We start from the raw sequence: 62,963 nt of genomic DNA on the forward strand, positions 1-62,963 counted from the left end.
CCGGAACTCCGTCCCCCCCGCGTTCCATTAGAAAAAAAGCCCTGGTTGTACATGAAAAAAGAGAAAGCAAAATAGTAGGACCTGAGTAAGTTATTAGCCAAGCCAGGGGTGGTGTGATCTGGGAAACTGCATGCTGCCACCTTTACCACAGTGCACTGGGGAAAATGCCCCTTACTACACATCTCATGCAGTTTTTGCAGGCCTGGAAGTGCAGGACTTCCAGTTTTATTTATAGGGGCTGTGTGAATGAAAGAGCTCCTTGGTTTGCACTGTCATTGCAATAAAACTGGAAGTCCTGCACTTCTGGGTTTGTGAATACGACATGAGAAGCATGGTAAGGAAAAGGAGGATCCACTTCCCATTGGAGTGAATGGGAAGCTGATAAATTAAGCTTAGCAGTTGCTTAGCAGGGCAGTTGCAGCTGTCCCTGTGTGTGGGGAGCCCTATGCGAGTGCCTGCAGGGCTCCCCAGGTCAGGGAAAGGGAGAGTGGGGCAATCGCGCTCCGCTTCCGCTTTTGCGGAGGCAGAGCAGATCGCTCGCGCATGGCTCCCCGCACACAGCGATGGCTGCTGCAGGGACTTGTGAGTGCATCCCAGTACCTGCAGCCCCCTGAGTGACATGTTCCTGGAGATCACATCGCTGCCTTCCCCCTGCCCCTGCTGCCTCCCCCCCCAACCCCACAAAGACTTACTGTGGGTTTCAAACTCCCGGAGAGTTTGAAAACCCGCAGGCTTAGATGGACAGAGCATTTCCTATGGGCCTCTCCCTAGTAGTGATCTGTCTCTGCAGTAACACTTGTGGGTCTCTATGCCAGAATCCACCTCCCTGGATTCCACCCAATTTATTTAGCAACACTATTTTGACAACACTAAATAACTGCAACATGCATGAGCATTAATGCAGCTATGGTCTCCCAATTGGTTAGGAGCTGTGGAGTCCCTGACTGTATGATGGGTCATAGAACTATGAACTACTCTGGATCCAGAAAGGAAAGCAGTTGGGCAAGTCAATACAAAGCTTTGGGGCAGGATGTCTCAAGAGAGAGTCAGTCCCTCACTGCAGCTTGAAAAAAACAAATGCTGTAGCAGAAAACAAATATCTTCACTCCAGCTTCAAGGCTGAAAATGCTGCATGCTAATGAAACACTGCATATTGTCAGGGTAGTGAAACTTTAACAGCAGTTGATCTATCGAAATTAGGAGGTAAAGCACTTCATGCAGTGGAGATGAGCATCACCTGTACATCAAGTCACTGTTAAAAGCACAGCACTTGAGGCTGAATGAAACATTGACCCACTTAAGTACAATTCAGTATAAGGCTCTTCAGCATATTTGAATTTTGAGTTGATTTACTTCAAGTCTTCATTCAGTGATTGAAAAATTAGATTTCCTAGGGTAAAAGGTACCCCTGCTAATTGGGTAAGACGCACTTTTTCAAGTGAGTGCTCCTTTTTTTTAGCAGGGGGAGAGTAACTGGCCCACCTCACCCCAGCAGTGTCTGTTTTAGTGGCTGTCTGCTGGTATTCTTTTTGCATCTTTTTAGATTGTGAGCCCTTTTGGGACAGGGAGCCATTTAGTTATTTGATTTTTCTCTGTAAACCGCTTGTGAACTTTTAGTTGAAAAGCGGTATATAAATACTGTTAATAATAATAATAATAATAATAATAATAATAATAATAATAAAAGTAGAAAAGTAGAAAAGTAGATTTCCTAGGGTATAAATGTGCCTGCCACACCTTCTTCTGTGGCTTCAGCTCACTTTAACCTCAAGATCCTTGGATTCATAACTGTAAAATAGGCTATAAGATTATATAATTCTTATCTTCCTATTATACAACTTTTATCTTTTCTGTAACAGATCACCTTCACGTGGTAAAATAAAAACTGTACAAGACTGGGGTTGGGGGGAAAAGATTAAGTAATCTACACCAGTTTAATATATATTTAACACTGTATTGCAGTGCTATTCAAACTGGGGCGTTGCGACGCCCCAGCCTGAGGGCCCTGGTCTCTGCCCCCTTAAGGGGTGGGGGCAGTCTAGAGGCAGGGGGAAGGCAGCGGCGTGATTGCCAGGATCACGCCACTCAGGGGGCTGCAGGGGCTTGGGTGCACTTACCCAAGCCTCCTGCAGCCTCCCTGGGGTGTAGGGAACCCGGCACGACTTCTGGTAAGTGCCCCCAAGCCCCTGCAGCCCCCTGAGTGGCGCGATCCTGGGGATCATGCCGCTACCTTCCCCCAGCCCCCGCTGCCTCCTCCCCCCGCCCCTGCAAGCACTTACTGGCTCTCAAACTCTCCCAGAGAGTTTGAGAACCACTGCTGTATTGTCATTGTTCTTCCCCTGGAAGAATGGTGGATTCAGATTTTCTGCTGATGTTGCAGCTGTCAGTATACAAACTCTTGCGGAGTTTCGTGCATTAAACATACGATAGCTACTTGTTTGTGTCAGGGCTCCTGTGTCTTAACAGTTGGATGACAGGCAGAAATTCTGCCAATGAAACATTCTCAAAATGGGGCTGCTGCTTCAGAGTACATCTGGACAACAGGTTTTTAACTGCTGTGGAAAAAAATCACACCAGGAGATAAGAACATAAGGACAGCCCCACTGGATCAGGCCATAGGCCCATCTAGTCCAGCTTCCTGTATTTCACAGCGGCCCACCAAATGCCACCAGATTTGGTGCACACCAGATAACAAGAGACCTCATCCTGGTGCCCTCCCTTGCATTGGCATTCTGACATAGCCCATTTCTAAAATCAGGAGGTTGCACATACACATCATGGCTTGTAACCCATAATGGATTTTTCCTCCAGAAACTTGTCTAATCCCCTTTTAAAGGCGTCCAGGCCAGATGCCATCACCACATCCTGTGACAAGGAGTTCCACAGACCGACCACAAGCTGAGTAAAGAAATATTTTCTTTTGTCTGTTTCTAACTCTCCCAACACTCAATTTTAGTGGACGTCCCCTGGTTATGGTGTTATGTGAGAGTGTAAAGAGCATCTCTCTATCCACTTTATCCTTCCCATGCATAATTTTGTATGTCTCAGTCATGTCCCCCCTCTTTTCTAGGCTGAAGAGGCCCAAATGCCGTAGCCTTTCCTCATAAGGAAGGTGCCCCAGCCCAGTAATCATCTTAGTCGCTCTCTTTTGCACCTTTTCCATTTCCACTATGTCTTTTTTGAGATGCGGCGACCAGAACTGGACACAATACTCCAGGTGTGGCCTTACCATAGATTTGTACAACGGCATTATAATATTAGCAGTTTTGTTCTCAATACCTTTTCTAATGATCCCAAGCATAGAATTGGCCTTCTTCACTGCCGCCACACATTGGGTCGACACTCTCATCGACCTGTCCACCACCACCCCAAGATCTCTCTCCTGATCTGTCACAGACAGCTCAGAACCCATCATCCTATATCTAAAGTTTTGATTTTTTGCCCCAATGTGCATGACTTTACACTTACTGCCATTGAAGCGCATCTGCCATTTTGCTGCCCATTCTGCCAGTCTGGAGAGATCCTTCTGGAGCCCCTCACAATCACTTCTGGTTTTCACCACTCGGAAAAGTTTGGTGTTGTCTGCAAACTTAGCCACCTCACTGCTCAACCCTGTCTCCAGGTCACTTATGAAGAGGTTGAAAAGCACTGGTCCCAGGACAGATCCTTGGGGCACACCGCTTTTCACCTCTCTTCATTGTGAAAATTGCCCATTGACACCCACTCTCTGTTTCCTGGTCTTCAACCAGTTCTCAATCCATGAGAGGACCTGTCCTCTAATTCCCTGACTGTGGAGATCTGTTGCCCATTTTAGAGTACAACACATTTTTCATGCAGAAGGTCACCAGTTCAATCCCTACATCCTTTCTTAAAAGATTTCAAGCAGCAAGCATTTGGGATTTTTGCCCTAGACTACCACTTGGAGTAGAGAGGCATTACAGGATAGAACTTTGCCAAAGGTAGCTTGAGATTCATAGTCAGAGGTCAGTCAGAGGTCTCTGTTTCCCTCTTTTGAATTGGTTTGGTTTTGTGTAAGTGGTCTTCCAGTGGCTGACCTCTGGCCTAAACCCTTCTATGACCAAACAACCTCAATTCTACAAAACCCAAGTCATGTTCACAAATGACACTTAAAATTGGTTTTAACAGCCTCCAAAATCTACAAATTAAATGTTGAACTACATATATCAAGTAGATATATGGCTCTCTAACAGCTTGCACAAGGGATGCCAGGAAAGTCATGTTCTTAGTCCAACTTGAAACTGCCCTCAGGCTTTGGTGCCAAAATTCTTCTTACTGATCACAAAATCTGGCAACGAGACCTGTAATTTGTTCCATAACTATGATTTCTTAGCCAATTGGTACCACCAAGTACTTCTTGAAATTGGTTTTGTTTTTTTTAATGTTTGCCAAAATCATCACAGTGGGGTTCAATGTCAACATGCAAATATATTTTTCTATATTAAACTGATTAAAAGTGACCCTGATGATCTTAAGAAAGAAGACATGTGATCTTTGTCTCTGCAGCCAACTTAACAATTGAAAGGTAAAGACATGTAGCAATTTTCTAAGGGGCATTTATTACCTATTATGAAAGTATTGCAGTGGACTGAAGTCCTTTATTTATCTCCAGAACAAGTACAGCATAGAACATGGTGTACTTAATTTACCATGCTTCTCCTACATTTAGTAGGGTGAAATAGGGCAGAACAGTTTTTAATCAGTCAGCCTGATCTTCATAAGCTTGTTAAACCAACAGTAAAAATGAACTGCCTGGCTCATCCTTCCTCCCACTAGGGGCTTCCTACTTTCTGCCATTTTCTTAAGAAAAACTATATATGCCAATAAAGGATTCCATTCAAGAAAAACTAGTCATGTACAGGAGGTCACTCCTTACTACATCTCAAAACCTAGTTTCTGACTACTGTGGTGGTTCCAACTCTCTGCAAAAGACTTGAAAATGTTCAAGAGCTGACTATACAGTAACATGAAAGAGAACGAAGTACACAGAGGCCAGGGACTTACGGTGGGTGGGGAGGCAGGTGAGGCAATGTCACCCAACTGGAGTCCTCTGAAAAGTGCCACCACTGTGGAAAGTGCTCAAACACTCGCAACCCACATGCAAAGTACGTGTGGTGGGGTGACACCGCCTCACCTGCCTCCCCACCCACCACACATCCCTGACAGAGACCCAGTGAGAGGGCAGAAATGCTGCTATAACACAAGTGGAGAAGCCAACCACCTTGCTAGCTTTGTGATCTTACAGACTAAGGACTTTGGGGAACAACATTTTAGATCATCCATTCCGTGGATCATCCACTGTGTTGTTCCTCATCCAAGCTGGTTGTGCATTGTTGCCAGGCTGACCAGATGTCCTCTTTTTTAGCCTTGTGTCCTGGCAAAGAACTTAAATGTCCTCCTTTTCCCTGTGAGTGGGCCCCTGCAGGCAGTGCATAGCCTTCTTATAATTAATAAATTATATGTAATATAGTTTTAAATTTAATAAGTAACATAGTGCTTAAATTAACCACATGAAATCAATATATGAGAGTTATTTTGTCATACCCTACATTTTTCTTGGATGTCCTACATTTTGGGGTGCCTTGTCCTCTTTTGTGGTTATGACATCTGGTCACCCTGATCTTTGCACATCAAATTTCTAATCAACCTTGGGTGATCCATTCTAGTGCAGCAATAGCCTTAGGATTAGAAACTAGAATGCCCTTTAGTCAAATTCTGACAAATAATATCCAGTCTGGTCTACTATACGGACAGTTAACTTCCAAAGATAGTTATCTCAATTGTCTGTATATAGAACTAACTTAACCCATCAGTAACAAAACCGAACTGTGCTACCACACAAGTATCACAGCCACAACAGCAAGCAGCACTAAGCTCCACTTCAGATTCCATGTTATAGAGATAATTTTCTCTAAACACCCAACCTTGAGCTTCCAGATTCTGAGCTATTTGGTACTAAACTTTCCTGCACCATCTGCATGGACTTGGCCTTGGTCACACATGCTTTGGTTACCTACACTGAACTATTGTAATATGGTCAATGTGCCTCTGAAGATGATGTCCCTGAAAGGCGTATACGCATTTTAACATACTTTAATTCATACATACTTCCTTGTAGAAAACCTGCAGTTCTCAACCACCTAAGGGAAGCAACTGAAGAGATATGTGGAATCATCCCAGCACATATGGAGGATGTCTGCAAGTCCCTTAGTCAATAATGACAGTGGGCAACATTTTGAGCACTTGGTCTAATTCATTAACTAATTCATTAACTGGGTCAAGCAAATGCTTCTGTGTACACCATATACTATATACATGTGAATTAAAGCATGATTAATTTGACACGGGCAGCCCAATCCTCTACCCGGCTAGCACCACTTGCTCTCATGCTGTCTGGGCAATGGCTGTCGCAAACATGACATAAGGCACATCATGGCAGCCATGAGGTGGAAGGTGCTGGTGGAGAGGCTCACCCCACTTGGTGATGGGCCTCCAAGCTGGAGGCAGGAGCAGTGTGTGTATGTGCCAGTAAATTCCTGCTGGATGGCAGGGAAGTGTTCTAGGGTGGAGGGAGAGCAAAGGGAAGGTGGGGAGGGGATGTTTCTGGGTGGAGGGAGGGCAGCCTGTGAGGCATTTCACAACTGGGAGGGGGGCAGGGGAAGCTGCCACTGGATCCTATCACCCTCCTATGCCTGAAAGCCCAACACATGCTACTCAGATCTACACCAGTGACTTTGCTGGTGCAGATCCGAATAGACCTATAAGAGCTACGGAGGCACTACACTGGGCAAAGGAACCAATAGCCCAAGCAGACTTCTGGTTGCTGCTCTGGCCCCACAGGATATAGCGGCAGCTATTTTAGTGCAGCTGTACTACATAGCAACGGAGTAGCATAAGTTTGGGTCCTAAGTGTGTGTACATTTTCTTGAGATTCCTTGTATTTGGAAATTTCAACTGGTGCAGAGCTCCCCGTCTGCTGACAGGAGCCCAGAGGTACAACAATAGTCTTACTCAAATTCTGTACCATCTGCTCTGGTTACCAGTTTGTTTCCAGGCCCAATTCATAGCACTAGTTTTAACCTTTAAAGCCCTACATGATCTGGGTCCAGGTTACTTCAAAGACCATCTTTGCCCACATGAGCCTGCCTGAATTTTACAAAAGGCCTCACTATTAACATGCATTTGCTTGGCAGGGACTGGGCAGTTTCTGTGGTGGTACCACAACTCTGGAAGTCCAATACTTCAATTCCCTTCACACCGAACTGTTTAAGACTTTTTATTCTTCAGGCTTGCAAGTGGCAATCTTTTATGCAGGTGCAGTTCCAGTTGGTCCTCAGTATCAACAGGGGACATGTTCCTTGACGCAATGGATACTGAAATCCACAAATAATCGAATTCGCAGGTTGAGGCCATCAAGAGGACCTTCCGGTCACAACTGGAGGCGCAAGGAGGCCACACACCCCCATGCCTCAGGCCTGTTGAAGCCTTCAGCAATGCACTTCAGGTTTAGTGAAAAACTGGAAGTGCCTTTCAAAAGGCACCAGCAGGCTTTCTGAGGCACAGAGAGATAGCGCATGGCCTCCCCATGCCTCAGAAGGCCTCCCTGCCAACAGAACTGGAAGATTCTTCCTGTCATGTCCAGGATGTACAGTGAGGCCCTCCTGACCTGTGTCGGGTCAAATCTGTGAATCCTGAACCCACAGATAAGGAGAGCCAACACATATTGTCTTATATCTGTTTTTAACTGTGTTGTTTTTTATATTGTAACCTCTGTAAGCCAGCTTGTGAGAGTTGAAACTGCAGGATAAGAATCTTCTAAATAAAGACATTGACAAAGCGAACCAGACACAGGGCGTGTTGTTGTGAAGGTTGTCCCAAACTGAAAACTACTTCTATGCTCCTGAGCAAAGGGCTGCCAAAAATATGATGCTTAGAGCAATCTGAGGGAGAGGAGGGCAGCGGGTGCTGCATCCAGGCACCTCTGACCCACTTTCAGTGAAAAGAGTATCAGTGCTGTTTGTATGTTCAGTGCTCATTCCCTACCCTGTGCCTACGTGTCTCTTGTCAGAAACACCTCTTGTGTAAGCAAATAAAACAGAACTGCAAACACCGCCAAGTTTTTCAGAAATATAAGAACTTTAACTCTACTGTATGTGGAACAAACTGTGGAACAAAAACAGCATTAAAAAAAACTCATGTAAAGTCCCTTTTACAATCCTAGAAGGGCTTGAGAACTGTGGATGCTGTGCGATTAGGATGGCGAAGACTGAATGGAATCTTCTGCAACCAAAGATGGTTTTTCTGCTGCAAACAGGATCAAACTGCTCTAGTGACAATAAGATGGCACCTAGTGGCAAGTTTTATATATGAATCAGATCTTTTTAATATGAGATCAGTTAGCACTTTAACAGTGTGCTGGATCGTGGCAATGATTGTTTTCCGATATAGAACACAGTATTATCAACGAGAAAATCTACAGTATCACTAACAAGCTTGTTAAAAATCTCCCATGGAAGTTATAGGAAGCTGCAGAAGCTTCCTATACAGCCATTCAATTGACAATTTTAGCTTTAACACATGAAAAGCCTAGTGTGTTTCTTCCAGTATCTCTCATTAAGTCTAACAGAATTGACATCTGAAAAATCCTTCCAGTGTAATACATCAGTCTACCCGTGTGCAAAGTAGTGAGAAAATTTACATTGATGTACTTAGAGTAAGGCACTCTAAAAAGATACAGGCACGCACTTGAGCAAAGAATCACTAATCAAACTTTAGGTTTAACACTAGGGATTAATATTTTCTAAACTTGATTTGGTCTTCACTGAACTGTGAACACAGGAACAAACTTTTTGGCATTCAGTACTTTGTTAAAAAAAGAAAAAAAAACTAGCCAAGATCCAGGTTCTTCACATTGCCCAGCTGTGTCAACAGTTCCAAGCAAAGGGGAATTTGCTTTGTCAAAACCGCTGGTGAAACTATTACCATAAGCAATGGCAGACAATTGTTCAGAACTCAAGGCAATGATATACAAAAGTCACTTATTGGTAGAACTTGATGACTTATTTACCAGTGGAGATTCTTCCCCATCTTTGCTTTTGATGTATATAGTTATAGGAACAGTAATATTAAATATACAGTGAGAACAGAATATGGGAAGGACAGATAATAGTTTATTATTCAGGTATCTGGAAAGAACTTTGAGAGGGGATTCAATCCTGGCATATCCATTGGACAGGCAGGACAGTTGTCTCTTCTGTAGGTTCTAAATGAAGGATTCAGCAACCAGTTTCTCACTGAAGACAGAATATGTTTGCAGAGTACCTGCCTATCACATGTGCACAGTTACTTTCTGCCCTGCCGCACTCTCCACTGGCACCTTAGAATGCGTGAATGGAGGACTCCCATATAAAAAAGAAAGGCATGTTCAGAGCAGATATTTTTTACCTATTGTAGCATAGAAGATTGCTATATCTGTAGCACAAAAGATAGCAGAGCTGATACCTGTGAAGTCCCAATACTTTCCATGGCTGTGACATCAGTGAAATAAAACATGGGGGTAGGAACCACAAGATACATTGTACCCAACAAAGCATGAATGAATGGCTTGGGAAGAACAAATGCAGGCACCATCCCAAACCTTAGTGGCATGATCACAGCAGTTATTAAGTAGGTTTGGCTCCACCAGCTCAGGTGCATATTACCAAAATGAAACCAGTCTTAGTGAAGAAATTTACCTCTTTCTGAAGGACAAAAGCAAAGCTGGGGACTACCATAAACTGACTGCCCAGTCCTATCCTAGGACTTACTGTTCCGCCATTGTAAATCAGCTGCCAATGATGTGTGGAGAGTGCCACTGACAGCCATCTGCAGCACCTGCTGCAAAGCAGCATCAACATATGCCACCAAATGGCTGACATACATCCAATGAGTCCCACAGGTGATTGGGCCGACTACAGGGAGGTAAGTAAAAAAAATACGTTTACCTCTGTCCTGCAGGCTGTCCTGATCACCTTCCCCACCATGGCATGCAGTGCAGCTTCCACTGGTGTGACTGCATGCTATGCGGTGAGGTGAAAGGTCTGACGAGATGCCTTAAATCTGGGTGTGAAGCATGTTGGAAGTTAACAATGTGGAGTCTTACTTAGAATTTTGGTTTGTTCTTTAGACCAAAAAACTATTTTGAGATTGCTCTAACAAAAGGGAGGGAAAGAGAGACATTTTAACAACAACAAAAAACCCAGAAAAGACACAGAAGCAGCTGATGCCAAAGTCCTTCTTCAACCTAAGTGGACTTTCTTTGCTGTTCCTGGCCAGTCACAAAGTGAAGCAGGTCGATTGCTGTAACAACACCGAACACCATCTGCCTTTTACTGGATTTGCCATCAGTGTGATCTGGAGGAGAGAAGCATGAGAGAGCCATGATTTTCTTCTGTCTTTATGGAACTAAAAAACATGCTTGTTTTTCAAATTAGTCAGGCATCCCTATCCACAGAACATCTGATGGGGTCACTATGTTCTGTTTAAAGTATCAGTAAGGAAGTCTGAACAATCTGATCCTCTGCTCTGCTGCCGTTGACCCCAGAGCACAGGCCAAGGAAAAGGTCTCAGGTCAGGTTCTGCCATGGGAAACCAGCCCTGCCTATGCTGGGGCACTAGTGTGTTATTGCTCAATGAGAGCCCCCAAATAGTGTCACTGCACCAAGCAATGGACATTCTTGAAGACAGGGAGAACACTTTGAGATGGATACAAAGTCATCATCACATCCTAAAGGCCAGAAGAATGGCCTTGTTACCTAGTAACTAGCCCAACATCTGGTGCGAAGAGGCAAGCAAGGGGTTATCCCCGGGGGTGGGGGGATAAACCCTGGGGAAATTACTCTGCACTCTTTGCACTGCATAAAGTGGCTCCAGTTATTGAGACACCAGCCTTTACTTGCTTCACAGCAACTGAAGCAGTATAATTGGACTAAAGTAGTGATTTAAATGCCCCTTATTAAAAGAAATCAAGGACTTGAAATTGCCAAGAGATGAGAAAGTGCTATGGAAGCAAGAACTTTTTATTCAGGCAAATATTTTGTGAGCTTGGAATTATCATGTAGGTTTTTTAATGGCTGACCTCAGAGAGCCATTTAGTGAGGCAGTTTTGTATACTAAGAAGTTATATTGAAGTCTCCTTAGTTATTTTAAAAATCTGCAGAGGCCTTTGGGACAGGATGAATTTATAATCTAAATAAAGCTATATATGAGAACAAGCTTAAGAACAAACACAGTTATGTCCACCACAGGAGGACAGTGGAGGCTGGGAAGAAGATGGAAAATATCTGTGTCAGCACAGAAGTGATGAGAGGGTCATGTACCTGAGATCCCAACCCCAATTGTCAAAGGCAAAACTCCTGGGAACTTCAGCAATCCTGAATACATCTTTGAGAGGTTTTTGTTTTCTTCTTTTACATAAGTGATATTTAAATGAAGTACAGTACGTACTATTTACTATATAGACCACTATAGTGGTTCTAAGCTATGGGTTGTGACCCACAAGTGGGTTGCAACCCAATTTTTTATTAGAAAAGAATCTATATGCCAGCACCCTAGACAGTACTGCAAAAAATGATTGCCTTCCCTACTAACATTGTGCATTTGCAGCACCTCTGTTTCAAGTATATGGGAACACCTTGAATATCTTCTGCAGGCATTTACCTCTTTTTGGAGGTACCCTGAAACTGGTGCAAAAATGCACCATTGACAGTGGTGCAGAAACACACCGTCGGTAGTATATGGGAAAGTCCACACCCGGCACTTCTTTCAAGAGGCACCCAAGTGCAGATGTGCCCACTTTCCACACCCTAGATATGCCCCTGATTGGGGCAATGGTGCAACAGTGGGCAGGAGGAAACTGTGCAGCTACTTAGCCCTTCTAAAGAAGCCAAGATAGCTTGGGGAACAAGGATGTAGAGAGATACCCCAACTGTGGGCACACCCTCCATTCTTATGCATAGCTGCTGTCTCTGGTGGTAATAATGGTACTTGGAAAAGTGGTACCCACAAAGAAATGTAGAAAAACCCTGCCAAATGATGACTTTATACTTACATTGAATCTGTTCATGGACCACCAGAGCAAAGTGATCTATTTCCAAAATATGAGAGAGCTTCCCCAAGTTGTCTTGCAGATGAATCTGCAAAGAAGAAGTGATCAGCCTTTAAAGATACAGCATCTTGACTTAAAACAAACTTAGACAAGCACCATGATCTCAAAACCACTCTATGCCTTTCTCATGAAGTCTTTAAAACTTGTGTTGCGACAGCAAGGCTGTAGAATTTAATTTGGTTTTCCTGTTAAATGCTGCTTGCTTAATAAAAAAGTAGAATGAAAATAGAAAAGACTTAAGAGCATGGCAACTAAAAAAAATGAGATTCAACTGTTCTCTCCACTTGATGCACAGCAATAACAATTCAAAAGGTATACATATCTAATAGCTGTATATTTTCCAGTCCTGTCAATATGAGTTGCAAGGGGCTATTTGGAGACAGATAACAGTAGGGAGGGAGAAAAAAATGATAAAAGCCTATCATTACAAACAAGCATTCCATTTTCAAGAACTGCATTTATCATCATCTGAGTGAGCTACTGAAAAACAGAACATAGAATCCTAGCTCCTACACAATCAATCAAGAGAAAGTTGCACAATGAAAATGCACCACAGCAGGTGTATTTTGTGGATTGAATTCAAATGTGGCCTTCCACCTAGGAAAGGTATCTTCCATTCCACTATAGACACCAACACCACCATGCAAAGGAGATAAGCTACATTCCTTCATACAACAGATGGTGCTCTTGAACAATGATTAATTTCTGAGCAGCGGGGTGGCCCGAAAAGTGGGCTGCAAGACCAAATGGTCAGTGCTATCCCCAGGTATATTAAAAAGCCCATTGATCATGGCAGCAGCATGATCACTGCAGTGTCATTGCCGGCACCGCCCACCTCCACAAATACTTACATGGTTACCAACTTCCAAGTAGAAGTTTAGGAACCACTGCCTTAAGCCATGGAGTGATCAGGCAAATATATTACATTTTATCCACAGAACTTTAAATATTGAAGCATCTCTCTGCTATAGCGGTAATTTAACACAAAAAGGAATCGTCTCTTTTAAAGCTATCACAAATCTATCTGGATGTTCTTCTAAGGTGCTGTATGCTGTTCTTTCAGTTTAAAGAAGAATTTGATCATTATGATGTTTCACCAACAAAGCAAACAAGGTGTTTGTTGCAATAATTTGACTCAAAAACTGGTAGACTCGGGAGGTCGGCACAGGGTAGATTTGCACCAGCCTATCTCAGCAGGTGCAGGGGTATGGGGAGGACAGTGAGAGGGGATTCTGGGGAGGGGGAAGGGCAGGTGAACTGGTCCCGAGAGAGGGATGATGCCAAGATCCAGCATTTAGGCCAAATCTGTAACCCCCCTCCTGGGCGACCCACCCTAATGCCACCCAGTGATGTGTGAAACAGAGGGGCACTGAAGCAGGGTTTCCTTAGTACGAAAACAGAGGTGTTGGGGACATCCTTCTGTTTTCATAAGGAAAGTTTTCTTCGATAACAGTGGGAGTTACTGGGGAGTATGAAGAGACATCAGAAGATAATCTACCTTTTTGAACTGTTTGTAGATGACTTTGCTAACTTGGTCCGATGGCTGTACTTTACCAGCAAGCACTGAAGAAAGCATGTTGCCAAGGGTAACCATTCCCAAAATCACTCTGAAGAGAAGAAAATGAAAACAAACCATATCAGTCAATCACTTCCAATGGGGCATTCATATTAGTCTGAGGCAGCAAAAACAACCAAGAGTTTTGTGATGGTCCCCTAAAGATGAACACACTTATTGCAACATAAAGTTCAATGAATTCCAGTCCACTTCATGAATCTGATGAATAAATAAGTGTGCTGGTCTTTAAAGGGCCACAAAAGTTTGTTGTTTTCCTATAAGATAAGTCTTTCTAGCAAGTTAATGGTAATTTCTTTCACTTTTCTCAGCATTTTCAGAGAGCTGCTGCTTTCATTTTGGACTGCAGTGTAAAACAGGAAAATCACATACCTAACTGCACGCTCCATGTATATATAAATAAAATTAAAGGTAAGGCCCCTGGAGGAGACCAGCATGTCTACTCAGGAAAGTAGGTATAATATCACCTGGTTAAGTAGGTAAAATATTTCAACCTCAGAGTAGAGAAGTGATGGGGAGATGGAATGTGATCCTTTCTCCATCCACCATTTTCCCATTTTAAAGCACCACATTCCCATCAGATTCAAAATGTTTTTGAATCTTGTGGAAGCAAAAAAAAAATTGCTTGGAAGTTGAAACACAGTATTATTATTAAAATTATTATTTAAGTGTATGAGTCACTTTTGCACCTACACTACTTGAACTGACTTGTATTACAGTGTTCTCATGCAAATCTGACTGCTTTTGAGACTAAGGCCTCCTTGCTTATGTATGTAATTATTAAATCTATTAGAAATCATATCCTACTTATCAACCAGATAACAAAGTAGCTAGCAATCACTGAACACAACGATAAATACAAAAGCAACAACCTGGACTTATCATTAATGTTTGCATAGCTCCATGCACAATGTTGCTCAGATATGAGCATTAAAAAAAAAAAAAAGACTTGCTACACTGAGCTGAAAAACAATATTGCTTCCTTTAACATGCCCTTCCCAGCGTTTCCCATTCTGTACTATTTGGGACAGTCTGTTTTTGACAATGCGAGTCTTTTTTCTTTTTTTTTTTATCTGTACTGCTGTTACCGCAGATAGGTACAACTCAATTAAGCTTGCTTAGGTTCTTGTTTTGTTCTCCTGCACATTAACTGGGATGAACTTTGGCGAGTGAACACCCTGCCTGAACTGCCACTTGTCCTAATCTGACCTACTGGCCAATTGCCCACCTGACTTTCAGTACTAAGGTGCAATTTGGGCCTCGTCAATTCTTTTACAAGTCACATCTAGGAGATGACTGAAGCCCTCATAAGGTAATTAACCTTGTCATAATCTTAAGGTGATATTTTAAAAGCCACAAACTGCAACTACAACTACACCTTCTTTAACCTCAAGGAAGTGACATGCACAAATCTAGGTTCATATCCTACTACAACATAGGGAATTTTATTTTTCATACGACGACAAAAAGGTGAGAGGTTTCATTCTAATTGGACCTAAATAGGTTGCCTGATTATTCTCCCACCAGTCTCAGAAGGTCTTCTGTACCAGTGGTTTGATTTCCCAAGGTCAAGAATCAAAGTGGTAGGTTCAAAGCAACTTTTAAAGTGTCAATTTTTCTTTGGAGAAATGAGCTTCAAAGGCATATAGTTTAAAAAAACAAACAAAAAAACCCATATCTGTTTCTTTACAAATGTGCACACTGGACTGCAGCAGCACTTATCAATCATGGTACTTCCAGGACACCATTAGTTAGATCCCAGACTAAGGGGCAAACTACACATCATGCTAAATGCAACATTAAGAGATATGCACGAGTCTGGCAATGTCTCTTCTGTAACAAAAAACAGCCAAAGGGAGCCTTTTTCACAGCAATTCGCTGCTTCAGGGGATGAAAGCTAGTGGGAAAATAGCTCAGGGAGAAAGAGTTACCCCCCCCCCCACTTGCCACAATCTCAGTCTGAATCGGGGAGTCCCCTGGGATTGGTAATGTATTTTGAGAGAGAGAGAGAGAGAGAGAGAGAGAGAGAGAGAGACTGACTGATAGATGTGAGTGCATCTTTTAGTTTCACATTTAGCACAACTTGTAGTTTGGCCTAAATCACTTCAGAGCAGAAGAGAGCAAACTACTCTCCTAGCTTCCAACTCATTTGGAACCAACAAAGCTTGTCCTTTGCTTTCAAGTGAATGTCATAATAATGATACGTTCTTTGTGCCTAAAGTCAAACAAGTTCTGAGAAGTTATTCCTTCAGCCAATTGCCCATTTCATTGGCTTCAATTGCTTCATTAAGCAACAGATTCCACCATACTGTAGGAAGACACACCTCCTACATTTTGCACAACATTAAAACATGTCAGAGAATGGAAGGGGGAGCAAGCAGCACCATTCAAGAAGTGTCTATTTTACACCCACTACCTCCTATGTTAAAAGAATTGGGGTTTATTTGGAGGGCGGTAGGAGAAAATAAGTGTCTGTACGTACCCAGATTCATTAACAACTGGTACTTGATCAAATCTCATCTCTCGAAGTATTTCAATTGTTTTTTCACAAGTGACAGTTGGTAACACTGTCAAGGGAGCAGAAAGGCACAGTTCCTGAACTTTCAGGTTCCACCACCTAGGAGAAAACCAAATAGCATAAAATCACTCCCCACACAAGATTTTATAACAAGCAATTCAGGGATGGAGAAAGTCTTTTGTGCTTTTTTCTGGCTAGACTAATGTAACCAATTACATCTTGAAGAGCAGATGCGGCAATTTACCCTCTGCTCCTGTACCAGAAGAGGTCATATAGAATATTCTGATAGGTGGTTCTTCTTTTTGTAATTGGAAGCGTGTTTGAGGTAATCACTGTATTTAATCTCTGATGTGCACGCACACAAGCTCCTCACATTACTGAAGGAAGAGCAACTGTTGGACAGGTGTGAGATACACAGTCTTCTTCCAGTCACTGGAATAAAATATTGCCCTGGGGAGAAAAGGTACCTGTCTCTTCTAGGGATGCTTCCCTCACTGGCATATCTGGGGGAGGTTCAATGCCTGGAGGTGCCACCTAGTGAGGTGCAGCACCGTGACCACCTCCTCCTGCCACCCATTTTTCCCCCTTGACATGGCCTTAGAAGACCTTCTGAGGCCTCCAGAAGCCTGAAAACATCACTTCCTGTTTTCGGTGAAAACAAAAAGTGACCATTTTAGGCCTTCCAGTGGCCTCAGAGGCCTACTAGGGAGGCCACATGTGGCCTCTCCAGCCCTCAGGAGGCCTAAAAATGTCACTGGTTTTCTTCAAAAACCAGAAGTTACTTTTTAGGATTGGGCGGCAGCATTTTGCAGTCCTGGCCCTGGGCGGCACAGGGGCCAGGATTGCAATAGGCTTTCCACATTTCCAGATGTGCACATGTGTCAGAATATGGGTACAGGCATCACCTATTCAAATGGTCCTTGTTGGAGCCATTTCCATTCTTCAAATGCTAGTGGATGAGGGAGATTCAAAGTGAGATTCTATGCTTTGTGTTATAAGTCAGAATCAAAGCTTTTACAGCCTTACTCCTATAAAGATCAGAACCTATTCTCATTGGTTCAAGATAGGTTTTTAAGTGGGAAGTTGTGGAAAGCCATGGAGTCACTTCTCATAATCATAAAACACTTCACGTCTGAGTATGTGCAAACATTCAAACTGTGCTATTCTAGTACACACTTGTAGGACATACTTTGGCAATTATTCACAGATTTACACACACATCTAGGCATCTTCAGGAATAGTTCTGATTTCTAGGAATCCTTATATTAAAAAAAATAAATGTGAGATCACCTCTCAAGCATATCTTATTGTCAGGGGCAATGCAAGTCTTTTGAGGGTCTGACAATATGGTCTATAAATTGACCTCCTCATCCAAGTGATGGATCTGGCTCAAATGACAACATGAGGATTCAGATGAGAATAGCCTAGACAGGCCGGAGCCTTAGCACACAATAAAGAGTACCTATTCCAAAAGAGTTAACAATCCAAATCATAATACCAAGTTACAGTCACTTCCCTTCTATGTATAAACATAATAAGCGGAGTGAAAGATTGGTTCTTAAAAGAAAAGGGGGACAGAAGCATATCCCTTAATTTTCTTCTGTTGATACGTAAATTGATGGTACCAGAATCCCATCACTTTTGCCAAGCAACAATAATTGGAGCATTGTATAACATGGAAAGATGTCCCAAGTACATTTACTGCTCAAATAGTACACAAAATACTGTGACTTTGATTGGATATTCAGATAAGGGACCTCTTCACCAACACATTTTACTAAGCATGAATGGGCATCATCATCTCACCAAGGTTTGTTAATAAGGTCATCCTCTTCTGTCACGAAGCCCTTTTGAGTCATCCACTTGTCATTCAAAAACTTGGACCTGGAAGCCAACAAGAAACTCAAGTCACAAGCACCAATCTAGGTTATACCTGCCTTAAAAGTAAATAAGCTATAAAGGACAACGTGGCATAAAATTTCATAGCTTCCAAATGAGAAAAGATATTATTTCAAACACTGGGTTCAGAGTCAGAGAATCTTTAAAAAGGTCACATAAGGAGAAGAAAAGTAGGCTACTGTACCCATAGGTCAAATTGGGCCTGAAACGCAGGCTCCAGCCTTACTAGGGAAAAGGAAAGCCGGCAACTTGCCCCTTGTCCTCTCACTGTGTCTCCTTGTGTGGGGTGCAAAATGGTCAGGCTAGAGCAGAAGTATAAAACTCATTTAATACAGAGGGCTGAATGATGCCTGTTGAGGGCTGGAAGTGATGTCAGTAAATGAGTCATGACAAGAAAAAAGCGCTTTGCTCTGTCTTAGGAACTCATTAGCTGCAGATGACAGAAGCGAAAATATGCAAATCTTGATCATATTTTCAAGAGACAGAAGAGCCCAATTTTCATGAGGGCCACCCTTTCAACAGTGACAGGGCAGCACAGCTCAGCAACTGGGAGCAGTGAATGATGATGCTGGGAGAGCCCAAGGGCCAGATAAAGAGATTCCAGCGCTGCATCTGGCCCACAGGCCTTATGTTTTACACCCCTGGGATAGAGCACCCAAAAACATCAGTGAGCAGGATATGTGGGGCACTGAAAATCTGAGATGCATCTAGAGACAGGAAAGTGTTTGAACAGCAACAAACTTTCAGAATAAGCAAGTTTGAGATTTCAGAGGGCCTCTGAAAGGGGGAAGCAGGGGGTACATCATGCCTGGGATCAAAAAGGGGGTCTGGAAGCCAAAGGAAGCCAAAAAGGGGGGCATGGGAGCTAAATTCACATTCGAAGGGAGAAGGGAAGGGGCCCAAAAGAAACTTTGTATCCCCTGATAAAATTCTTAGTGGCTCTGCCCCTACTCCAACTGCTATTAGCATCAGAGGGGAAGATACTGTACATACGAATGCAAGGACAGCACCCCCACCACTCCACCCCAAGTCAGTGCCAGGTATGAAGTGTGAAATAGGACAGTTGCTTACATGTAGTTTCTGACAGAGTCCGGAAGGATGACGACACAGCGCTGGTCCTCTTTCAGCTGTTTGGCAGCCTTCACAGCAACAGACATAGCACTGCCTGAGCTGCCACCTGTTAAGAGACAGACAACACTGTCAAAACTGCACAGAAGCTGTTCTGAAAATGCAGGTGTGGGGGGAATCAAAGAAAGATGTGAGCTCATAATCTCTTCAACGCTAATCCAAGACGTCCATTTGAGATTGTGTGGCCTCGTGCAGATTACAATCCCTGTAACTGACTCTCAGGAAGGTTCTGTATGCCAGTTGGCAATGCCTTGGAAAAACTTCCGGAAAATTCAAAATGACAAGCATTATTACATGGCAGAATGCAAAATATATGTAAAGGTAAGTAACAAACTTCTTGTAGCTTTCTTGTCCAAATCAATCCTCCACCTCCCCCCACGCTCTCTCTGTAGCATTAAGCAGGAAATAAGTAGGTTTTTTTTACATCAACCATATATAATCAAGGTTGGCGTGTGTAGTATAGATAGAACTACAGGCATGAGCAACATCACCAGAGAGAATGAAGAAAGTGTAATTATTTCCTCATTCTCTTTGGTGAGGAAAAGCTTGTCGTTCTGCAAGGGTGAGAGAACAGTGACAAGGACTTACTCCTTATGGGGCAAAGAGGGGGTTGAAAAGGGCTCTAGGGTCATGGCTATATTGTATTGACTGTTGAAACCAGGAGGTCTTCATTGTACTTCATGACACTGAGACTGTACCTGTTGAACTGGCCCCAGGAGCATGGCTTAGCCTTTACTTTTGGCCACTTCTTTCCATGAGCGGTTTACTGGTGTAATATACAATGTACAGCCGTGGGAACTATTGTAATTCCAAGGGTATATTGGATCTGCCAATTGCAGAAGTTGTCACATACACCATCCATAATCTCCCAACTCACACTTTACTCGTACACATAGCCCACTGAAAGGTGAACTGGCCCCACAAGCAAAAAATTCTGTCACGGCCTCATCTTTATTCTCACCCTGGCTACCCAGTTCTCTACACATGAAGGTAAGATTTGGAAAATACTCTGCAGAGAGCACTTACCACACAGCAGCCCTTCATCTCTAATTAACATACGTGCAAAGGTAAAGCTTTCTTCGTCATTGCACTTATACCATTTGTCCACCAGCTAAAAAGGAAGGGAAAACAAAGACATTATTTGACATATTCAACCTGTCTCAATACAGAAATGCCAGTTCTTTGCATCCACCCTGTTACATTTTTTTAATCCACTAGGTGTTCTGGAACAGAAACCCAGTGAATAACAAGGCACAACCTGTACATAAAAATATTGAAATACCAGCCAGCCCAAAACTGAACTTAACAGTTAACATGCATATTTGTTATGAGGAAAGGGAAGGACTATGGCCTACATACTCAAAGGTGGTGTAAAATACTCCTCACGTTTACACCACGGCTTTTCAGGCAGCAGGCATTCCTCTGCTGCCATAAGCTTGGAAGAGCCTCTAGAGCAGCTGAGGTTGGTGTTAGAAACCATAGCAGCGGGAAGAGGAATTTTGCAGCCCCTCCATGCTCATGATGATGTGTTAGATGAGCACAGGTGATCCCATCCCAAGGACCCAGTTCACATGAAAAACTCGGAGGTTGGGTTTTCCTCTTGAGATAAATCAGAAAAGGGCATTTCATGGCAATCCACTTGACCATTTTCGTGTCATGTTTATGCATCTTCCAGTCACATTTTCCATTTACTTCCAGTACATCCAACCCATCTAGAGAAGGCAAGCAAAGGTAAACAAGCAGCTTGACTTACTGATCTGTCTAGAACTGTAGGTATGAAATCATACCCGATCCCTTCCACTTCGTACGTTGTCTTGTCTGTTGAATTTAGTTCTTCAGGCTCTGCAAGAATGGATCCTTCTGGATCTACACCTATAATCTGTGAAGCAGTGTTTAAGACCATCATCATTTTGCTTTTCCAAACACAGCATTACATCACTGTAGGCATCTCAAAACACTGTTACGCTAATGTCACAAACATTTGTTTGGTCCTTGGAAAATGCCTAAGCAAGTGACCTTCTTGTTGCTATGAATGCCTGTGGGGAAAAAAACACCTGTGGCCTGCCCATACTCTGTTTTTACTTGGCTTAGCAATAGGGTCAATGGGTCAAGAGCTGGACCCCATTCAGATGTGAGGTCCAGTTACAACAAGTACACATTGTGTGCCAGCAGCCAGAAAGGCTTCACAGCATAATAAGATATGGAAGTTACGAACACTATTACGGGTTCTTGGATGAGGAAAAGTGGCCCTCACAGAGAAAAACATTAGATATATATGCAACACTAATACACATCTCTGTATCACTCCAAAGTGTTTTGTCAGGGAGGGAGATCACAGTACAGGACACAGAAGGAAGAGAGCCCAACGTAGTTTTGAATACGTTTAAAAGGCATCAGTAGTATAAATGATTGGAAGAACACAGGGTTGGCCCATCCATAGGCCAACTGAGGCAGTTGCCCCAGGCAAATTGATAGGGATAAGCTCACCTCCATCCACCCACTGCATCTCTTTACCCTCCCACTCCCTGGATTGAAAGAGGAGAGTGCAGTGGAAGAGAAAATGTGGAGGAGACAAGAGTGGTGAACTAGAGTGTCCACCTCTTCCTTTTCCATTCTTTTGAATGGGAGGCAGACCTTATCACCAGACAAGGGCAGCAGCATTTGGCATGTCATCTCAGGCACCGAGAGGTCTTGGGTCACACCTGGGAAAATATTGGTGGATATCCCTCCTCCAAACAAATGCTCCATGGAATGCTCCAAACAAGTGCTTCTTGGGAAAATTTTATGTTTTCCCAAGAAGATGAAATCAATATGTAGGACAGAAGCAAAAAAGTGAACTGCAACATCATTGGTATCTTTTGCAGACTGGAAGTCTGGGGGTGGGGAATTTTCTTATTAACTTCAATTTTCACATCATCTATAGCTTTGGTGTAGAAGTAACAAAGAATGTCAGAGGTATCCTATTAAAGGCCATTAGCATAATTGGAACATTTACACATTACAGTTTCATCAACATTCCAAAGTCCTGCAGTGATGAGCAAAGCAGCGACATGAATACTTTAGGTCAGCAATTTTTAACCAGTGTGTTGCATCACATCGGTGTGCCATGAAAGGTATGCAGGTGTGCCATGGGAGTTTGAAGCACAGTAATTGAAAACAGCTGAAAAACTTTTCCGGGTTCTGTGGCTCTGCTTTTAGGGCACAACTGTCTGTAGTTATGAATTGTCTGTCACGGTGAAGGAAGAGGGACAGACAATTCATAACTAAAGACAGTTGCCCTAAAAGCAAAGCCACTGAACCTGGAAGAGTATCCTGGAAGCGACATCACAAGAAGCGGCCACTGCGCCACAGGAAGAAAAACGTTGAAAATTGCTGAACTCACTTTGCATTCAGGACGTTTCTCTTTTAGTTTCCTGGCAAGGCCTGTGATGGTGCCCCCTGTGCCAGCTCCAGCCACAACCATGTCTACATTACCTATTGAAAGAGGTGAAAAACAAAACATAGGATTGAAGTGGTTTACAGGCATTCAAGATAAAAAATCTGAACAAACTCACACTTAAAAAAAAATTTTAAGGTCAAGATTGATTTCAAAGTAATTGAAGCAGAACTTATGTCAGAAAACAATGCCACACACCACCTTCCTCTCCAAGCTACAAGGCAGTCACCAGTCATTATTACTGTACTTCCTGCATATCTGCTGATATATTTGCTGTACACTTCAAGTTCTGCTTTACCAACAAATGGATTTTCATTTGTATTCTGAGATTCCATAGATAAGGCTCTTGGACCTTTTAAAGTGGCAATCAAGATAAATTGTTACAACTTCTCCCATCTTTGCAAAGGTGCACTGGCCAAAATTCAACACAATTATCAGTACCAACCATCCTGCCCTTTATTCAATGGCCCTATATACATTGCTTTATTTAAATTACAACACTGTAAAAACATGTTCAGATATTCTTCAGCAAACAGCACAAGCAAAGTAAACTAGCATCCTAGAATGACATACGACAGTGTATCTCAAACTGTGGGTCGGGACCCACCTAGGTGGGTCACGAGCCAATTTCAGGTGGGACCTCATTCATTTCAATATTTTATTTTTAACATATTAGGCTTGATGCTACCATGGTATGAGACTGCATTTGGGGAAATGTTACAGATCTGTACTTTTAACTGGCTGCTATGTATATGCTTTCAACAAAGATAGTGAATGGGGCTTATTCCTGGGTACGATTGTAGCCTAGGAGCGTAAAAATTTTTCCTGCTTGATGATGTCACTTCCAGTCATGACATCACTTCCGATGGGTCACAACAGATTCTCATTCTAAAAAGCAGGTCCCGCTGCTAAAGGTTTGAGAACTGCCAATATACTAGATTTGGGTGAGAGGCTGTGAAGTGTAAGAGTGATTTCTACAGCAGAATAAGTTTTATTAAACAGAGTGGGAAAAATATCTTATATTGGAGCGCCCTCTGCTGACTCCATGGTAGCAAATGCAAAAAAAAGAAAACTGCAAATTGTCCAGTTCTTAAAGGAAAGCTAGGAAGTTTATTATTTGCAAAATAAATTTCTAACCTCATCAAAGCCGAGGGCTCAGAGTGCGTAACATACATTAACAAACAAAACAATAATGGAAGTCTGGCCTAAGTCAAAGTACAGTATATGCTGAAGTACTGTATGAAATTTGGATGTAGGAGATCAAGGGGCCAAGCTTTGTTCAGCCACAAAGTTCCCTAGACAATCTTAAAAAAGCAGTGCCTCTCAGGGTTCACACATGACAGAAGTAGCAGGTGGATCATCTGTACTCAGAGGAAATTTTCTACGAAACCAGAACATCCATAGCAAGTAACAAATTAAGGAGCAAGCAGGGCACCATTACAAAAAGAGCCATCTTGAATCCATGTACCCTGTGTATTCAGTTTCCTTGCCAGCCACAAACTTAAAAAAGATGCTTGTTTTATTAAAAAACAGCTTCATTATGAAAGGAAGGAAAAGATTAATTCTTCCTCTAAGAACAAAACCCATTTTATTTATCCAACTAGCCTGTGTGCCTTGTGTGATCTATCTATTCATTAGTCATGGGCTACAAAAACTGAGGCTTACTGTACTGGCTCCATGGGATCTCTTTTGAGCATGACTTATATCAGCCATCTCCCCCATGAAATCCATCCCTCTCATCTGAAAGTCCAAACAAAACTCAAAATTGAAATAGCTCTTGGGTGGCAGCCAGTATAAAAGTTTTGCTTCCAATTAAAGAGATATGAATCATCTGTATTTTCATTTTCCCTGGATAAGAGATTGGCCACCTTAAAAACAGAGTTTGACATTGTCCCAAAGAATCAGTAAATATCTTGAGATATTTAGTTTGCTTTGTAACAGGAAATGAAAATGAGCCAAAAAGCTTCCATTTACTTTGGCTATTAATCAGGTTGATGAACGGGTTCTTAGCTAATGCTCAAGATAAGAATAAAAGAGATTACATGCCCACAATGCATACTCATCAATGGAATACTCTATAACACAGTGTACTCAATAATGTGTGACGCAGGTATATTTTGTGTTGGTTCGAAGGACCAATATATATATCCATAGTGCAGCTGTGAAATGAGAATGTGTTAAGCAGGTTTCAAACTAATTAGCTACGTGGAGAAACCGTGATACCAAGAGCCCAATCCTAGGCATCTCTACTTAGAAATCTGATTAGAGTCAATGGAGCCTACTCCCAGGTTAACGTGGACAGGATTGCATCTTAAATGAGAGAAGAATTAGAGTACTGTATAACACTAAAAAGTGCTAAAGAAAGCTCAATACTAATATATTATTGCAATATTAAAATCTCATCTCTTAAAATGCACCCAAATGGTAAGATTTCACATGCTTCTGAAAGATGCTCGGAAGTGTACACGCCCTCGTCTTACGGCAGCCTTGTAGTTTGCGTGCCTGACAATGCAAGCTGTTAATTGTCCCAGAGCAAACTGTACTCAAGCATCACCTGCTACACGAGGCACTTAATAATAAAATCACCCAACCTCTTCCAGTCTCACAGTACTTTGAAGTTAGAAGAGACAAGTAGAGCTGTCCATGCACAGAACTCAGTATCGCCCAGCACAAGCATCATGTTAGTAAGAGAGACAGAAAAGGAGTAGTGGAAGTGTACAGAACAGATGAGTCACTCCCACAGGCCAGACAAACCACTGCTGGAGGATTCAGCCCACAGGCTGTAGTATGGAGACCCCCTCCACTAGCTGAAGGCTGAACATACCTTCACACTGCTGCAGGATCTCTTCAGCTGTTGTGTCATAGTGGGCCAGGGGATTACTGGCATTGCGGTACTAGGTTGGAAAAGAATGGAAAATGTAGGTGAGCAATTCAAATATATATTTTTTCATACTTTTATACTGCCCTTCCTCCAAGAAGCTCAGGGGGGTGTACATGGTTCCTTCCATCCTTTCATCCTCACAGCAACCCCCATGAGGCTGGTTAGGCTGAGATATAGTGACTGGCCCACGATCACCCAGGAAGTGTCAGGGCTGGTCAGGGATGCGAACCTGGATCTTTCAAATTTAAGTCCAATGCCAGAAGCACTACACCATCCTGGCTATCCATATATATTGTCAGTCATTATTTCTCAAATGTTGTTCTGGAAAAGAATCCTGCAGTCGCCCTAAAGCAGAATATGACACACTTCTTTGTGGACATACTACGAAGGTCCTAGCATTACTCAACTACAAATCACTCTCTAGGCAAGGGTGCTATTTTTCCACATAGACCTTTCTCAGAGAGGTTATCATGGTCTATATACATCAGACTGCTCCTTTCCAGAGGCTAAAACCACAGTGAGGCCCCAATCCACAGAAAGGTAACTATGCATATGTTCCTTTGAAATCAGGGCTGTAATGATTGCAGCTGACTTTAGTACTTGTTAATGTTATTGAGACATATGCATGAGTAACCTTCTCAGGACTGGGGCCAGCAGTGACTTTTTAAAAACAGACTAGCTAGCTTATGAGCTAAAATGACTGTGCACTGAAAACAAGTGGCCACCCCTGCGCAGCCCCACTGTTCTGGGGGAGGTGAATGAGAAGGAAATGCCCACACAAGTCTCACAAGAGCACTCCCTTCTCCTCCTCTGGCCAATGGGGTGTGTGCATTCAGCAGTGGGCCCTTCCAGGGTCAGCAGTCTTCATACATGCCCCAGTAGCCCCATGTAGTTGCCTCATCTGAGGCCTGACCACCATGCACCCTGCATTCTTAATAAGGACAGGTTCAAGTTTTCCTGTTTACCTGTTTTCCATCTCTTTTCTCCCATTCATTTACTTTGTGATGCTACAACAAGGCCAGAAAGCTATAGCATTTTCCCAACCTTTGCAGGCCAAAGACTCCACTTGGAACCAGGCAGATAGCTCTCCCGGCTGGTGTTTTACCTGATCCAATATATGGGAGTTGGGGATTTCATTCTTCAGTCTCCATGCCACCCCAACATGAGATTCTGGAGAGTCAAATCTAGCAGTAGTTGGTGTTCTCACAATTTCTGCCCCAAGAGCTCTCAGTACATCCACCTGAGGCAAGAACCAAAAAATACATACATTTTTGAAATATGTCATTGTGCCTGCCTAATCTGGACACAAAAGCTTAGCCTATAAGGCTATTTGGGTCTTTACTGTGCCACAACCCAAATAAGTAAGTAAGTAAGTAAGTAAATAAGTAAACAAGCAAACAGGTGACTTACCCACCATTGGCCTCACTTCCCTCCTGGGATCCTATCGCCACCCCTGGCCCACTCCCCACTCCCATAATGCCCACCAAGAACTATTCACTGTAACCAAATACATTTATTAGAGACAGCAGAAAAAGTTGCCATGAAACCTAGCTCTAGTGAAAGCTATTTTAGCACAAGTGCTAAGACCTGAGTACCTGGGTCTCTGGTACCTAGGTGCCTCTCCTGGGTGCCTCTCTCTTTACCTGGTGGTGCTAGACTCCAGTGGTCTTCAACCTTTTTCATTCCACAACCCCACAACTGAGACTTTGCAATCCCACTGGGGTCCTGATTCCAAGGTCGAAAAACACTGCTATAGGGTGTTGAGTGATTTTTTACAGATTTCAATGGATGTTATTCAGTGCTACCTACTTTTCCCAGTTAGAAAGCTGACATCACAACCTTAACTTCATGGTGTTGTATTGCCAGTCTATATTCTCTCCCTTAACACTTTATTACCTTACTGTCAAAACAAACTGGCTATACCTATCCCATATGCAGTAAACTGCATGGTTGGCTTATGGCACATCAGTGACAAATTATGCAACCAAGTTTGAGTTTTAAGGATCTGAAATGACAAACTCCTCTGACCTTCTCCATGCTCATTTTCTCTGGCATCACGATGATGCAACGGTAGCCTTTCACTGCAGCTGCCAGGGCCAGCCCAATCCCTGTAATAAAAAAAAAGCACTTGTTCAACAAGAGTTACTTTGTTGTTGGTTGGCAACCTTCAGTCTCGAAAGACTATGGCATAAGCCTACAGCACCCGGTATTCCCAGGCTGTCTCCCATCCAAGTACTAACCAGGCCTGACCCTGCTTAGCTTCCGAGATCAGACAAGATCCGGCATGTGCAGGGTAACAGTTGCTGTAAGTTACTTTGTACTTATTTCAAATCAAATGATTAAAATTGAGTGTTGGGAGAGTTTGAACAGACAAAAGAAAATATTTCTTTATCCAGCGTGTCATTAATCTGTGGAACTCCTTGCCACAAGACGTGGTGATGGCGTCTGACCTAGATGACATTAAAAGGGGACTGGACAGATTTCTGGAAGAAAAGTCCATCACAGGTTATATGCCACAATAACCTCCTGCTTAGAACCTCCTGGTGCAACCTCCTGGTTAGAAGAAGGCTACCTCAGAAGGCCAGGTGCAAGGCAGTGGCAACAGGATGCAGTTATCTTGCTGTCTTGCATGCTCCCTGAGGCATCTGGTGGGCTACTATGAGATATAGGAAGCTGAACTAGATGGGCCTTTGGTCTGATCCAGCGGGGCAATTCTTATGTTCCAACAATCTGGGACCCAATCAGGCCTTCCTAACAATTTACATGATGAATTGATTGTAAACAAAAAAGCAGTTTATCCATTAACCAGGTGACTGCTGGGGGCAAAACACTTTCAATACACCTCTGGCTGTGAATGCACTTCTTGTCCACCAGTGTACATGGCTGTTTCAGATTACAGCCCAAGACAACAAGGGCAGACACGTGCAGCTAACAAAACCATCAAACAGAAGCTCATTCCCTCTTCATATTAAAAGAGATTCCTGAAATACAGTACAGGTGGAGCCTTTTTATCTGGGGGGGGGGGTTCGTACTCAAGGCCCCCACAGATACCAACAACCACAGATAGCAAAATTTATGGTTTTCAGAGCCCACCATTGCTCTAAATGTGACCAGAGCCTTGCTCTGATTTTACTCTGAAGTCATCAAAAAAACTGTTCCGTTTGTGATTCTGAGCCTTGGAGAGGCTGCATGCCATTGCACATGGTCAAGTCTCTGAAAATCTCCCAGGTGTGACTGGAACAAGGTTCCGGTTGTGTCTGAGAGGTCTGCAGGGGCGTAATCCAGGTGGTTCAGCTTTTGCAGTGGGGCAAATCCACGGATGCCAAATCCTGCAGATAAAGAGGTCTCACCTGTATATCACTTCAGGCATCACAAATATTTTGAAGGTTACTACTTGATTGTTGAAGGTATTGGCAACCTTCAGTCTCGAAAGACTATGGTATCGCGCTCTGAAAGGTGGTTCTGGAACAGCATCTAGTGTGGCTGAAAAGGCCAATCCGGGAGTGACAATCCCTTCCACACCGGAAGCAAGTGCAGTCTGTCCCTGGTCTGTCTCCCTGGCTATGGGCCTTCCTTCTTTGCCTCTTAGCCTCAGATGGTTGGCAAAGTGTCTCTTCAAACTGGGAAAGGCCATGCTGCACAGCCTGCCTCCAAGCGGGCCGCTCAGAGGCCAGGGTTTCCCACTTGTTGAGGTCCATCCCTAAGGCCTTCAGATCCCTCTTGCAGATGTCCTTGTATCGCAGCTGTGGTCTACCTGTAGGGCGCTTTCCTTGCACGAGTTCTCCATAGAGGAGATCCTTTCAGATCCGGCCATCATCCATTCTCACGACATGACCGAGCCAACGCAGGCATCTCTGTTTCAGCAGTGAATACATGCTAGGGATTCCAGCACGTTCCAGGACTGTGTTGTTTGGAACTTTGTCCTGCCAGGTGATGCCGAGGATGCGTCGGAGGCAGCGCATGTGGAAAGCGCTCAGTTTCCTCTCCTGTTGTGAGCGAAGAGTCCATGACTCGCTGCAGTACAGAAGTGTACTCAGGACACAAGCTCTGTAGACCTGGATCTTGGTATGTTCCGTCAGCTTCTTGTTGGACCAGACTCTCTTTGTGAGTCTGGAAAACGTGGTAGCTGCTTTACCGATGCGCTTGTTTAGCTCGGTATCGAGAGAAAGAGTGTCGGAGATCATTGAGCCAAGGTACACAAAGTCATGGACAACCTCCAGTTCATGCTCAGAGATTGTAATGCAGGGAGGTGAGTCCACATCCTGAACCATGACCTGTGTTTTCTTCAGGCTGATTGTCAGTCCAAAATCTTGGCAGGCCTTGCTAAAACGATCCATGAGCTGCTGGAGATCTTTGGCAGAGTGGGTAGTGACAGCTGCATCGTCGGCAAAGAGGAAGTCACGCAGATATTTCAGCTGGACTTTGGATTTTGCTCTCAGTCTGGAGAGGTTGAAGAGCTTTCCGTCTGATCTGGTCCGGAGATAGATGCCCTCTGTTGCAGTTCCAAAGGCCTGCTTCAGCAGGACAGCGAAGAAAATCCCAAACAAGGTTGGCGCAAGAACACAGCCCTGCTTCACTCCGCTTTGGATGTCAAAAGGTTTGTTGACATTTTGATTGTTGATAAGCAGCTAAATTAACCATTTTAATTAAGGCCCAAACAACATTAATACACTCTGATTTTTTTAAACTGGCATTTTCCAAAGGTTCACATTTTTTATTCTAGCAGCAGTAAGTAAACACAAAAGCAGACGATGAATGTGTGAAGCCACAATGTTTTTGACAAAATTTAACATGCATAACCTTGAGTCAAGGAGTAGCTGCTGTAGAACCACCACATATGATAAAAGTCTCCCTTATTGCTTGCCTTCCCCTACGTATTTTAGTAATTTTTTTATGGGTTATGCAGTTTTAGGAGGCCATTTTGTACCAATATTCACGGCTATCGAAAATTGTATTCCTTTTGAGAAGGAACAAGTGAAATTTCAGAAATCTTATCTCAAGTTTGTTTCATTTCACTATACAAAGTTTTGGATTATAGTTCTCTAAATTCATAAGACAGGAGTTAGCAATCTGTTTTCTCTTGACTATGGTCAATTTTCAAAACCATATTTTAATCTGGATACAGCGTATTTATGTTTTGGGGAAAATATCAAATTGCCTTAATGGTAGGGGTTGATAAAAGTTTGGTTTTTCACCCATTACACCACCCATTACACACTAACAATTCACTCAAAGCAAGGGTGTCCAAACTTTTAGGCAGGAGGGCCACATCATCTCTCTGACACTATGTTGGGGGCCAAATTAATTTACATTTCAACTTTGAATAATTTTACATAAATGAATGTATTAGAGATTGAACTTATATGAACCTATAAAAGTCATTGCACAAAGCAAGGCTGGCCTTTCCCTCACTGCCACTGCTGCATCACAGACATGAAAACAGCAAGCAGTGTAGGGAGCGCTCGTCCCACAGCTCACCCAAGAGGTCAAACAGTCACCTTCACGCTGAGAGCAGTTGTGTCAGGACAACGTGGGCTCCAGCAGGTCTCTGGAGGGCCAGAGGCTCATTGGAGACTGGGGCTCCCCGTGAGCTGGATTGTGAGTCCCAGAGGGCCGCAAGTGGCCTCCGGGCCGGGGTTTGGGCACCCCTGACTCAAAGGATAAAACTATGCAATCTGTCAGACATTCATACCTGTGTTTCCTGATGTTGGTTCAATGATAGTGTCTCCAGGTTTCAGAATTCCATCCCTTTCAGCATCTTCCACCATCCTTAGGCTGATTCGGTCTTTCACGCTCCCTCCAGCATTAAAAAATTCACATTTTGCCACTGAAAACATAAAATACGAAATGCTTCGGCTTTACAACAAAGGAGGCCCCAACAGAACTGGGCCAATGCAATTTTAATTACAGAGTCTTTGAATGATTACTTTCAACAAAGGAACTGTCGCATGTTATAACTAACCATATTCCAGTAAGAGTCATAGCCATTCACGGATGGAAGGAAAGGCAGTTCATGTAGTAAGACTAATGGATTTTGACATATGGATGTAGACAGTTCTGAATCAACCCCAAAACTGTCTCTTAAAACAGTGTTTCTCAAAGTGTGCTCCTAGGAGCCCTGGGGCTTCCTGTGCACATAAGAAGTGGCCACTATCTACTCAGTGCTGCACCACTCCACACATGTGCCGATGCTCTGGGGCTTCCCAAGACTCCTGCACCACTCCACACATGTGCCGATGCTCTGGGGCTTCCCAAGACTCCCCACATGCACTGGCAGGGCTCCTGAGTCTGTTTAGGAATGTAAAGGGCACTAGAAACCAAAAAGTTGAGAACTGCTGGACTAAACTATCAAGTGGCTAACCAATCAAGTATTAAACTTGCTCCCCCCCCCCCCCACTCCACCATCACCAACCATTTTCCCAGGAAAGTTGCATCTCAACACACAGAATGCTCATGGGAATTCTGTTTCTCTTCCCCTTTGTGGGATTCAAGCCATCCTGGGTCTTTCAAACATAGCTGGCAACGCAGAGCCTGGTGGATTTGGTCCACCATTCCTGTGTCCTCCACTTAAGACTGGCAAATATACAATGAAGCTATTGTGCAGGTGGTCACATATTCCTGGATTAAAAAAAACAAAAAAAAAACCCAAAACACTACCCAGATCTTACTGAACTGTTCCTTCTCAATCCTGTAATTGTGAGCCCTCCTGAAAATATTGCCAATGATCATACAGATTTTTTTGCAACTGCAGCTCCATTTAAAGGAAAAATACTCACAGAGTTCACATTTAAGCCCAAAGTGCTTTCCAATCTTGTTGATTCGCACCAATGGAGTATTACCAATTTTCTTCAGGATGTTTGGCATAATATTTGGAGTTGCTGATCTAAACCAGAAAGGCACAGAAACATAGTACAGAGGATAAGCAACAATAAATGCCACAGCTGCCCATCAAAATCTGAACATGATGTGCAAAGATCAAACTGAATGGGGATCCTGAGCTACAACACCAACAGAACTGGGCAGATGCTATCTTAATTACAGAGTCTTTTGAATGATCACTTACAACACAACATGTCGGTGGGGTGATTCAGAGTGAGCCTTCCCAAGCTCCCAGGTACATTTGCTTGGGGCATCAGGCCTAATCCACTTCCTCTCCTTCTCGGAGGCATTAGAAGACTCCTTCTCTGATATTCCATTGGGTATACAATTGCCCGAGAGGGGAGAACAAGCTGTTGTACTCATTTCAGCTTCTGTGGGAAATGACGGCATTGTGACCTTAAGAGAGTGAAGAAACCAGTGTTATTATGGTATGGTGTTTACAAAAGGCAATCATTATGGCCAAAGACAAAGTGGCATATAAATATATTAACTATCTCAAATTTAAAATAAAACAACCATTACCTTCAGCAAAAAGTTTAATTATATTTTTTCTTACTTTCAAATAGCTCAGTCCTTAAAGACAACAAGAAACGTCGTTGCAGAATTGTCATTTTGTATCTGGCAGAATATTTTACACGTATATCTAGTTTTATTAAGATCTAGAATTAAGATCTGTACATGAATGTGAAAATAGACTATTGTGTATGTAGTGCTCCATTTTCATGGCGCTGGGCTATGTCAGATACTAGGAACATGAAGTACAAGCGTCCTCCGGTATCTGCAGAGGATACATCTCCCCCTCACCAGAAACCACAGTACAAGGGAATCCTTTGTGTATAGATAAGAATTCCACCCTTCCCCCCCCATGCCCATTACCATCCATTTTCTTCATTGCCAAACAGGCATGTTTCTTGCTTTTACAGATGCTATAGAACAGGAAAACAACAAGCCTGCACACCAGAGAACCACTCAGAATGTTAGTTCGTTCGACCTTTATTTGGCATAAATATTTGGTAAATGAGGTCTGTGAACAGATACCATACCGAGAACAGAGACCTAAACAGTACACAGATATATTGTGCACACATAAATGTACACACAAATACATACAAACATAACATTATTGTTGGCAACCTTCAGTCTCGAAAGACTATGGTATCGCGCTCTGAAAGGTGGTTCTGGAACAGCGTCTAGTGTGGCTGAAAAGGCCAATCCAGGAGTGACAATCCCTTCCACACTGGGAGCAAGTGCAGTCCGTCCCTGGTCTGTCTCCCTGGCTGTGGGCCTTCCTTCTTTGCCTCAGACTGTTGGCCAAGTGTCTCTTCAAACTGGGAAAGGCCATGCTGCACAGCCTGCCTCCAAGCGGGCCGCTCAGAGGCCAGGGTTTCCCACTTGTTGAGGTCCACTCCTAAGACCTTCAGATCCCTCTTGCAGATGTCCTTGTATCGCAGCTGTGGTCTACCTGTAGGGCGCTTTCCTTGCACGAGTTCTCCATAGAGGAGATCCTTTGGGATCCAGCCATCATCCATTCTCACGACATGACCGAGCCAACGCAGGCGTCTCTGTTTCAGCAGTGAATACATGCTAGGGATTCCAGCACGTTCCAGGACTGTGTTGTTTGGAACTTTGTCCTGCCAGGTGATGCCGAGAATGCGTCGGAGGCAGCGCATGTGGAAAGCGTTCAGTTTCCTCTCCTGTTGTGAGCGAAGAGTCCATGACTCACTGCAGTACAGAAGTGTACTCAGGACGCAAGCTCTGTAGACCTGGATCTTGGTATGTTCCGTCAGCTGGGATTTTCTTCGCCGTTCTGCTGAAGCATGCCTTTGGAACTGCAACAGAAGGCATCTATCTCCGGACCAGATCAGATGGAAAGCTCTTCAACCTCTCCAGACTGAGAGCAAAGTCCAAAGTCCAGCTGAAATGTCTGCGTGACTTCTTTATAACATTATACATACGTGCATATATTATTTAAAAAACAGAAAACAGCCAATTACAGACTTTGCCAGGATGTGATCTACTCAATGATTACTTGGGACCAATAGCTTGGCTCAGTTCAAGTTACTCAGGTTTAGAAACTGTGCAACTGAAAGGGTTCTATGCTCGTCGTCACCCCCCAGAAGGTATTGAATTATAGCATTCTCTGAAAGCCCTGTTTTAGCACTTAGCAAGGGAGAGAGAAATTGATGTCTTAGTGCTTGATATTTAGGACAGCGCAGCATAATGTGTATAGATGATTCTACTTCACCTAAGAAGCAGTTACACAAACCCCTGGAGGCATTTCTAAATCTGCCAAGTAGATCATTAGAGGGGGTCACATTACAACGTGCCAGGGTGAAAGCCCTCCTCTCCGGGGGGTGTATTAGGAGGGACAGATATTTTGGTTGTTGACCAAATGTTATTTTAAGTTGGAAATTCAGCTGGGAACATTTTTTTTTGTGCTGCGCCTAAAATCTCTTGCCTCTCTATGTCATGTAGTCTGGTTGTCATAAGCCTGATAGTAACCTCAGGAGCCCCTTGTAGATCAACCTCAAGTCCCATCTGTTGGTTCTTTTTTTATAGAATAGGGCTAGGCAAGGAGTTATCATTGGATCGGCCAATAGCCCCTTTAGCAGCAAATCATGATCAGCCCTGAAAAAGACTTTGGTCCAGTATTTTAAAAAACTGGACCATGCACATAGCTCCAATCTATGTGGACCTGACTCCAGGCAGAGTGCTGCATACGGAACACAATGCAGTAAGCCAAAAATTTTGTAAAGGAATTTAGACTGGACACTTTTGATTGTGTCATTTAATGCCAGCATCCATACAGGGATGCCATATAAAATTTGAGGTATGACTTTGGCATTAAAAGCTTGCAAAGCAGCTGGCACAAATGAGTTGCCCCAAGAGAAGAAAAAACGAGTTATGGCTTGGACAGCTGGTTTGGATGAATTAATTGCAATCAAACGATGGGAGGACCAGGAATGCTTATAATGAAACCGAAGGCCAAGGTACTGGAATTCCTTGACCTGCTGTATTAGTTTTCCATTAAAAAGCCAAGACTGTGGTTTCCATGAGTTCCCAAAAACCACTATTTTGGACTTTTCATAATTTATCTGCAGAGAGTTAGTTGCAAAATATTCAATACAGGCTTTAACCAGTCTTTGTAGGCCTATTTTTGTATGGGAGATTAGAGCCATGTTGTCAGCATATAAAGGTAAAGGAACGCCCACCGATCCCAATTTGGGACAACGTATATCAAACTTTGTTAGGAAGGGAGCCAGGTCGTTGATGAAAATAATAAACAAAATGGGTGCCAGCACAGAACCCTGCTTGACCCCCTTGTTGATTGGGATTGGAGCTGAAAGGTGACCCTGCGGAGATAATTTCACTTGGCAAGAGGTATTTAGATGGAGGACACAAATTAATTCTAACAATCTTTTATGGAGTCCCATCTTCTCAAGTTTTCCCCCAGAGTTTGTCTATCAATAGAATCGAAAACTGACTTTAGGTCCAGAAATGCCACATAAAGTCGAGATTTATTTGAGTCACTTGTTTGAAAATTAAGTGGGACAATATTACACAGTGGTCGATTGTGGCCTTGTTTGGCCTGAAGCCTGCTTGTTCTGGGCCTATGATGTTGTGATCAGATATCCAGGAAGAGAGTTCCCTCAGTAAATGGGATGCGTACATTTTCCCTGCAACATCCAGAAGGCTTATTGGCCTGTAACTGGAAGGAAGGTACTTATTTCCTTTTTTGAAAATAGGGACCAAAATTGATCTAGTCCAGGATTCTGGAATTACTCCAAATTTATCAATTCTTGTAAATAATTCCGCAATGATTGGGGCCCACCATTCCGGTGCTGCTTTATAGATATCTGATGGAAATGCATCTGGGCCAGCTGCTTTACCCTGTTTCAGCGGGTTAATAATTGAAACGACCTCATCCACTGAGACTGTGGGCCAGTCTGGGAGGTCTGGCAGGATATGTGCCCTGACAACAGAGATAGATTTAGATTCATCAAAAAAAATTGATTTAAAATGTGTTTCCCACAGATTAGCAGAAATTGTGGTAATACTGATTGGCTCTTTATGAAAACAGCCTGATATTATTTGCCAAAAACTCTTGACATTTTTAGATCTAACAGCGTTAATTAAGAGTGACCATCTTGCTTCTGCACACACAGAATGTTAACAGGAAGTTAACAGGGATCTTCCAAATAGAGTGTGGTGGTTGTTTCTTTGCACCAGGAGCATCAGGTCCTTGTGGAATACTCCCCGTTCCAGGAGGCTCACCAGGCCCAGGTGCTGAACACCTTTAGGGACCCAGTCAAAACCTGACTCTTCAGAAAGGCCTGCGTATGGTGAGCATAATGGCTAAAAGCTTGAGCTACAAATAACTACTTCCTTGGTTTGGATCTCACTCACTATGCGGCCTTAGGCAAGACACCCCTTCTCAGCCTGAACTGCAATATGGGAATAATATTAACTTTCTGTAAACCTTACTACAAATCTGTATAGATTAGTTATATAGATGGTAACTAACCTGTGGTAATCCTGTTGGAAGGTAAGCCTGGTAACAAGGTAAGGGATGCTTATCTGAAACGTATGTTTTTGATTGGTTTGTATGTGTAAGTTGTGAAGAAGAAATGTCCAAGCAGGTTGGACTAGAGAGAAAAAAATGTTTTCCTTTTTAAAGTCAGGCCGAAGGCAAGAGCTGGAAGACCTGCCAAGTTCTCTGCAGAACAATGTTGATACATTTGAACAAAGGCATTTTGAATGAACAGGACTTTGTGTGCTACAGATATGGATGTCCTCTCCGAAGGAAGGAAGGAAAAAATTTTCCTTAGTGTTTTTAAAATGCGGTTTGAAGGAGCAACAGGCTTTTTTGAATGAATAAAACCTTTATTAGGCATAGATAGAGAAATCATAAAAGTAAACATAATTAGTCCTAATCCCATTTATCAAAAACGGAGTTAAGATACTAAATTACTAATAAAACATTTACAGTTCAACATAAAATATCAACATTTTAGACAAATTACATTAAGAAGGCTGGGAAATCACCAAAAGTAAAAATTTAGAAATTCCCTCTAGCACATCTGGTGAGCAGTCATTTAGGAGACACTTCAGTTTTGCCTCATCCAAAAGCCCATTCATTTTGCCGAGAAGTGGAGTCATGGAGTCAAGTGGAGCACAGGCTTTTTAACACACATGCTAGAAAGCAAATATTCACACCAGCTTTCATAGAAGGACACTAGTCAGCTTAGCTTTTTATTGTTCTTGTTTTTCATTTTAAAACCAGTCTTGGTGCATACACATGTAACTAACGTTAGCCTAAATAAGCTGTAGTAGTCTAACAGTAAAAGGTTTAAGATAACACAGCAAAGTCATTTCCAGGTTCACAGGTCAGATTCCCAAGAAAAATCATTTCGCAGCAGTTTTTACATGAACACACACACCGTGATGTCAATGGCGAAGTATGTTGCATTTCGAAGGTCAGAAGTAAGTCATGCGATGAGGTGAGATCACTTGTGACCGAAATTGAAGTGCAGTACTATTTGCTGACTGCTGAGGGTATATGAATTGTCTATGATGTATGCATAAGATTGCACAATCTAGAACAACTGGTGATGTGTAACGGACCAATGAATTATCTCCATGTATGTGTTTCAAGGAGGGAACCCCAGATTGTAATAAAAGTCAGCTGAAGGGAGCGTTCTGGGCTTTTTCCTTCCCACTTCTGATGCTTGCAGTCTCCTTTGGAGACGTGGATGGATTTACCACCTTTTGCTGATGGATTTACAATAAAGGCCTGGATTTGATCACCTTTGTCTACTGAGTTTGCTTTGGAACCTGGGATTACCATGCAACATCTAGGATCCCTTGTAACATCTTGGTTTTTGCACCTTGCAACAATCCTTACAACAAATATGTATAGAAGCACTTTGCAGACTCAGAAAACATACAAATACATAATACTGTTATTGGATTGAGGATGGTTCTATTACAATATTTAATACACACGTGGTTTCAGAGATTCTTTATTTTGAATTCTGTTGTTGCTTTGTTTACTTGAAGTATTGTACAGCTTTTGGTTTGGGGTGTTTGCAATTAATTTATTTTGCTAATCACCCAGGGTTTGTTTTTAACAAAGAAGGGCAAGGTATAAATGCTGAACACAACAAAACAAAAGACAGTTTAAATATATGAGCTGAATTCACAATCACTTCTCACAATTTACCAGGGTTGCCAACTCTAACCAAGGCTCTTCCTGGAGATTCCCATCCCCCACCACCCAAAGTGATGCATTGTTGGAAATTCCTGAAAAACCTGAAAGTTTCTAGGATTACTTTCAGTAGTCACTTGGAGATGTCAATTCCTGGAGTGTCCAGACTACTCCTTGGACGATGACAACCCTACCATCCACACATCTCACTTACTCAACCTACTTCTAGCAAAGTGAATCAAACAAATCACACATGTATGGATTTCAAATGCCTGAATGTGACACCTATTTATTAGACGGAACGTGCCCATATTTGTTTTGGGACAGCAATTGACTGAAGTGAAATTGCTTCTAACAAGATTGCTGATCTGGATATAGACCCTCAGCAAAATATTTACTTCTGATCTTTAAATGTTTCTGTCCCTGATCAGTTATGTGGCCAGATTATATCAAGTTCATCTCAAAAAATTAACTTAAGGGTGGGATTTACAGCCTTCAACACCACATATTCAAAATTCTAAAAGGGTTTTGTTGACCCGGAATGCATTTTCACACCTGGGTTTGATCTCACTGTTTCTAATGTGGATTAGAATCTCAGTGTCACCCAGAATTATGATGAACAGTTTGATCAACAATTTAACAATGTCTCTTTTTACTATTTTTAACAATTGTGGGCTTTTTCTCCCAGGCCTAATCAGCTTCAAGAATTCATGAGCGCTTTCAAGTAGCTTTAATAAGCAAAAAAATTCTCTGCAAAATGAAACTTACAAGACTGGAAAATCAAGAACTAGAAAATTAAATGTGGCAAAGATACCAGGAAATGTTGTTTGTGGACAGATCATACAGTGGATAAAACATTCCCCAAAGTAAGTACATGACGGGCAGCCCAGTCCTGAACTGCCCAGCACAAAAGGCTGCAGTGGCAAAAAAAAAAATGGCTATCGCAGTGCCAGGCACCTGCCTGTGACTCCCAACGCCTCCTCCCCTTCCCCTGAGTAAGGTAAGCAGCCCTGCAATGAGCTACTCGACTCTGTGCCGGCTATTTATCCAGACACAGGGCTCTGGATCCTGGTCCTGCCCCCCTCTAGCCCCCCTTCCCCACCACACCTTTCCTCTGCCCTTTGCCCGCCTCAGAACGCCTCCTCCCCACTTCCCCCCACCCCGACTTACCTCTTTGCCACTGGTGCGTCGCACAGAGCAGCAGACCACTAGCCTCTGACCAGCACTGTCTCAGCATGGGCTCGCAGTGAGCCAGCTCTGGTGCTGGGCTGGTGGTAATGCTTGCAAACATGCCTTATGGCACGGTTGCCTTATGGTGCACTCTGTTCTGGATTGGGCCCTGAATCTTCCTATGTTGATACGTTCCTGTAGACTGTCATGAGATGTGCCATGGAACCTGACACCTAAAATGGATCCCCTTCTTCTTCTTCTATCTGATCCCAGGTATTTCACCCAAACCTGTGTGCCATCCTACAATGGGCATGAACACACAGGTTGTGAAGCCATTGTTTCCATTTCCCAACCATTTACTTCTTTCTGCCTTTAAAAAGGGGCTGGCCTAGGTCTTGTGCAGATGCCCGGGGAACAATGCCAGTTAGAGAAAACAAACTTTTGTATTTAGCTTCTGGTCAGAACAGCTACCTGCTCTGATCATCATTCAGTTTTGGGAATCTGACTCTTAAGAAACAGGAAAGCCTACACCTTGCTAATGAAAAAATGCATTCTTCATATCTCTGTTCAGTCTAATAGTTGTACCTGCCATATTTCTAATATATTACACACTTTCCCCTCTGGATTACTTAACATAAGTATATATGCTGCACATAACTTTAAAACCTAGGGTTTTAGGTGGAAGAACATATATAGATATCCAGGAGTTGATAGGGAGGAATCTGAATGATCAAGTTGGGCTGAACACCAATACCAACATCCATACCAGGGCCAGCATTGTTGCAGTTTGTGTTCCATGTTTCTACTGGCCTGCGCTGAAAGAACTATTAGTGGCTTTAGCCAATGTCCCTCCCAATAAGGTTAAAGAGCTTTAGTCTGTATCAGAGAACAAATCAAATACATCCTGCAGGACGTCTGCCCAATTCTGGTGAAATAATACCAGATGTTGTTGCATGTATGGATGTGAGGCAATTATACCATAGGCCACTGTTCTTCAACCTGTGGGTCGGGACCCCAATGGGGTAGTGAAGCCTCATTTGAGGGATTGTGGCAACCTTTCACAGCCTGCGCAAGAGCAGATCCAATCCAATAATGATATTGCCTTATCAAAATTGGGTTCTTGATATAATCCTGCACAGCCTCTTCTTGCTATCTTGCCCTACAGCTCCTAAGGCTGGTCCCTGCTCAGGCTGCTACCTCACAGGGCTGTTGTGGAGACATAGGAGGAAATGGGCACACGTGGGGGTAGGCCGAACAGATCCTAGGAGGGGGTGGAATCAGCAGTGAGTTTATTTATTTATACAGGTATTTATTTACCACCTTTCTTTGGTTGTCAGATTTGTCCTCAGACTTTAATCCAAGGCGGTTTACATAGGCAGGCTATTCTAAACCCCCGTAGGGATTTTTACAATTGAATAGTTTTAGTTTTTCATAGAACTCCTCGTTCCAGCTGGATTCCTTCCCGGTCTGGCCTCTCTCTGGCCCTTCGCCTCCCACGCTCCACTTGACGGCAACTCCTCTCTGCCGCCGAGGGTCAGCTCATCAGTATATCAGTGTGTTGTCAGTTCTCAGGTACTTCCAGTTGTTTCGAACTGGCAGCCTCAGATCTTCAGGCATACAAGGCGGCAGCTCTACCAACTGAGCCAGACCTCTTGCCCCAGGTTCCCAGTCTCATACTTTATTTATTGGGGTCATGGCACAAAAAAGGTTGAAACCCATGTCATAGACTTCTGTGTGCAGAGGCACAGTACCACTTTGACAATACTAAACCATTTTATGAATCCTCAGTTTTGTTTCCTCACTAAACTTGGAGCAGACAAAGGAATGTTTGTGTCACCAGGCTCCATGTCCATTCACATCAGGACCCAAGCAGTGTTTCACTGAATATCTTCTACCGGGTGTCTTGGTTCCTGCTATTTGACCAATTCTAATAAAGTATGTGAGTGGAGTGAAAGATATTCCTACCCTTCTGCAGCTGACAGACAATCATATTTTTCCCCAAGACCCACAACTTTTGGAAACAAAGAGCAGCGTATTATTGATTATTTAAAAACCTCCTATACCACTTTTCAACAAAAAGTCATTCACAAAGTGGTTTACAACCACTAATAAATAGTGAATGATTGCCTACCCCAAAAGGGCTCACAATTTGTAAAAAAAGATGTAAAGCAACAGCCACTGAAAAGATGCCATGTTGGGGCTATTCCTTCTGAACAAAAGAGGATACTCTTCCATTAAAGAGTAGCCCTGGAAGGGCAATCTTGATCCTCTGCGAGGTTATTGCAGCAAGCTTGTATCCAATGTGCCGGGGTGTCAAACATAAGGCCCGTGGACCAGTTATGACAGGTAGAAGCTCTTTATCCAGCCCATGTGATAATTGGGCTCTCCTAGCACCACCCTTTCAACAATTCTGAAAGCGCCATTTCTACAGAGGCTTTAGGAGGGAGAGGAAGAAGGAGGTTTCAGAAGGCAAGGAACAGGTGGGCTGTGTGATAATTGGGCTCTCCCATATCTTGAAAATATGATCAAGATTTGCATATTTTCTCTTCTGTCATTTGCAGCTAATGAGTTTCTACGTGCGAACAAAGTGCTTATTTCTGGCCATCAGCTGCTTAATGACATCCTTTCCTGCTTCATGTTACTTCCAGCCCTCTGCAGGAGCCAAGAATGTTAACTTCAGTCCACTGTATGAAACAAGTCTGATACCCTGCTGGAGGTGGTAGACAATCTGTTTTCCACTGAAGGCACAACCAGAAATTCCTGTTATAGATTCAGATTTATCTGTGCAACCTTGATGGCCAGAAAGAGTAATTGTTTTAAAATGAAAGCTTTGATTCACCAAGAATGTATCCAGGCTGCTAGTTTTTCCACACAGACAATGACTGAAATGTACATTCAGTGAAATAATGCACAGTCTATTCCATGGTCTATGTTCCACTTTGTTTTCTCATACAAAGCTTGTCCCCTATAATTAAAGCGGTACATGCTTTTGTGAGGTTGTTCTGGATCAAAGGATCAGGCTGTTCCCCTCCGTCCTCATCAGAGTATATTTTGTTCTTAATGTTGCGTTTGTGCCACATCGCATTTATCAAGACACACTGATTAGATAGTAAGGCAATTTCTTTGTGCAGAACCTATACTTAATGGTGAAGGAGTCATACCTTATTGGCAGAATGTGCTCTGCAGGCAGTTTCAATTCCTGGCATATTCAGCTAAGGATCCAGGGAGGAGGAGCCTGGGGTGCTGGAGAGCCACTGCCAGAGCAGTCAGTACTGGGCCTGAACATGGTGTGCCTTTGAACAAGCCACCCTCAGCTCTCTGATGATCCGACAGTCCCCAACCCTGCCCTGTTCAATCAATTTAATTTTTACTAAAACAGAGCATATGGGTGTTAAGTGCAGTGTTGATAACTCTGGACTTTGTAAAAATAAATCAAGACTCCGGGGCTCAGAACTGAACAGATGAGAACGTCTTTATGCACAGGAAATCAACAAAGCTGGATATGGTTTAGTCAAGACAATGACAGTTTCAGAACCCAGGAAAAACTCGGCCATACAATCATCCTAGCTATACTGGTGCAAGTCTTGGTATCTGAAGGGTTCCTTTCCCAGACCCCTGCAGATACTGAAACCCGTGGATAATGAATCAGTGGGCTCTGACCCACAGGGACTCCAGAAGTAGCCTGGAGTTTTCACTGAAATCCGGAAGTAACCTTTAAACTGCTCCAAGGGGGTTTCTTCAGCCCTTAAAGCATGTGGCACGTGGCCTCTACATGCCTCAGAAAGGCTCCCAGCTGCCACTGGAAAGCATCTCTGGTGGTATCTGGGTGCTCAGAGCCAGCTTCCATCACAGGTTAAAAACAATTGTGGTTAAATCCAAATCGTGGTTAGGGAGCCTGGACCTGTACCTACACTTGTCTTCTTACCACACGTATGCTGTCAGTAGCTACAGTTTAGGAAGCTGCGGGCATCACAATTCTTCATGTACATATATTTTGTGTGCCTGCCTTGCCTTGTAGCAAGTCACTATATACCTCAAGGCTTCTAGTATCTTTCAACTACTTTGAGAACTTCTTTGGTTGAGAAGCAGCATATAGATATTCTGAATAATGATTATTATCTGCAGACCTGGTCCAAGGGTAACTGGTGCCTGAAGTCACTCCTCACCACTGCTGCTGTCTGTGCTTGGGAGGAGGAGACCCCTGCCTCCTCCACTTTAGGAAAAGGGGCAATAGTGGTGATTGTGGTGGCTGCATTGCCCTGCCCACCCGCCCACTTCCTTCTCCATGATCAAGGAGGAGGAGAAGAAGGGGAAGGTGGAGAAGGTGATGGTGGTGGCAACAGTGGTGGCAGCAACCCATCTCTTCCTCTATGAAAAAAATTGAAGATACGGCAGTGGCCCCCTTTCCAATGGAGGACAAGATCACTGCCGCCGCCGCCACTGCTATCCATCTACCTTCTCTCACCTGCCCAGCTCACCTGCTTCCTCCTCCTAGTGATTCTTCTTCCAGCTTCTATGTTCCACCCTACTGTTACGTGAAAATCCCCTGTTTCCTTTTAAGTTGTGATTTTTATATCTGGTTATGTTATTATGGACTAAAATATCATACAGGCCAAGCAAACAGGCCCGATTTCCAAAACCCTGGTAAAAGTCACAAGTTTACACAACCTCTACCTCTCCATGCACACAGCAAAAAAGTCTAAAGCATTGTATTAATTTAAGAAAGGGTCTCCTGATTCAATCACTGTTATGCAAACCCATTAAACCTCAACACACAGGACAATCAAGTCAAGTCAAGTTCACGGTGATGACAAGGAGTCTGGCATAGCTAATCATTGTTTAAATGTTTCCTATTGTTGTAGCTTAATCACCATATGCAGATTTGAACAGCCCGTTCCCCCCCCCCCAGGAGGCCAGCATGGCTGATAGCTGACTTCCGATCAGCCTGTTTTTCTTGCATGCTCCACGTGTCCCACTGTATGTAGTGAGCATGCGCATCCAGGAGGCCACATCCGGGTCATTCAGGTCAGCAGAAACCCTTAAAAGAGAAGGCTGCCATGTGCTAGCTCTCTCTCCGGCTGCCCTTAAGGCAGAGGTCCTCCATAGGACTCTCTACCATCCCCCCAACTGCTCCTCAGGACAGGTAACTATATCTTGCGTCTGGAACCTTTTCCCTTCTCCCCCTCCCTTTTTCTCCCCTTCTCTACCCATCTTTAGTCAGCAACTGGGTTGGCAGATCAGGGACCCCTAAAATCCTTCCCTAAAATCTATCCTTTCCTGATTTCCTTGGATGCACCAAATACATGGCACATGCAACCACCATAAGCTAGGTATTAGAAACATATACTTATTATTTTTCCATGTGCATTATGTTTATCTGTGTGTTTTTGTAATAAAAACATAATCTTTGATTGAAAGTTATCTTTCTCCCAGTCTCTTTTCAAGCTAAAAAGGAATTTCTTTGCATTACGCTGCCTTGTTATCTAGCCTGCGACCCTGAAGTTTCCAAAAGGGTAATATAATAATTCCCCTTACAACATAACAGCCCTTTTTGGTAACACTACTTCAAACCATAAAGCAACAGAGAGAGGGGAAAGAGGGAAGGGGGTAAAAGGAGGCTAGAAAAGTGGGCCCAAGATGCTGCCTGTGAAGCATCCTGCCACCTGAGGCAGCCCCTCTCACTTCACCTCACCACTGGTTTGACCCTGATTACCTGCAACCAGCCACATTCAGACACATTTAACTACCACTTTCTCCTTTTGGTATATCTGGATTGGACTGGCCTTCCATGGTCGCACAGCAGGCCTGCCAGACTCTGCCACTAGTCCCACCTACACATACATAGGAGTGTCCCTGAAAACGTGGGAGAGGGTGAGAGATGAGGAGGGAGAAATCAGGGCTTACTAGTAGGAAGCATGACATGCAACAATATCTCATAACCTAGGTGCAACGAACCAGACTGTCATGAGCTTAACACTGCAATTTCTTCATCTTGCCTTCTATTCAAACATAGATAATACTGAGCTATAGCCATAAAGAAGAATCACAGTATACCGTGCCACAAGCATACAGTCGATCAAGGAAAAAGACAGAAGATGTCTTCCCAGAAGACATCCAGATGCCTCAAGCAAACATTGCAACCACTTTAGAAACATAGCAAAAATGTGCTAAATTAGCATCAATGTGTGTATGTATTTGTATCTCCATTTTTTAAAATATGACATTAGCTACTATGCTCTTCATGATGGCTACATGACTTCAGAAGCACACTGTGCTAGTATCCTAAAAGCAAAGAATGCAAAAGTTCTTGCTGTGGTTCAATGTCCCAAGTCAAGCATGCATTCCTGGAACACCTCTGAGCCTGACCACAGAGGCCCTGCTGGCCATATCAGAGGGCTGCCCTCCTTGACTTGCACAGCAGATGCAAGTGATACTGTGAGCATCTCAGTTACTTCAGGAGGACACATTACGACACCCAAGATGATGCAACTGCCACTTATACCAAAGCAAAAACAGATTTTCAGATATAGAAGCAGCAGCAATTACACTTATGATATATAGCCCTAAGGCTGGAACATTTCCACGCTCCTCATATGGTATACCTTACCAGGCAAAAACTGGGATATCAACTTCCTAAATTTAAACAGGTATATTAATAAGCCTGGGAGTCTTTCCAGTATATCATTGGTATTTATGATGTTAGTTGTAATGGCACTGTATTCAACTTGGCTGTAATACCAGAAAAAAAGTAATCAACAGCAAGTGCATTAAAGGAACAGTCCTGTCCATGCATGTGGAAAACTAGTACAGGTTGAGCCTCATTATTCGTTCTTGGGTTATTATTATTGGGTTCTGTTCCAAGCACACAAGTGGATGGCAAAAAAACGCACCATAGCAAATCAATTTAAAAAACAAAGTTTCTTTGCTCCGGTGATTTAAAAACAGCCTTGCTGACCTTTGGGATGTATAAGAGTCATTAAGAAGACAATCCATCAATCAGTAGTCCTGTAAGCGCTTACAAAGGTGCTTCACTCAGTCCCTCCCTTCACCAATGCAAAGTGATCACCTTTCTTTCACATGCTCAGGGGGAAGGGGGCGTCCACTGGGGAGAGAAGGATTGATGGATTGTCAGCCAGCTGCCCCCCCCTCATTAAGGAGACTATTGTTAAAGGACTGTTCAGTCTTTCAAACTGATTTTAAAGGGATGCATTTTTCCCCTTCTCCATGGATCAGCACATTGCTTCTCATTTGCAGGGGCCATTCATGTTGAGTCAAATCCCTGTATAAACAATATATGCATAAATAGGTTGGACCTGTACTTATGGAAGAAAGAGCCTAGCAAAGGCCTCTTCTTGATGTTCTAACTGTCTATGTGAAGGGAATTTTGTTTTTGTAGGAATCTTGGAGAGCTTTCAAATATGCAGTTCCCCTGTTGCAATCTGAAATAGCCAGCCTGGAGTAGATTCTATGAACCAGCCCTCAGTTCATTCAACTTTCAGGGTTGGCCACATTTTTAGAAATAGGTTGATGCATTTACCACCAAGTCTTGGAAACGGGATTCTTTTGAAGGCCTCAACTTTGTTATAATTATGAACAAGACTAAGCAAGCCACTCACTAAGTGCGTCATGATTGTAATCAGCAGCTCTGAACCCTTCCATTGCAAGAGGCTGCCCAAGTCTTAATTCAGGCTGTGTTGTCTTATAGGTTTAACTCTGTTTGGTTATGTAATAACAGGAAATATCAAGGCCTGAAGACAATAACCATGTGCCAGCTCCTTATTATAAGGCAGTGTTTCTCAAACTGTGGGTCAGGACCCACTAGGTGGGTTACAAGCTGATTTCAGGTGGGTCCCCATTCATTTCAATATTTTAATATATTAGACTTGCTGCTACCATGGCACGTGACTACATTGGGGAAATGTTACAGATCTGTACTTTTAACAGGCTACTCTGTATATGCTTTTAACAAAGATAGTAAATGGGACTTACTCCTGGGTAAGATTGCAGCCTAGGATTGTTAAAAATTTTCCTGCTTGATGATGTCACTTCTGGTCATGACATCACTTCTGGTAGGTCCTGATAGATTCTTATTCTAAAAAGTGGGTCCCGGTGCTAAAGGTTTGAGAAGCACTGTTATAAGGGATATGTCCTAAAGAGATTTCCACATCATCCTTTACATAATGGCTTACACTGCATTGCAGAATCAGTTCCAGTTTATTTACATACTATTTCCTAGTTTTTACATGTGAAACCCACACATATTTGGTCTGGGCAGAAACCTTTGCCTATCACTGGACCTCCTAGAGAGAACTTCCTCCAGTTTAACAATCATGCTGTGTCAGCAGCTATTAGAGAAGGGGAGGGGGCAATAGAAATATCATTTATTTACCAACAACCAGCAAAACTCACTAGTATGAATTTGGAAAAAGATTAACACTGTCAAATCCTGTCTGTCCCCACTCTTTTGTTCCACGAACTCACTTGCTTAGGTTAATGAAAACTTAAGAGAACTTAAGGGGAAAAAATCAGACAATACATGCATGCGGTAATATAGACTCTAATCTGGTGGAAAGTAAAGGTTGGTTTGTCTAGGAGGCAGGGCAAGTTAAAACTGGTGGGTCAATGAGATGCGAACAGAGCTCAGAGTCAGTTGCCAAGAACATTTTGGGGTGGAGGACTCAACTGTATGGCGCCATAAGGATGGAACTGGCATTACCCTTGCACTTTTATCTTTCCATATTCTCGCTCTTAAATGTTATGTGGATCATAAGAAGAAAATTGGGGATTTGAAGGCAAATATCTTCAGGCGCATAAGTTTACAAGGGCCACAGACAAAACAAATGGTCTGAACTTTGGTACATCTTCAACTGAAGAGAAACGTATTATCTCAGTACACTTGCCAAATGTTTCTTGCAAGAGAGTAAATGAAGAGGAGAACACTGCTAAGGGCAATTGCAAAGCCTGCATCAAACACCTACTGTAGAAAGGTACTTATGCAGCCAGACCCCAAGGCTGTAACTTAGTTCCCAGCCAGAAACTCTCAACTGCCTTCTGCTAGATTCAAACTGCAAACTTCTTTTGTTACCCTGATTTCCCTCTTCAGCAGCAGGAGGAGAGGCTTCACTTCTCTAAACTGCACTAGGTATCACATTCCAAGGAGAAACATTCCCAGTTATCTTTCCCATTAGCTTCTATTGATCAATCCTCAGCCGGACATCCTGGGCTATCAGCCAGCAATCAGCTTCACAAAGAATTGCCTGTAAACTGCCAGCAGACAGGTGACTACCATTTCTGAGTGTGATAAGCTGGGACTCTTCTATCCCTGATGGCAAGCTTCTCTTGCAGAAATGCACTCTAGTCAAGCAATTTGCTGTGGGAAAACTGGATATACACAGCCAGAGGTATCCCACCTGTAAAAGCAGCCCAATTCATATCACTGGAGGGAGTAGCTCTGTGTGAGAAAGGGATGCACAGGTACAGCTTCCTCCTCTATTAAAGCAAAAGAGGCAGCCTAGACACTTATTTGGGTGTTCAGTACTTATCTATGGGCAGAGAGAAAAGTCAGAAGTTCACCGTAGTCCCCTTTGGTACAGTTGTTGAAAAGACAGGGCTGACTTTTACAGTGCAATGTCAAAAGAGGAGAGAGAACTCTGATCTTTTGGCACACGGACACATGCACTGGAAAAAATACTGGAATACAAAATACTGCGGGAAAAACTTCAACAAGTTCCAACCCTGAAGGGTAACAGATAACCCTCCAAATATGGGGGAAAAAGATAACCAATTAAATTGGATCATTATGGAAGAGAAGTTTAGGTGTGTTATCAAACCATTCTGGCAAGCTAGTGAATGTCTGAATGAAACAAGAATGAATCTTACTCTGCTGTGAACTTACTGTAAACAACAGATGCAGTGTGCTCAAAAGTGGTCCCTCTACGAGTCGGATTACTTATCAAAGTTATCAAAATGAAAAAAAACACAGTGTGGTGCTGGTTTCTACAGCCTCATGTTAGAATTATATATACCGGTAATTTCATCTTTAAAGAATGAGATTGTTACTATTTACACATGAATGTCCATTGATAGAGTGAGAGCAATTACACATCCTTGGCAGAAAGAGACTTATCAAAGAGACTCACCACACCAAACTTCTGACTTTTCTCTCTGCCAATAGATAAGTATAGTACACCCAAATAAGTGTCCAGGCTGCCTCATTCATTTTAATAGAGGATCAACAACAGCATGGCACCAGCACTGTCATGTAGAAAGCAAACCAAACATGTACAAACTTTCACTATTTAACTCAAAATTTCTCTTCCACTGCAACTTTCCATAATCGACATGCATTGGGGGGGGGGGGGTGCATTAAAATTCCTACAAACCAAGCACTTGCTAAATTTACCCAAGACAAAATTCCCCTAAAGAGCTGCAACCTTCATATAAAACATGTTTTAGCAGCCTCTTATCATGGTTTTATGCACATTTTTTAATCTGTTCCATTCATGCTTGGATTTGCTTTTAGTTTTACAGGAATCAAAGTTTCTGAGAAACAAATTCACTTGACACGTTTGATTATAGGGATCTGTTATTACTGCACATTCACAGATCCTGGTCTCATCCTGCCTCTATATACGCAGCACAGATAAAGGTAGATATCATAATTTCAGAATCCATAGATAAGCCCAAAAGTATCACAAAGGTAATTTAAACAATGGGAACTGAATGGTAGTGGTCATCAATTCCAATACGGAAGATGTCTCATATAGAGTCAAAATATTAGTCCAGTTGGCTCACTACAGTGTATACTGGCAGTGGTTCTTCAGGCTTTCAGACAGGAATATTTTCCTGTTGTACTTGCAAATGCTAAGGACTGAACCTGGGATCTTCTCATGCTCCACCAATGAGCTACAGCTCCTCCCTGTATGCTAGGCACATTGTGTGCCTATTTTGCTGACTTACTATATCATCAAAAGGAAGACTTGGCTTCAGCTTCTACCACATCTCTGAAGATGCGGTTTAGGGACAAGAAATGCAGCTGAACACGGCAAGCCTTGATTAATAATAATAATAATAATATACAGTATTTATATACCGCCTTTCTTGGTCTTTATTCAAGACTTTATTCAAGGTGGTTTACATAGGCAGGCTTATTAAATCCACGCAGGGATTTTTACAAATTGAAAGAAGGTTCTTTCTTTCAAGAACCACTACATTCAAGGTGTTACACTCCGATCTGGTTTAACATTCTGGCCTCCATCCTACCACACTCCGAGCAGATGGAACAGCTCAGCTGCAGCTTGCCAGCTGCTTCAAGGTCGCACGGTGCCGGTGGCCTCAAACTGGCGACCTTGTGGATGTTAATCTTCAGGCAAATGGAGGCTCTACCCTCTAGACCAGACCTCCTGATTATCATGTCTCACCCCCCCCCCCAGATGGAATGGTTATCAGCTGGGAAAATAAAGGTGAGACATGATAATCAAGGCTTACCGTGTTCAGCTGCATTTCTTGTCCCTAAACTGCATGTTTCCATATGCAGTTCAAGGGGCTGGTTATGATGCTTAAAACCCTTCACAGCTTAGGACCAAGTTATCTTAAATACTGCCTCACCTCCACATTACAGATACTATCTGTCAGGATCTGGGAGAGAGATTCTCTTGCATGTCCCTCTGCCATTTCATGTTAGGCTAGTGGCAACATATAGAAGGGCCTTCCTGGTGGTGACCTTCACCCTGTGGAACTCTCTGCCACTAAATGTGCATCTGTTCCCCTCTTTGCTAGAGTTTCACCAAAGAATGAAACCTGACTTTTTCAACAGGCATTTCCTAGGGGTTCTCTTGGTTTCTGAGCTCTTTTCTTTTTCCAATTATTTTCTGTGATGTAGTGATGTCAGGTGCTGCCCCTGCCTGCATCAATCATCTAGAGAAGATATTTAGATCTACTTCTGAATACATGCAGAATATACTACTACATTAATTCTCTGACGAGTATTACTTGAAGCAAGTGGAAAATATAGAAATCGCTGTTGGGGGAGGGGGGAACCCTGTCCTGCCTGGAAAATCAAAGCATGGCTGGAAATATCCATATGGAATAGCATGCAGAAAAGAACCAAGCAAAAATACCAAAAATTACATAAGTAGAGCCATTGGCTCTTATGTAGCAAGTGTGGTAAGTGCCGGCAAAACACTTTCCAACACATTGTCAGAATGACTTCCATTGCTTATCCAAGATGCTTCTTTTTTAAATTGCTCCAAAGGACACCTGCCCAATCCCCAAATACCAGTTACTCAAAGGATGCTGGGTCTGATTACAAAGAGTGAACGTGCAGAGCCTAACATCACTGCTTCTTCAGGGCAAGGAAGGATACAGCTTCAGATTCAGGCCCTCATTCTCCAGGCAACATGTTAAAACTCTGTACAAATATATCTCTTTAAGAAATAGGAAGCCACAAGAATGTCTGGAATTTGGCCAGGCAGGAACCCTATCCAACACCTTTTGACCTCTGACCCAAGCTCTCCAGCTACCCTATCTGGCAAAAGCCATTTGCAACTTGAGCTAATGCAAGCTGCCCAAGGCAGATCCAGTTTCTAAAGCCCACGCATGAGCAGCATGCATTTCAACCAGAAGTGAACTAAAAAAAGTTGATCTCCTACATTCATACTCATGAATTCAGTGCCACTGAATTCAGCATTTGCATTTCCTGAATGCAAATCCTGGACTGGCTAGAGAATGTACATTTGATTCCAACATGACACATCTTCTACTCTGTTTGTAATATACAAATAAGTGACGCCTCCCAGCCTAAAGGTATTTTCACAAATGCCAAACTGGTTTTGGCTCAAAGGAATCAGTGATGTGAATACTAAACATGCTCTTAAACTGGCTGTCTTCTTCCGAAACAACACCAACATTCACACACAGCACAACTGTGTGCCAAGAAGCTCACAGGCACTTTTCAGTCACACAGTCTGAAAGCAGTCTTAGAAGGATCTTGCAACTGGGTCCTTTCACAGGTTTTCTCAGAAGTAAATGTCACTGAGTTCACATTGAGCTGCTATCTTACATATACTTAACCCATTTTTGCCCAAGTCCACAGGTGTATACATTTGGTCCTTTTTGCAACTTTGGGCAGGTATGGTTTAACCTGGAAGAAAGCCTGATTCAACTCTGTGGGGATGACATCTGAATAGATATGCAGAAAAGGGGGCTAAGACCCTGGTGAACCCCCTAAAAATCCATTTCCCACACTCATTCAGTTAACTGGAGGGGAAAAACCTCAATTATTCCCATACTAGGAGAAACACAGGGTAGATGGGCCATTTTGTGTTCTTTTGGGAAAAGTGCTTAGGGGTTTTTCATTCCTCTGGAGGAAAAAAGCATAAAGGAGAAGAATTCTTGAGTTTTCTTAAGTCTACTTTTGTCTCTGTCCTCACAGACTTTTGCCTCCATCATCTAATGCAGGGGTGGGCAAACTTTCAACTTTAGGGATTCTGGACCTTTAACAGTTGTACAGAAAAGGGAATTTCAGCAGGTGCAGCTTATCCGATGACCAGCTACACCTGCTGAAATTCTCTCTCCTACAATTGTTAAAGGTCCAGGATCCCTAAAGTTGAAAGTTTGCCCACCCCAGATCTTTCTTTAAAAAAATTTTTTATTGTATTGCATAAACAGAACAAAACAAAAACAATAAAAGAAAAAGAGTATTACATGGATACATGCTTATGAGTAACTTAAAAAAAGAGGAGAAAATATTTATCCATATACACGACCAGAGTATCTGCATTCCCACCCCTAATCTAGATCCCAAACTGTGGGTCTGGGACCCAGTTTTTGTTGGGTCGTAACTGTCAGGGCAGATGAGGCACTGTGCATCAAGGGTTAAACAAGCTGCACTTTGGGGGGAGGGGGAACAGCACAACTGCCCCGTCACCATTATAGTCCCAACCCTTGGCTGGAGCCTCTAGGGCCTCTCAGAGGTTTGAGAACTCCTGATCTAATGGGGTCCTCAGGTATTTGGGGGACCAATGGCAAAGCAACGGAGGATGAAAGAAGCTCCCCCCCAGCATCCTTCAGCCAGGCAAGAACATAAGAACAGCCCCGCTGGATCAGGCCATAGGCCCTTCTAGTCCAGCTTCCTGCATCTCAGAGCGGCCCACCAAATGCCCCAGGGAGCACACCAGATAACAAGAGACCTCATTCTGGTGACCTCCCTTGCATCTGGCATTCTGACATAACCCATTTCTAAAATCAGGAGGTTGCACATACACATCACGGCTTGTACCCCGTAATGGATTTTTCCTCCAGAAACTTGTCCAATCCTCTTTTAAAGGCCAGATGCAGTCACCACATCCTGTGGCAAGGAGTTCCACAGACCAATCACACACACAGACCAAACACACACACAAGAAAATCCACAGACCAACCACAGGCAAGAGGGACTCGCACCGATTTCGTCATCTGTGGCTAAGCAGTGCGCAAGATGATGCAATCAGATAGAGAACGAGAAGGGGCAGACACCGCTGCTGCGCTCGGAGAACTGCCCAGCCCAGCAGCCACCCCCTACTCTAACAAAGACTCATCCTCCGGGGATGTGTGCGCTGCGCATCACCAGCGCCCGCATCCCTTCCATGCCTCCCTAGTCCCCCCCCCCCCATCTATCAGAGGCTCACGCACACCGACCGATCTCCTGGACTCGGAGCCCAAGCCTAGGCAGGTCTACTCAGAAGTAAGCCCCATTAGAGTCAATGGGGCTTACTCCCAGGTAAGTGCGGGTAGGCTTGAAGCCTCCACGAGCATAGCCACGCTTGGGTGGCGCCCGGTCCTACGCGCACTTACTGTGAGTGGAAGGAAGGCGCCCCCCAGCCCGGTGCAGCGGCGACTGCGGTGGTGCTTGCCTAATGGGGCGCTCGGCGCGTGCGAAGAGACTTTCCCAGCTCGCTGTATCTTTCGGTAGCAGAAAGCGGGCGCTGATTGGCCCGGGCGGGGGCGGAGGGGGACACACCCCGCCAATGGGGAAGCGGCGGGTCAGTCCCGTAGCCTGCGCAGATGGTGCTCCAGGCGGCGTGGCTCTGCGAACGCGCTGGCTGAACTGTGAGCCCAAGCCTCGTCGTGTCTACTCAGAAGTAAACCCATCGCAGTCAGTGAGGCTTACTCCCAGGTAAGTGTGGATGGGATTGCAGCCTAAGGCTGCAGCCCTACGCATCCTTTGCTGGGAGGAAGGCTGCATCCCTAGCCACACTTACCTGGGAGTAAGCCCCACTGACTATAATGGCACCTACTTTTGAGTAGACATGCCTAGATTGGGTCCTAAAGCGGCAGCCCTACGCACCCTTTGCTGGGAGGAAGGCTGCAATCCTACCCCCACTTACCTGGAAGTAAGTTTATTAGAAAGTTTTTAATTGCTCTGCACATACTTCCTATGCTGCAACTGGAAACAATTGTAGTACTCCCAAATTGCTGGTGGCGGAGGATGCGTGTGAGAAGATGATATATATACACTGCTCAAAACAATAAAGGGAACACTTAAACACATCTGAACAGATCTGAATGAACGAAATATTCCTAGGTCTGGGTTTGGTGTCATACTCAAAACTGAAGTGGAAAAACACACTACAGGCTGATCCAACTTCGATGTAATGTCCATAAAGCAAGTCAAAATGAGGCTCAGTAGTGTGTGTGGCCTCCACATGCCTGTATGACCTCCCTACAACGCCTGGGCACGCTCCTGATGAGGTGGCGGATAGTCTCCTGAGGGATCGCCTCCCAGACCTGGACTAAAGCATCCGCCAACTCCTGGACAGTCTGTGGTGCAACGTGGCGCTGGTAGATGGAGCGAGACATGATGTCCCAGATGTGCTCAATTGGATTCAGGTCTGGGGAACGGGCGGGCCAGTCCATAGCATCAATGCCTTCATCTTGCAGGAACTGCTGACACACTCCAGCCACATGATGTCTAGCATTGTCCTGCATTAGGAGGAACCCAGGGCCAACCGCGCCAGCATATGGTCTCACAAGGGGTCTGAGGATCTCATCTCGGTACCTAATGGCAGTCAGGCTACCTCTGGCGAGCACATGGAGGGCTGTGCGGCCCCCCAAAGAAATGCCACCCCACACCATTACTGACCCACTGCCAAACCGGTCATGCTGGAGGATGTTGCAGGCAGCAGAACGTTCTCCCTGCCGTCTCCAGACTCTGTCACATCTGTCACATGTGCTCAGTGTGAACCTGCTTTCATCTGTGAAGAGCACAGGGCACCAGTGGTGAGGTTGCCAATCTTGGTGTTCTCTGGCAAATGCCAAATGTCCTGCATGGTGTCGGGCTATCAGCACAACCCCCACCTGTGGACGTCGGGCCCTCATACCACCCTCATGGGGTCTGTTTCTGACTGTTTGAGCAGACACATGCACATTTGTGGCCTGCTGGAGGTCATTTTGCAGGGCTCTGTCATTGCTCCTCCTGTTCCTCCTCACCCAAACATCAGCCAGAAAGCATAGGGACTGTGAAGTGGTCTGTGGTCACCACCTGCAGAACCACTCCTTTATTGGGGGTGTCTTGTTACTTGCCTATGATTTCCACCTGTTGTCTACTCCATTTGTGCAACAGCATGTGAACTTGATTGTCAATCGGTGTGGCTTCCTAGGTGGACAGTTTGATTTCATAGAAGTGTGATTGACTTGGAGTGACATTGTGTTGTTTAAGTGTTCCCTTTATTGTTTTGAGCAGTGTATTTACATGGGGGAGAAGGAGGGCAAAGGCTGAGAGAGAGGCTTAGAGTACAATCTAAGCATGTCTACTCAGAAGTAAATGCCATTTTGTTAAATAGGGTTTACTCCCAGGAAAGTGTGTATAAGATTGTAACCTCATGGTGGCAGCTCTAGAATACCATCCCATGTTACTATCCCCAAATTGGGGGTGGTGGTGGTGGCATAGTGGCTTACACCAACCCTGTAATGTAGTCCAGCGTTGACATTCTTATTTTGGAAATAAATGTTAATTCCACCTTTTGCAGCACTTCAGGGACTCAAAACAGTTTACAACTTAATAAGAACAAGGCAATCATAAAAGCACAACAGCGCAATTAGAAGAATCCAAGAGCACAAGCAACAAAACATGAGCATGGCAGGTTATAAACATGCAGACACCCTTGCGAAAAGAGCCAGGTTGTTAGCCTCTGATGAAGAGATGCATGCAACAGAGTGGGGAAATTCCCCTTCATAGAGCTGCTATCAAGATGCAGTCAACCAAACTTCAACAAGTAACATGACCTGCAAGAAAGCATCCCTCCCAGGTGTACATGGATGGGTAGATTCGTATGGAGGAAGGTGAACCTTCAAGTATCTTGGTCCTAAGACGTTTAGGGTTTTCAAGGTGCTAAACTGTTGCAGCGCAATGCTACTTGGGAAGCATCCAGGGTTTAGAACCTTGGTGCCTGAGGAAAAGTGCTAAAAGCAGAAGCACTCTGAGGGTTTGAAAGTTAGAACTCGAGCAGCAAGAAGTCAGAGCAATGAGAGACACAGCAGACATTCAGAGGGTTGATGCAGGGAGAGCTAGGCCGGAAGTAGGACAGTATGAGATTGAGAAAGAAGTCCATCCTCCCGGCTAGCTTCCTCAGACTTTTATTCATTCTCAAAACACATGATGACACTAGGGAAAATTACTGAAGGTTGCTGAAATCTGCACTGCTAAGAAACCTGCTGGCTCTGGCTTGACCGCAATACACATTCTTGAGATATGCGCTTCTTCATAACATCCTTTGTTTACAGGCTCTGGGCGAAGACTCAGCAACTGGCCCACTCTGATGTGCCAGTGGGAGGGGCAGCAGGTTTGCCTGCCTACCAGTTGCCATGTTACCAAGGCTAAGCTCAGCGCCTGTGTAGATAACCACTACACTAAACAGCACATCAAATCATACCTGGAAATACACTGGTAGCCAATGCAACTGAAGCAAGAAAGGCAAGACCTTATCACATTGTCTCAGGCTAATCAATCCACTGCTCAGTCCACTGCAGTTTGCATCAACCAAAGTTTCTAAAGGGTCTTCAAGGGCAGCCTCACATAAGGTACACTGCATATAGCACTTATTATTTAGTACTTCTAAATTAGCAAACTATTTTGTATGTCCATTCTCATTTTACAAATGGGGAACTCAGAGTTGAGTTGTCCACTAGGAGTTGTGTCTACATGGCTGCTGAGAGTTGGTCTAGTAAGACCAATCTATGGGGTCCCTATGCAGAGTTCCTCACTCAGTCCATTGTCTCGTTTCAGTTTAGCACCAAACTAGGCACCGGGGCTGTTTGGCTCTCATTACCATTTGCCCAAACAGTTTTCCAGCATTTTCTAGAGAAAATAGTTGCTTTTTCTCAAAATAGCAGCTTGGACCCTCCTTCAGCCACTTAAAACTTAACAGTCCAGCCTCTAGTTATAAATGCAACAGTCCTTGCATTTATAAAAATCCATTTGGTAAACTTGCAGTTATCAGAAAGACACAAGAACTGTATGAGGGAAGGGAGACCAAGAAAAGTCAGATCTTTTACTCGTCCCCTGAGAATACCTGCAGAATGAAACTTCCTTCTGTAATTTGGTGCGTGTAAGACATGACAGGACCGTACCCTTTTCCTGGTTAGAGCTCTGCAAGGTTCCTCTACTAGAGTACTGCAGGAAAAAGTATCCTATGATAAATATCCATAAGCAAGGTACTGCTGAATCAAAATTCACAGGCAAAAATTCAGCCTTTATCTTCACACAGGGCCACGAGTCAGGAACAGCTAATTTTCTAACTTTACTAGCACCCAAATTCTAACCAGCTTTCCAGCATTGGCATGCCAATGGGGCATGTGCTGCCTCCTGCAGTTGGAGGCAGTCAAGGAGGCCTCCTCCTCAGAACTGCATTGCCTTTGCCTTGCTGCTAGAAAGTTGGTTAAGATTGCCCCCTAACTCAATTGCACTTGCAGTAGTAAAGCATAGTCAGTAGACATTGTATTTTAATAGGTCATGTTTTTCTTTTTTCCATTTTTAAATGAAGAAAAGAAATAACAGAAAAGCTAAACTTGGGGAGTAGAAAAAACAATATTCAAACAGTTAAACACACACAGAGCTATGTTATCTAATAATTTTGGAAAGCAACCAACAATTGAAAAGAAATTGACCTCAGTCTTGCACTTGAAATTATAAACCTCTTTGCAAGCCTGTATCTGAAAACTGGGCCTTACAAGTAAAAACTGAAGCAGAAGGAAGTTAAGATTTAATACAGAATCTGTATGGTCTGGATATGTATCATTATACTGGAACTTATGAATCTTGAAGGATGCAGCACCAGTCAGGAACTAGTATTTTCTACAGATATGTTTCAAATAGTATCATTTCAATTATAGTTAAAACTGCAAGAGTTAGAGGGAGAATACTGTGCAAATAAAACATTGCTTTACTACCTGAAATAGTGGTTCCCACACATTTAGCACCAGGACCCACTTTTTAGAATGAGAATCTGTCAGGACCCACCAGAAGTGATGTAATGACCAGAAGTGACATAATCAAGCAGGAAAAATTTTATCAATCCTAGGCTGCAATCCTACTCACACGTTCCATTTACTACTATTGTTAAAAGAATATACATAGTAGCTTGTAAAAAGTACAGGTCTATAACATTTCCCCAAATTCGGTCACATACCCATGGTAGCATCAATATATATTTTTTATATTAAAAATACTTAAATGAATGGAGACCCACCTGAAATTGGCTTGCAACCTAGTTTGAGAAACACTGACCTGAAATCAAAGACCATATGGTGACCAAGATCAGGGGAGGTCATGGGTGCTAAAAAAGCACTTGAATGATTTAAAAAAGTAGTTGCATCTTTTAGTTCATGAAACCTTCTAAATCTTCAGTGCACTGCAAAGTACATCAGTTAAATTTTAGCTATTCCTATGAGCACACATTGGAGCAAAATAAACCAAACTTCACATATACACTGATGGGTCTTGAGTTGCCAGTGACAAACCTGAAGAGAGATATTGGGGTTGTGGCAGACAGTTAGATGAAAACATGAAACCAGCGTGCAGCAGCAGTGAGGAAGGCAAATTCCATGATACGGATCACTAAGAAAGGAATAAAGAATAAGACTGCTAATATAATGTCTATGTGCACATCTATGGTGCAGCCACATTTAGAATACTGTAAACAATTCACATTGCCACACCTTAGGAAGGATATTGTAGAGTTGGAAAAGGTGCCGAAGAGAGCAACCAAAATTGAGACAAAATTATGCATGATGTGAAGAATGAAGAGATGTTTTTCTTCCTCTCTCACAATACTAGAACCAAAACTGATTTGTGAGAGATTGATGATCAAAAGGAGGTGGTATTTCTAGACTATGCGCAGTGTGAATTTATTATAACAAGATGTGATAGCAGCCACTAGCTTAGATAGACAGATCTAAGATTGGACAAATCCATGGTGAATGTGCCTTATTAATAGCAAGGCACAACCATTCAGAGCAAGTGGCAGTATATCTCTGAACACCAGTTGCAGGGCAGCAGTGGTGGGAGAAAAGTGTACCTGACTTTCCTTTTTGTGGGTCTCTCAGAGGGAGCTGGTGGGCCGACCAACATGATGCTGGACTAGATGGGTCTTTGACCTGATGCAGCAACGCTTTTCTAAGGAATCTACAGCTGTGCTTGTATCTTTTAAGATATGGGCTGCTTCTGTACACTAAATCGGAGGGCAAGACACTGTCCAAACAGTCCCTTTCCCAGATACTGCAGCAGTGTTCTTCAGCATAAGGGTCACGATCCCAAAGGGGTCACAGCAACCTTTCAAAGCCTGTGCAAGAGGGTTTGGATCCAATAATGGCACTGTATTATCAAAACAGAGTTCTTGATCTAATCCTGCACATCCACTTCTTGCTGTCACGCCCAGCAGCTCCCAAGGCCTGCCCTGCTCAGAATGCTACCTCAATGGGCTGTTGTGAAGACACAAGAGGCAGGAGGAAATGGCATGGGGGCAGGCGGATGCGGCAGGTAGATCAGGTCCCAAGGAGGGAGGCAGGATCAGTGGTGGGTCCCTAGTCTCTACTTCTATTTGGGGGTCATGGCATGAAAAAGACCACTGCTACAGTGGAATTTGTGAAGAGAACACTAAGGCTCAGGTTAGTTGCTAGTAGAATAACTACTAATTTCAGTTTTATGCCATTACTGTTCAGGTTCTCAAATTCTACAAGTACATTTTGCTACTAGCCAGATTACAATGTTCATATATAAAGTAAAATACATTAAGCCATCAATTACATTTTATATGTAAGCAGAAAGCAGCAACCTGAGCAACTCATTAGCCTTCCAGAAATAAAAAATCAACTATGCTGTACTGAATTGTCTCTAACTATCAATCATTAACTGTAAACTCTAAAACCATTTAATCTTGCTATTTTTAAAGCTGAAAAAACTTAATCAGTAACACTTCAGATTTTCAGTACTGATGTATTATGTAAGAATTCAGTGACAAACCAGTTGCAATCCTAAACATTCAACTTGAAATTATGCCACTGAAATTAACAAAACTTAGTTCTGAGTATTTATGATTAGTAGCAACTTTCAGTGCACATAAAATATTTTATCCACATCACTACAGACTTTTTCTGGGTTTTGGGGGGGTGTTTTATAAGCACTATGTTGAGTCAACATGGTGGAATTTGTGGATTTGTGGATCCACATTTGTGGATATGCTGCCCTGTGAAAACTTTTTAAAAAAAATTGGAATAGAGAAGAATCCTACAAGTGGTCTGAACCACTTAGAAGATAGAAGTACTAGAAGGAGCATGGCTCTTGGCTATCTGAAGATCTTAAGAGCTAAAATCTATAGCCATAGTATCCAAATTGCTGGACCTCCAATTTTTGGACGAGTGGTGTTTTTTGTAGAAAACCAGGAAAAATTTCTGGAATGCAAAGTTGATTAGTGAAGGGGGATCTGACATACATAAAACATTGATTGTGCAGAGGATTAAGGGCTCAATCCTAAACAGTTACAGCACCAGTACTGAGTTCCAGTGCTGGTGCTGGGTATTACAAACGTGCCATAAGGCATGCTTGTAGCACCTGAAGAGGAAGGGTTGCACCAGCAGCAGTTGGAAGGCTGGCTGGCGCTCCAGTAGTGCTGGCCAGCAGTTGGGTAGTATTAAAGCGGGATCCTGAACTCCGTGTGGGGCCGGAATTTGAAGAGAGTTGTTTTGTTTTCTTCTCATTCAGCCCAAGTCTTATATTGTATTTATGTACAGGTGCAGCATGACGTGATATTACAAAAGTGCATGCTTGTTGTTGCCAAAAAATGAAACCCTGCTGTGTCTCTTCTCCCCAGTAACTTCTAGTAATAAATTTGCAACGTGACATCAGTTTTCCCACCCCCACAAATGAAGCATGGGCAAGAAAACCAAACACAATGAAGTTTTACATTGCACGTTATGGGTTGGGGGGAGGAGCAAAATGTGCAATTATGTCACATTTGGCAATTATGCAATGTTATCTAGTTCCAGCTTCATGCTACTGTTTTTACATGCCAATTCATACCATCAAATGTGTAAACAAGTAACCCCTCTGGACTGACTTAACTCTGACCAAAGGGTCTATATACCCACCGAGTCAAATCTGCTTCCATACAACTTATTTCAACAGCACTTTTAAATAAAGCTGTAGGGTAAGGAACATTGTGAGCCCAAACTCCCCAACGTTAGCTTTAATATAGCACTTCTTTAAAAATAAAAAGATGCCATTCCAACCTTTAGCAGAACACAGCTCCAATGTACCCTCTTTGATTGCAAGGAGTTAGGTTCATGCAAGGGGTTCTTGCACACTAAGAACATTTCCTCACATTCATAGATGGAGCTTCCAATGGTGGAGCTGTATTCCGCTAAAGGTCAAGATACAACCCATGATCAATAAAAATGGCCTACCACGTGAAAGGTAAATAAATAAATAAATAAATAAAATAAAATAAAACAAAACAATTCTTCCAGGAATTGCAACTAAGCTACTCATGAGTGCTTAGAGAATAGTCAAAAATTGGATTTATTGTAAATGCCACATTCACAGAGCACAATTTTTTTTAGTAACAAAGGAACATACA

At 43.3% G+C, this 62,963-nt stretch overlaps 1 protein-coding gene and 1 pseudogene across 1 annotated transcript; both read right to left on the reverse strand.

Moving 5' to 3' along the window:
- Positions 1 to 9,093: 9,093 nt before the first annotated feature.
- LOC136644144 (cystathionine beta-synthase-like protein) lies at positions 9,094 to 54,759 on the reverse strand. The gene is made up of 16 exons (XM_066619718.1): positions 54,688 to 54,759; positions 32,662 to 32,873; positions 32,375 to 32,481; positions 31,291 to 31,425; positions 27,627 to 27,706; positions 26,704 to 26,838; positions 25,542 to 25,611; positions 22,664 to 22,755; positions 21,035 to 21,160; positions 20,308 to 20,392; positions 19,225 to 19,330; positions 18,061 to 18,138; positions 16,219 to 16,353; positions 13,662 to 13,770; positions 12,107 to 12,191; positions 9,094 to 10,410 (listed from the first exon to the last, which is right to left on the reverse strand). The coding sequence occupies exons 2-16, from the start codon at positions 32,865 to 32,867 to the stop codon at positions 10,301 to 10,303; spliced, it is 1,659 nt and encodes a 552-aa protein (XP_066475815.1). The 5' UTR covers positions 32,868 to 32,873; positions 54,688 to 54,759; the 3' UTR covers positions 9,094 to 10,300.
- Positions 27,790 to 27,909, reverse strand: LOC136646600 (5S ribosomal RNA; annotated as a pseudogene).
- Positions 54,760 to 62,963: the final 8,204 nt, after the last annotated feature.

Source organism: Tiliqua scincoides, chromosome 3 (assembly GCF_035046505.1).
Source record: "Tiliqua scincoides isolate rTilSci1 chromosome 3, rTilSci1.hap2, whole genome shotgun sequence".
In the NCBI taxonomy this organism is placed as follows: Eukaryota; Metazoa; Chordata; class Lepidosauria; order Squamata; family Scincidae; genus Tiliqua; species Tiliqua scincoides.

Coding starts and splice junctions, on each gene's coding strand:
- LOC136644144 (XM_066619718.1), bottom strand. CDS start 32,867: ATGCCGTCATTTCCCACAGAAGCTGAAATGAGTACAACAGCTTGTTCT. Junction 22,756..25,541: donor GATCCTGCAGCAGTGTGAAG/GTATGTTCAGCC, acceptor CTCTTTCAATAG/GTAATGTAGACATGGTTGTG. Junction 18,139..19,224: donor GACTCTGTCAGAAACTACAT/GTAAGCAACTGT, acceptor GTTGGCTTCCAG/GTCCAAGTTTTTGAATGACA.